Here is a 72,089-nt window from a genome sequence, read left to right on the forward strand (position 1 = left end):
GGGCACGAGACCCGCCTGCCCTCCCCCTCCAGTTGTGGCCCTGCCAGGTAGGACACGAAACAAGCACAACTGTGACAACATAAATACTTAGGAAGCCACACAAACAAACTGAGAGCGCACATTCCGGCATGTACCGATTCAGGGGTGCGTACTCTGGATCCACCTTTAGAGGGGCACAAAAATTTTATTTCCCAGGAAATTTGGAGTTTCCACCCTTCAAAAAGTATTTAAATCAATAGAAAAAAATTGGTTAAAATAATATAAAGGAGTTTTTTTTCTTTAGATGTTTTAATTTTTTAACCGAAACATATATTAAAATTTTTTCTTAAATTTCGATTGGCTTGAGGGTGGGGGAGACACAGGGCTTCTTTTGCTCCTCCTCCCCCCTGCGTACGCCTCTGTGCCGATTTTTTTTTAGAAATTCCACAGAGGAATGTTTACGAGGTGCATGTACGCTTAAGTAGTAGTACAGGGTGTCCCATTTTCGTAAATAGTTAAAAAATTCATAAAACTTGAGGAATTGGTATACTTGTATTTTAATGCGGTTTTAATTTTTTTTTTTTTTGCACATAAAAAAATTATTTAGTTCAAATTTTTACCGATAGGAAGTGTTGCACGAAAGCAAATCACAGAACCTTTCTTCGATCTCTTCTGTGTCTGCTCGCAGAGTTTCAGCCAGCGATTCTCGACTGAGGTGAAACAACTTCACCAATAGTGATTTGTCCGCTAATGTGAACATCAGAATGAAAACCTTATGTAATCACAGTAACAGGAAAATCCAGAAAAAAGCTGTTAATCGTACACTTTGTATTTTATATGACATTGATTTGCATACTTTCAGTAATTTGATTTAGTGCAGTGCTCTCTATCGACAAAAATTTAAACTTTTTTTTTTCTGTAAGAAAAAAAAACCACATTTAATGAAACACGAAGATAATAAGTGAAATAAAATTGATAAAAAGAATAGTTCCATCTCAATTTTTACAAACATTTGTAGCTTCTTCTCTATTGTGCGTTTTGCCGTTGAAGAACAGTATCCAGTATGCACACACGTTTATGACATGTAAACAACAGCACAACACAACCTTTTTTTTGCAAGAAAACTTTCTCAAATTGCATTCAGATATATAATTAAAAAAATTTTTTTTTTTAACTATTTACAATATATCGGATAATGTGCATAATGATTAATTCATGATTAATTTATGATGATTGATTTATCTAAATAAACATTTTATTTTGGATTTCAAGATTCAAAGCTGAAAACTATGGTAAAGGTTAGGCTAGAGAAAGCCTCTGGCCTGGACGAAATCTCTAATCTTTCTCTCAAAAACCTGCCCCTGTGTCCTTATGTTTTTCACCAAGGGGCCGTTCAAGTATTACGTAAGCAAATTTTTAGCCATTTTTGACTCCCCCCACTCTGTCAGAAAAAATTCATCAGCTCTGCCCCTCTGAATCCTAACTCATATTTTCATAAAGGGTGGTTGATGACGTAAGCATTATCCAAACCCCCCCCCCCCCCTTGTCATCAAAAGTCAGCAAATCGGAAATTCCCTGTACTTGAACGGCCCCCAACATTTTTAAAAACTTGTCACTTCCCGAAACTATGGAAACTTTCTGTAATCAAACCTATTCAGAAATCTGGCTCTAACCCTCTCATAGCCAAAAACTTTCGAGAGATCAGCCTTCTGAGCGATCTATCTGAGTTCTTTGAAAGTATCCTTCTTACACGATTCAATAACTATCTCGACCGCTCTAATTTCTTTCGCCCTGAGCAGCATGGATTCCGAAGAAATCCCTCCTGTGTAACAGACCTACATCGAGTTGAATTCGCACAATACAACCACAAGGAATTTACCTGCACAATGTGCTTGGGCATTAGCAAGGCGTTTGACAAAACGAATCACGTAACTCTGTTGGCCAAGCTTGTTGAATACGGTTTTCCGGACCACTACATGTTGTTCCTGAACAGCAATTTAAAGACGGGCATTTTCTGGTCAAAAATGGAAATGCTTGTTCTTCTGTTTGTCCAATAAGAGCCTCGGTTCCCCAAGGATCAGTTCTGGGGTCTCAGCTCTCCTCCATCTATATCAATGACTTTCCTGCCCCCCCTCCAAATGTGAATACTGGGACTCTGCGGAGGTGGATGCATTACCAACAGTAGAAAAGCTGACAAATTCAGAGAAAATCTTCAGGAGACTCTGGAGGAGGTTGAAGACTGGTGTGAGGATAATGCTGTTGAACTTAATCATGCCAAGTGTCAGTTCATCTGGCTAACAAGAAGAATCAAATTCACTAGAGCACCAATCTACCTGGGTAGAGAAGGCATAAGACTTGTGAAGGAAGTGAAATATTTGGGATGTATTCTAAACCAATCATTATCCTTCGTTCCTCAAATAAATCACGTAAGAACTAAGGCTACCCAAACCATGGGAATGATGTCACGCATTACATTTCCAAGTGCAAGACTAACTCTTAAAAACAAAGTCATATTGTTTAAATCAATCATTAGACCTATCATCATGTCCTACGCCACCCCAGTATGGGCTCATGTTTCAAAAACCAACATGCAGCGTCTGCAAAGTCAACAGAATAAAATCCTGAGATCCTTTGTGCGTGCTCTAAAGTACATCGGGATGGGGGAGCTGACGTTAGAAAAGACCTAATACTCAGCTGTATACTACTACTAAACTAGACATGCACCTCGTCTATATTCCTCTGCGGAACCTCAAACGAATTGGTACATGTTGGAATGTGTGTGTATGTATAGTGAACCTTCCGTGAAGTTTGTTTTTATGTAATGTTTCTTATGTGTAGTGCTGTCATCCGCAATCAATGAGGTTTTCCTCACCTCACAGTGCGTGAAGTGTAATGAATGAATAATTATACCGTTGTAGAAATATATTATGCGCGATAAATGCACAAAGATCAGCCATGTAATTGTACACTGATCAAAATGTTACTCTATGCAATAAAGTTGAGCAGTAAAATAAATAGTAAGAAAAGAAATATTATGCGATAAATGCGAGTATTATAATGGATACAAAAATGAAATCACTTATGTACAATTCACCAAAATGTTACATAATGCATTAATGAATAAAAAATAATAATAATAATCTAACATGCTAAAGAAGTAATAGAAAAACAAGTGTGCTAGTTGAGATTATATTAATTGGTACAATGCAACATCAGCCATGTACATTTAACCAAAACGTTACTATATGCAATAGAGTTGATCAATAAATTCAATAGCAACATAAAAGTACAAAAATATTATGATAGACAACGATTACACAGTTCAGTTGTTCTCTGCAGCGAGACTTTTCGACGGGGAGATCGGCTCGCATTTGATTTGTACCAATTAATATAATCTTATTACTTCTTTAGCATGTTAGATTATTATTATTATTTTTTACTCATTAATGCATTATGTAACATTTTGGTGAATTGTACATAAGTGATTTCATTTTTGTATCCATTATAATACTCGCATTTATCGCATAATATTTCTTTCCTTACTATTTATTTTACTGCTCAACTTTATTGCATAGAGTAACATTTTGATCAGTGTACAATTACATGGCTGATCTTTGTGTATTGTAGTATTCTGATGGTAGCATTTACCAGACCGTATGCTTTTCTTCTTCTTCTTTCTTTCTTGCTATTAATTTACAAGCACTTCACATCTACATAAACTCGCACAAACTTGTCTGTAACCCCCTTCATAGCCATTAAGGGCAGTCTGTAAGTCGCTAGGCAGTTCCCTCGGGCTGGGCAGAGACGAGAAAAATTAAATTCGATCGGTCGGTATCTATTACGTGAAGAATGAAGAGACAGACATAATTTTAATGAAATATGATATTTAATGAGACACGAAGATAATAATGTGAAATAAAATTGATAAAAAGAATAGTTCCATCACAATTTTTTCAAACATTTGTAGCTTCTTCTCTATTGTGCGTTTTGCCGTTGAAGAACAGTATCCAGTATGCACACACGTTTATGACATGTAAACATCTGCTGGATAGATGTGCACGGACCACAGCTTCATTTAACGAACAGAGTTACTATTAATTGGACCAAACCTTCTACTGAATTTTACATCTTACAATACAGGGTGTATATACAGGGTGTTCTGGAAGTCCTAATTCGGCATTTACCTCATCAATTGTTCGCCGTAGAGGTATGGTTCGAATCTAAAAATTGCTGAAAATGTGTTCACAAATTATCCAGTACCAGTTTTGAGAGTGGAAATACAGTGTATCACAAAAAAATCTAAATTTTTATATGGTCCTACGGTCGTTTAACTTCTAATTACAAAGGTGTTACCCTGTGTCTTCAGAGGCCAGCAAAGAAAATACTGTTTCCAAGTGTGGTATTCGCTGAGATATGTGAATTCAAAAATCGGGAGAAAGTGAGGAAAGAACAGCAAAAGCATTTCGCTTCTTTCCTTCGTTCATGCTGTTCTTTCCCCAACTTTTCTTCCATTTGGAATTCAAAAATATCTCAGCGAACATTGCACTTGGAAGCGTGGAACCTTTTTTTGTTGTGCCTAGAAGAGACAGGACAACAAGTGGAAGTTAGAGGATGGGGGAGGGGACATATAAAAAATTAGATTCTTTATTTTGTAAGACACCGTATTTCCACTCTCAAAACTGGTATAGGCTGATTTTTGAACACATTTTGAGCATTTTTTGCATTGAAATCATACCCATACAACGAACGGTTGGTGAGATAAAAGCCAAATTAGGACTTACAGGACACCCTGCGTACAGAAGATTGGTTTTAAAGAAAATTTCTCGCATGAAATGATTTAAATTCTTCAAATACCTAGAGTTATCTTTCAATTCAAATCTGATCAGTACTGTGGTTGTTTAGCTGATTTTTGGATACTCTACTAGCCTTCTCCACTTCTTAGAAGCTATCTTACCAAACACCAACATATTGGCCATATCGTTATATTCCAATTTACTGCCATTAATGAGATGGGTTGGAAATGAAAGCGCTGTCTATCGGTGGTCTCACCTCAAGCTCGTTAGGGAAAATATCTCGTCTATATCCTACCCTCAGGGTTGAACCTGGGATCGTGACAGCAACCTTAACAGTGGTAGTCGAGCATCTTACTATCACACACTTGGAAGCTGGTAAAGTCGGAGTATATGACAGATTTCCCCAAATATTTTCACCTTGTTATTAAAAATCTGAAGCATCTCACTCCTGCCTGGTTTTTGAGGCATTTTAGGAGCATCCCTTTGTGTCACAAAACATCGAAAAGGAACTATTGGCAAAATTACTAATTTCAATATAATTTTGTTTTCAAAGTATCTCACGGCATAACCTAACAGTATCTGCAAGTTCCCCTAGATCCACTGCCTCAATTGCTAATTTCAATAATTTTGTTTCAAAATATTCCATAGTACTCATGGCCAATCTATTATTTGAAAGTGTCGAGTCATTATTAGAACTTGGAGTTTACTTCACGTGCAAGCTTTTGGCAAGAAATCGGGATTATCTCTATTTGATGAATCGTCGATAAATCTGGTAACCTTGTACTAACCTGAGAGAGAGGTTTTTAGAGTCCCCTTTTCACCATCACCCTACGTGTTATCTTTCGCTCATGTATAGTAGAAAGATACATTATATGTGGGGGGAAAACATTAACAGGAGTATAGAAAGAAAGGAGCGAAAGAAAAAACGCAACTTCAGCTTCCGTAAATGGGGTTGCAATAAAGCTTCGAGATGGTGAAGAGAGAGGAGAGAAAAGGCAAAGAACTTGTTTGAATTTATTCCACTGGTGTTTGGACGTATTATTGCGCCCGTTATCGTGAAGAGGTTAAGGGGAAAAAGGTTATCTTGCTGGGATCAAGTAATGGACGTGCAGATCTATCTAGTACTGCCCGAGATGATGATACATACCTTCATAACTGTACCGATGCTACTCCGACGTCACAATCACTCGAAAAATCACTTGAATCGATCTGTTGCATTTCGGGATAATGTTAAAGATGCATTGTATTTAGAAAAAAAATGAAATTGTTTCAGGAGAAGTATCACGCCGTGAAGAGAATTGTCCGAGTCGGCTATATTTGTCAGTCAGCAATAAAAACAGACGAGGATCACCTCCCCCATAAATTTTTAATGTTTTCATAGGTGCTCGATGGAGTAAAGAAACGACACTTGGGATACCTAAAGAGATGAGTCATCTTCAGCGTGACGAAATCACCTGAGATGAATAGTACATGACGTCATCACTGTTCTTGATACCAAGGGCCGCGATGAGGATATTGACGACGGATATGAGGAATACGCCTATGGTGACCGAATTGTTCAGATGATTGGCTCGACCTTGTTGCTTCGGATCGTTCAGGTTGGTGTTGGCGACGACAAGCATCAGGCATCCTACCAAAATCTGTAAGAAAATACAGGGAAAGAGGAGAAACAGAAGAAAAAGGATAGAGAAAAGTACACTATCCCAGACTGCAATCGTGGAAAGCCATCAAGTTATACAGATAAATACACATTATATACATATAAAAATGCTCAGCATTTTTTCAATAATCTCGGCTCTCGTTCGGCCGATTCCCTTGCGTACATAACAAGTAAGAGTCAATGCTTCTTGGAAAGCATAAGATATTTGTTGAAATGCCCCGTATGTTAGATGTCTTGCATCGATCAAGGAGGAGAGGAATAGTTCATGTACATTCCGTATTCGTCCAGGGGGAACGGGGCTTGAACTGGTGGCTCGATACTGAAGACGGACAGGAAAGTGTGCAAGACTGTTGAGGCGAACACCAGGCAAACGGCTGCGTTATTCAGTGCGTTCGCTCGTTTCTGCTGCGAGTCATCGTTGATATCCATCCTGCCTTTCAAAATCACGACCAAGCCGAGACCAACCTGAGAGAAAGGAACGAACTTTTTTCCAGCCTGCGACCAAAATACATTACAATATACACTGAGTGGCCACTTTGCTATGACCACCTGACAGTCTCAAGCAAGTGAGGTATATTGCCATACCATTGCCACTAGAGGGCTAGGCTAGTATAAAAAAGAAAAGCTTAGTTCCTGATACAGTAGTATAAGTGAATTGTTAATGAAGATATGCGGAAAAAAAACGTGATTTGACGGACGTTTGATGATTGTAGGAGCTCGGAGACAGGGAGCGAGTATCAGCAAAACCACCACATTCGTGACCTCCGCATTGTTCCAAGAGCAGCTGTTGCTAAAGCGTTTAAAGACTGGACTGTCAGGTAAAAACACTGAATGCTTGGGTGGAACGGAGAGTCTCCGGACTTGTAAAAGACAACAGAACGTTAACAGTGCAGCAAATTGTAGCGCAAACGACCTATCAACATCTCGCATTGTCCACGCGAAGAAGAATCAACGCTGTATTAAAGGCGGGCAAACGGTGGTCCAATGAAATATTGACGAGGTGGTAATAATAAAGTGGCCATTCAGTGTAATATTACATTTAATTGCTGGGAGAAAGAAAAGAATAAAATGATACTCATCCGAACCAAGGAGTCCATGGACAAAAATTTCTGCATCTTTCTCAAGACTAGTATTTTAGAGAAACGAGCCCCCCCCCCCCAAAAAAAAAAAAAAATCAGCTAAACGTTCTTCCTAATTTTTTCGTCGTTCCCCCAGATTACCTCAAGGGAAATCATGTGATCTGAAATTGCAAAACCATGAAGGAATCAAAATTAAATTACATATAATGGATAAAAACGAACGATTAAAGTTACAAATCAATTCAACATTGTAAGAAGTCTTCCCCCCCCTTCCGACTCTGCCACGAAGCTGGGCTGTAAGAGATCTCGGCAACGGGATAAGTCCGGTGGTAGAGCTCTGGCATTCACCCTCTTCCCGCACATAGGCGAGATATCTCCGCCTACAGAGTAGATGGAAAAGTTGCACACATTCTAGCTCCCTTTCTTTCCCCTTCTCATCAAGGCACTTTATTGGTAACCCTATGTGTGTGTGTGTGAATGGAAATTTTTTTCTTCATCTCCGCATTATTTTCCTTTCCCCTCTCGCTTCAGTTAGACGAGTAAAAAAAAGTGGTGTCACATATATGGGAGGAGGGGAGGAATGGGGAAACCTGCACCCCTCATCTTTATGTCCATACTTTTTCTTAATATTAACAATGGTACTAGTATCAAAGATTTGTCGCTGATACTTCAACAATGTATCGTTCAAATTTATTGCCATAAGCTCTGGACGGATCAAGCGATTCTTTGAATAGATTATTGCATGTATTATATGTATTGTAATTTTCTTTTCTCTGAATAAATTATTATCATTATTGCCTTAAGCCTGTACGTAAAGGGGTTAAAATCAAAAGAAGTATACATCAGGCTGAAAAAAAAAGCCACATGTTGAAGTGAAATATAATCAAAAAAACTTTGAACGTACGACCCGGAAATTCCGTGGCCAAACTGCTTCCATCCACTTCCTAAAATTATTGGTTCTGGTTGCTGGACAGCATGACCAGCTCGTGCCGATGGACCATAAGTGTTCAAGAAACTTCGTATTCGGTAAATATACATTAGTAAAGAAGCGATATATCCGTCGTGCTTTGAATAAGTTCAGAAAACTTCTGGTAACATGTATTCGGGCATTGTCTTGCTGAAATATAGCGAAAGGAACAACTGAAGAAAGAGAACAACTTCATCCTCTTATTTGAATCACGCCGTTTCTGCACTCGCACCGCTTGCAGACATCAAGGTCTCATGCGAACAGCGAAATCAGGTTGATCATTCGTTCTTGTTTAAACTCTGTAGCTTGTTTTTAGAGTTCCTTTTAACGGATATACAAGAGAGATAACCCTCCTGTCAAAGAAATGTTTACACATGAAACAGGAAATGTCTGAATTTCCAACAACCTTTTAACTGTGTGCTCCTTTATACGGCAGTTAAGGGGACATATGCTTTCTAGTTACTGTGTAATAATTTGAATATCATACTCTGCCATTCATTTCCTGTTTCGTGCTGCTCACAAGATGCAACTTCGACGCACGAATGCAAGTCGGTGTCCTATTTGAAAAAGTCTCTCAGCAGAGAGCAGGCAGATCTTCAACATGATACTTACATAACATGAAAATTCAAGCATTTATCATATTCACTTTAAAATACGGAAAATACATGGCAGCACCAACAAGAACATCAAAAAAGCGGAACTGTTATAATACGAATACATTGGGCCTACAATACGCATTCAAGCACACAGCACGTTCCTTCATGTACCAATTGGTTAAAAATTCCGCAGAGGAGTGTGTACGAGGTGCATGTACGGTCCAGTAGTAGTAGTAGCAGCTATATTAACAAAATCCCTTTTGGGTATGCAATTCAAAATCACATGAATGCAAATAATACGTATACGGTATAGGTCAGGGAATATTTCAATCGCAATAACTATAAAGATCCCTTCATAAACAATAAGTCAACAAGAAAAGCAGCTAAAAAGTAAAATGGGAACTTTCCCATCAGATGTCACGTTGAGAAGATAGTTCCGGGCTAAGGATCTCTGATGCAATCGGATTTGAGCTTCAAGACATTCTGCGACATCTTAGGTAGGGCAATTTCTCAGTGGTGAGTAGGTTGCTGTAATCTCCTTGTCTACAGTTGCTCTTCCTGTAAATACCAGTGCAGAACCATGCTCGTTATTGACAACCAAGGACATCCCAGTAATGCATACTATGCTCCCGTCCTGACCAAAGTTGTCCCTCAGATATAGGCGTAAAGCAACGGCCACACTCGTGTCAAGGTTGGCCCAACAGTCATTCGCAAATATTTGCTTCCAATATTTGCCTTCCCCTGATGCAAAAAAGCAGCAGCGATATAGGCTGGCTATAAATACAAATACAAATACAACGCCACAACAGGCAAAATGCCCAACGAGGTGGCTGAAAATGGCCCAGCTTGGCCCAATACTCCTTGGTCAAGAACAACTGAACCAGTTTTTACAGAACGCTTTTCGTGTTGTGATAGTTGGCGTTCATCCACCAATGCGTGGCCAGACGGATTAGAACGTGGGGGGGGGGAAAGGGAGGAGGAAGGTGCCTCCTTTGACTTGGATTGGAAGGGGGAAGGTATTTGACCAGCCTCCAACATTTGATGATCATTGCCAATGGTGGAGCGTACACACTACGTGACCATGGAACGTATTGCGCCAGCCTTGACGCGCGTGTGGCCATGGGAGTTGAAACTTCATTGGGTCACACGACATTTTAGCAAGGAACTATCTTCTCATCAGTTTTTGAAAAAGCTATTCACTTCTATAATCCGTTTCCATCACAAATCAACATGTTCAGAAACATATTAAAAGCAATAAGATATTAATTGAGCAAAAAGATCATTATCTGGCATTTTGGGATAATACTTATCATGAATTGGACATATACAAGATTCTGATGAAAGGTTTCTTTCATATTTACCTGAAGCAAGATGGATAGGACGATGAGCACCATCATGACGTAGTAGAACTCATGTTCTCTCCCGACCTGCAGTAAATACTTGAGCTGTGACGCATTTGCAGTCAGCAGGGCGACGTCTAGGAGACCTTGCGCTATAGTTTTCTTGGTGGCATAGACGTTGGCGTCTAAGGAAGTCGTCGTTGTCGTAGTCATCTTCGGTTGAACTGCACCACCAGCAAGGCTGTTGTTACTCACTGCAGTTGGAGCACCACCTACGTTATTAGTAGAAGTCTGTAAAAGAATGACGTTTTTTTCTCTGTCAGATTCATTTTCATCGATCAATCAGATTATTATTATTGATCACTGATAACCTCTATTATGATTAGATTATTTATGGTACATATTGGTTTGGTTGAGGAAGCTCTATGAGAATTTTTTTTTTGCCTATTACTATTTTTTGCGCACTATCTACAGCATCTACATAATTATTTAAAGCCGAAGATTCACTACAATAATTATGATATAGACTGGGCCTGACTACAACATTAGCAAGAGGAGTACTAACACCAAATTCAAATAACTGATCCAGTGACGGATTGAACATGTCTGACCCAAGTTGTGGGACTCTCCAATGCCTTCCTTTGGTCGGAATCAGGCCTCTGGGAGAGGAGACAGACCTACAACATAATACTTACATAACATGAAAATACCAGTATTTACCATTTTCACTTCATAATATGAAATCAGATGGCAGCACCAGCAAAAACACGAAACAAGCACAACTCTGACATTGAGCATTGAAGGACCGGACACACAACCCTCCATGGCCCCCACATCCTGGAGTACGGCCCTAGGCTGGGATATTTTGCGGGCCCCCCCTCCCGATCAGACTTTCACGGGCCCTCTTATGATGGATTTACAGCGAGAAAAAACTAAAAATAATGAAAATCGTCCCGGGTCCCAAGGCTGGAGCCTTGCCAGTCCATCCCTTGTGGGGGTCGTGCCCCACTCTACGTCTCAGAGAGAGATATGTTGTTATTGCATGTTGTACATCATGTGGTTAATATGTTGTATATAGAATTGTCGCAACTCTGACAACGTAAATATGCTAGGGACCCACACACATACCAGCATGTACCGATTCGTTTGAAATTCCGCAGAGTAATTTCTACGAAGTTCATGTACAGTTAAGTAATAAGTCGAAATCAGGACCTCTGTTCATATTTTATCCACAGCCCAAAAATGGCATTGTTAGTTGTCAGCCATCTATCACGGATTTTATTCGGATCATCTATTTATACATACACACCATAAGTACACCATACTTATTAGAATATTACATTTTGCAAGGTTTTCATAGCCAACGAACTGATATATAAATTGTAACGTACACTCACCGTTACTGACCATTGCACTGATTATTATTATTCGAGCACCACCACATGCCGGATCACCGAGTTGTGTTTGATCACGTAGCTCTCCGCTGATAACTGATGACACGGGCAGTGTGCTTATCCTATGCCTTTCGTTTTTGCTGTTGTTTCATTTGGAACCCCCAGTGAATAATTCCCAGAAAATGACCCATTTACGCACCGTTTAGCTCGTAAAAAAAGAATAGTTGGTACGAAAGCTTAGTTCAAATGCACGCAATTTTGGTCAAATGTAATTGGTTCAGCTGTGTGAGTGTTACGTATGTAAACACACAAAAATATATTTATTTCATATTTGGTCAGTTTCGCGATAAACCAAAACAAAACGGAAAGAAACTAGAAACTGGCTGAAGTAGGCCAAGTCCATTCTGAATTCATTTTTGTCCATAAACCAGTTTCTTGGTAAAGTGTGTTTTATTAAGTGTGAATTGACCAGAATTCAGCTCATTGTATTGAATGATTCCCGAGTCCGGGAAGAAATAAGATATAATTCACTGACAAAAAATCTGAGGCAGTCCATGAACAATTTGCTATTTTTTTTCTGCAATTTCTTCAATCTGCTATTTTTTTCTGCAATTTCTTCAATCTGCTAGTTTTTTGCAAATTCTTCAATCTGCTAGTTTTTTGCAAATTCTTCAATCTGCTAGTTTTTTGCAAATTCTTCAATCTGCTAGTTTTTTGCAAATTCTTCAATCTGCTAGTTTTTTGCAAATTCTTCAATCTGCTAGTATTTTGCAATTTATATGATGCTAATTATCTGCAATTTATACGATGAGCTAATTATCTGCAATTTATGCAATGAGCTAACTTTCTGCAATTTATGTAATGAGCTAACTTTCTGCAATTTATGCAATGCGCTATTTATTTGCAATTTATATATGCAATGAGCTAACTTTCTGCCATTTATGCAATATGCTAATTTTCTGCAGTTCATGCAATTTGTTAATTTTCTATAATCTATGCAATGTGCTAATTTGTGCTAATTTTCTACAATCTATGCAATGTGCTAATTTTCTGAAATTTCTTCAACCTGTTAATTTTCTATTATTTGAATTTAATTAAAATTCACTGGTACGTAGTGTTTTTTAGAGAAAAACCGGCGTGAGCTTGTATGTGATTTCCAATTTCGAGGCGCAAATGCAAGCTGGCACCCCCTTAGAAAATATCTCACCACAGTGACTAAAAGAACATACAACATCTGAACTCAGATTTAAAAACAAAGAAAACTATCGCAGCAGTAGCCCAAAAATCGCAGAGAAAAGTTCTAGCATTAGCAGCTGATATATTGCAAAAAAAGCTCTAGTAATAGTAGCCGATATATTGCAGATGAAAGCTGGTGGTAGTCGATATGTTGCAGAAGTGTGCAATAGTGGTAGTAGTAGCCGATATACCACAGAAAGATCATTGTCGACCCTGCATTAATACAGGGGCGGATGTAGAGCTATATATATGTCGGGAAGGATTAGTGAGAAGAAAGGACATAAAGTGAATATACTTCCCGTATTTTACGGAACAGAACAGCATTATTATTTTAAATTATATTTCTGGATTTAAGGAGAGGCGATGCCCCCCCCCCCCTTTTGGATTTGCTCCTGCGTTTTTGTATGATAATAATTTGCCTTTGTACATTCTACCTACCCTAGAAGTTTGTACATGCATTTCTAAAACACTCTTTGTTTCATTGCATACAATTTTTTGTTCCCGATAACATCTTATCAATATGAATAGGGAATAGGAGTTAATCGATTCATTCGATCGATGCAGAAAGCATCGATGAGTTAATTTTCATAATTATGTGCAACTGTAGCTAACACTATTCAAAGTCGGTATGCACATGAAAGGTTGGAGAGAAAAAAACCATTAGAGATACTCTTCGTTTTTGGCAACGATACCTACACGAGTTGCAACTGCCCAAATGAATGAAAGTCATCATTTTGGTTTTTTTAAATATTTTTTTTCTCTTCATTATGGCGTAGTTTTTTTCGAACGGTTGCGTGCATTTTTGGGTGTCGCGTGAAAAGTGGTTGAAGGTCAAAAGGCATCCTTCTCAGAATGGCAAGTAAGGAAGCCAAGGTACAGGCGGTGTCGGTTCAGCGTTATTATGGACAACAACCCCGCCAACACGCATAGCTTCTTACAAGTGTCACGAGAAATTCACAAATTTTACATTATCTATTACATTGTATATGGTGAGTGACAGTATGAGTGAGCGGGTGACCATATATGAGTGAGTGGGTGATCATATATGAGTGAGTGGGTGACCATATATGAGTGAGTGGGTGACCGTATATGAGTGACCAAGTGAGTGGTTGACCGTATATGAGTGACCAAGTGAGTGGTTGACCGTATATGAGTGACCAAGTGAGTGAGTAAGTGACCATATGGGTAACCAAGTTGGCAACCACATGAGTGACCAAGTTAGTGAGTAACCATATGAGCGACCGAAAAAAAATGAGTGAAAAAACTAAATGAAGGAGTGATATAATTTAAGCACCGGAAAAATTATAAATAAATAACATAAATAATTTGAGGACCGAAAAAAAAAATAAATAAAAAGGAGAAATAATTCGCGGACCAGCAAAAATAAATACATATAAGAAATAATTATGGAACGGCAAAATTTATATTAATAAGTGAAATAATTTGCGAAACGGCAAAACGTACATTAATAGGAGAAATAATCAGCGGATCGGAAAAAAATAATGAATAAGTTGGGAGAATAGTTCTTGAATCTTATTCATACCTAATATAAAAGTAGTATAGGGAGTATATATCATTGAAAAATATGTTATATTTTTTTTTGTTGGGAGTTGTAAGAAAACATTCAGATGTTTTTGTGTTGTGCGTAACGTAGGTAGCGTATTTCACCGACCAAATACGGAGTAATCTGTGCAAAAATTGTGTTCTTATTTTAAAGTGTGTCGCTAAATATGCTGAAAGCCATTCACATATTCGCAATAGAAATCACATACGTATTCGATATCTATATACGCATCATTCATACGTATGCGTGTGTATGTTGTTAATGAAAATCTACAATCTCCGAAAAGGATAAAAAAAACACGAAAATCACGTAAGAGGTTATTTTAAAACTTCAAGAAACGGTCAAAATTATTTGAAAACTCATTTAACTGCGATTTCTGCCATTCAAAAATATTTTGCGGATAGTGTACCTGTACTATTACGTCCTACAAACAATGCTTTTTTTAAAAACGCACAGACACATTTTTAATACCTTCACAATGATTCGATACTTCTGTAATGGCTGTTAATACTTCAAGTTTACTAAAAACTCCAGAAGCACTGGGTATTTTCTGCTAGTTTTGTACTGTATATAAGAAATTTAAAACAAAATATACCCTTAAACGAAAGAATATAATGAAGTGTCTTGAAGAAGAATAAAAACGAAATACTTATTGTTAAATCTTTTTGAAAAAAATATATATTCATTTTCTCTCAGGGATATTTCAGGTAATATTTTAGTCGTTCTGAAAGAATAAATATATGCATTTATGCTTAATATTACGTTATATATACACTGACTTGACTGTTTTCCCGAAGCAATATTTTGTGTATTCTCAAAATATCGTAAATTTTTTTTATTTAAATAGACAAAAAAACTGAGTAAAATGATATTCTCTTCGTGCAGAAATACATTGAATAATTCATAACATTAAAATGAAGAAATATTTCCCAAAAAAATGTTACTTTTCTTATCCTCATATAGAAAACAAGCATTTTTGTTTGTCGAAATAAACAAAAGCGAATAAGATACTATCCCATCCTGACTTTTCTGGAATATTTTCTAATAAATATATATACAAACAAAGAATATCCATTCAATTCCACAGTGAAAAGAAATGGTTGAGATTATTGAAGTTTTTATCATTCACTATTTGTAAAAGATACGGATTATATTCAATAAATAAAATCCTTCAGAATCTTTCTCGCATATTTCGAGTGTTAGTTATTATTTATTTATATATTGTCTCTCTTCATGTGGTTTCATTATTCTCCTTACAATTGTAAGAGGAAAGCTTCTAATTATAACCAAACCAACGTGTAATACGCAGTATTATTTTGAGGCTATTAATAAAACTATGGATATCGAAGGTAATAAAATTGTCTCATTATTTTTTTTGTTACATATATATAGTATATAAATTTTTTTTTGCATTTATTTCTTCAATAATCTTTCCTTTTTACTTAAAATTAATTAATTTTTATTTGGCAACATCAAGCTGTTCTTATTTAAAAATTAAAGGTGATTATTTGTCTCTCTAACCTGTATACATTTACAAAAATATACATTTTAAGTGAATTCAGAATTAGGGTTATAAAAAGTTTTTTATGAAGAAAAATTATGCGAAAAATTAATTTTTGTGAAATTGAATGGATTTTTCAAAGTTTCTCCTAAACCTAAACCATACAAAAGAAAACATAAAAATTTCATTTCGTATAAGTTGTAAACTATATAGATGAAAATTCAATAATTTTTCAAATTGAATGAAATTAAATCGAATTCAATTTTATGGTAGAACAAAAGCAAGATGAGTTTGAATACACATATTTACCATTTACAAATAAACGCCTGCACACACGATAATATATGTATATGTTACGGTAAAAGCCCGAAGACTGGTAAGACCTAGGTTTTACCAAGGCTAGTTGGTAAAAGCCCGAAATACGCTTGTATACGTTTTACATTTCGGATATTTACCAAGTCAAAGCCCGTTTTTAATGAATAGATTAACCATCGTGAACTCATTCGTTCCTTATTAATTAATTAATTAATAATTACAATTTAATAATTAGTAATAAAAAATTATTCAATTAATTGCCGTGAAATGTTCCTGACACACTAATTAACCAATTGTTAAAATTATTTACTCCTGATGCTGATTTAAAATTATTAATTATAATTAATTACCTAATTAATCCCCTTCGACCATAAATAATTAATTGACCATCTTTTTCTAATGCGATGTTTTAACTGTTCAAATTAATTGATTTTCTCCGAACGTATGACATTTAAATCAATCAATTAATTAATTTATGATAATTGGTCATTATTTCGTTAGCGTCAGGAAGTATTGAGTTCTAGGAGGTTGATTAATTCAATAGTTAATTATTAATTAGCTGTAATTACTAAATAATTATTAATTATAATTTCTTTATACAGTCAAATCTCGATGAGTCGAATGTGCAGCAGCCGACTAAAAACTTCGAGTTATCGTTAATTCGACATATCGGAAATTCCGATTTCAGAGTGGGAAAAAGGAAAAGTTCTTAAAATAACAGCGCTATTTGCGAATATCGCTTTGGTGAAACAGGTCAAACTACTGGAGATGAAGAAATTCGGAAAGATAAGTTATTCTAATTTAATCATATTTAATTAGTGAATGAAAATACTGTACTTATAGTAATAAACTAGACGTACATATTGTATTATGGAAACGGACGCATACATGATACTCGTATAAATGAAACGAATAAAGTGTATTCAGGGTTATTTCCTGTTAAAAAATGGATTGATTTCTGACTGTTATTCTCTTCTTTCGTGAGAAACTCATTCACATTTTGCAATCCGTTAAATGAATCTGATAAATTCTATTGCTAAATGCTATTTCTAAATGATAAATTCTATTACTAAATGCTAAATTCTATTACTAAATGCTAAATTCTATTGCTAAATGATAAATTCTATTACTAAATGCTAAATTCTATTACTAAATGCTAAATTCTATTACTAAATGCTAAATTCTATTACTAAATGCTAAATTCTATTGCTAAATGATAAATTCTATTACGAAATGCTAAATTCTATTGCTAATTGCTACTTTTTAAATTTCTCTCATTCCCAAACCCTTCGACTTAAAAGAAGAAATCTTCGAGTTGAGGGAAAATTTTAACATTGAAATACGGAAAAGTTCTGGGGCTGAGTGAAAACTTCGATTTTTTTGAACTGATATTCGAGTTATCGCGAATTGACTGTATAGTATAAAAAATACTGAATAACTGTACAGAAACAATCCTGAACAGTTGAAAGGCAATCAAAAATAATAATTGAATGCTAATTTCTCGGAGATTATGTTTTGTGCAGCAAAAGTTAACGTAGGTGGTGAATCAGTGCTTCTAAAAATGCTTTTTAAAAATGACGTTAGACGTGAATACTATAATTATCAAATGTACACACATCAAATGCATAAAATGTGAAAAAGTGCGGGAGAAAAATATCGATCTCTCATGAATGGGCATCAAGATTAAAGTTCGATTTTTTACCACCATTAAAAAAAAAATGAAATAAAATTCTTACCATGTCTCGAGTTGTCGTTTCGGTGGTAGGAGTAACAGAAACGATTCGCATATCATTGGGCAGTCATATAACTGTATTGACCGTATCGGAGAAAAGTGACAGATGACGACAAACAAAAAGGCAAGGGAGAAAAGAATAGAAACAAACATTTAAGAAGGAAAAGCCTTACAAAAAAGGAGAGTGGAGAATGAATGCGTTGGTTGCGGCGGGAAACCAACGCCGACGCTGCAAATGTTCCCAGCAGCGCTAATGGCTGGCGAAAACGTCTAATAAAACTGCCAACGAAAACAACAGAAAAGAAAGAAAAAAAAAATTAATATGGGGGGAAAAAAAGAAAAAATAATAATAATGAAAAAGTAGTGCATTTTTCGCCCTGGCAGACATTGTAATAGCGGAGAAAGAAAGAAAAAGCCATTGCTATGGAGACTGGTTTTGGTACATGGAAAGGAGGAGAGGAAACGTTTCTCTCTCGAGGACGTTTACCACAATATGCCTAAAACTATAAACTGAGGAAAACGTATGTTATGGAAGAACAAACTTCCACAACAGAAATTTCGATTGATTTCTATTCGTGCGATTGATTTTTAATCGCTCGCTATCATGGAACTCACAATAAATGTAGTCCACATTTTCACGTATATATCAATATATTTTTTTAATTTTTTATGAACAATTTCAAGCAGTTGAAATAATATGCAGCATGGTTTCATAACAATCATATTCGGAAAAACTGAATTTCGTTCTTATCCATTTTTATTTGGATTGATGATTGATTGCATATGGCGTTTTGAAGTTGTTTAGTAAATAAAAATGATTACTGATAGAAAGTAGGATTTTGTGATCTAGGCTTTCTCTGATGGAAACTGCCCCAAGTTGTTTGCACAACAAATATCTTTGCAACAATTGAATTTAGAAACAAACTCAACTTTCAATTACAAAAAGTTTTCAAAGGACGTGCTGTTGCTTGAAATTTCAAAATTTGTTTGAGGGGTCGAATAGATTTTAAGAAAAAGTTTTTATACACTTCCCATGTGTTAAAACTTCCAAATAGTGGAAAGCAGATCCCGCTCTTGAAAGCCATTCGTAAAAAAATCATATTTTTAAATGCAATATTTATGGAAATATTAAATGTATATAATCACTGTTTCGGAACTTATCACTTTTTTAGTAAGTTTTCTTTGGCTCAAAAGTTGCATTTCAGGGAATTTGCTGAATGGTAAAATGAACTCAACCATTTCATTTTTTTAACCACAATAAATAACAACTACATTTTTTGACAATTATTTGACTTTTACAGAATTTTTACAACTTTGAATTTAAATTAAGTTTCGTAATTTGTGAAACACACCCTCAATTGTTTGCGATAAATGCTGAAAACTTCAAAGTCTCCGTTAATATTGCATTTGAAAATATGCAATTTCTTATATTAATGATTAAATATTGTTTTATCTAATAAATGATTTTTTAGATCCGCATTCACATTTCACTAATTAGCAGTTTTAGCACGCAGAGTTACACGAAAAATTAATTTTTCTATTTTTTTATGTAAATGATCCATGGGAAATTTAACACATTTTGATTAACCGCACGTTAATTGAAAACCTTTTGCAACTGAAAGCATGTGTCTAAAGTTGACCGGTTACAACGATATCGGCTGTGCAAACAATTTAGGACAACCTGTATGTTAACTAGTGTATTTCTTATCAAACAAGCTTTCCATTCGGCCAGACCCTGAATAGAAAAACGGTTGGCCATACCCTTTTCTGTCATTTAATATGACTTTCGAAAGACAACATATTTTCTGGAAAAAAAGCCAATTTAATCTCATCTCGATCCCCCTCCCCACAGGTCAGTCACTTAAAAAAATTTTTTTTGAATGATTTTTTTTAAGTGGCCAGTTTGATTTTTATTTTTATAAAATAGCCTGATATATATGGAATGAACTGCAACCAATCTTAAATTGTGGGAGGGACATTTTAAATGTTTTCTGTTAAAATTCCCTGCGAAATCTGATCACATTTGGCCATGCCATATTTTTAAGAAGCTGGTACGGGAAGGGGGGGGGGGAAGTCCTTCAAAACTTCAAAAAGAGGGTCCCCTATGGAGAGTCCTTGGAAAGATTTCAAGTGTCCGTGAGCTTGTATGTAAAACTAATCATTGTTGGCTACATCGTAATTGATATACAGTATACTGAAAATTATTCTGTAATAGGGTGCGTGACCTTCATCTTATTGGTACAAAATCTGTGAAATACAAAAAGTTAAGAATCCCTGACCTAGCAGGAAAGAAGAAAAGAATGGTTATTATTAGGCTGGTCCAATTAATCGATTAATAGGATCGGCTAATCGATCGATTGTTAATCGCAGTGAAAAATTTTAGTTGAGTTAATCGACTCGATCAATTCGATTAAAATTTCTATTGATTTTTTTTTTTTTTTTGAAAAAAACCGATTAGAAGTCTTATAAATCCTGTTCTATAGAACATTTTGGATAAGTGACCATATTTATAAAAACACTTGTATCAATATTTCGATAAAAATTAGATTCAATGAAAACTGATGATTTCAGTTTCAAATTGAGTTTGATGGGAATTTTAGAAGACGACCAAAACTTATTGTATCCACTATGGAGAGTAGTTTTCCGTATTCCTGGAAGCATCATTTCATCTCCTCACAAGTACCATTCGAAATTCAAGAAGAGTTTGCAGGAAAACAAGCAACAGTATAATCGAAAGCAGTTTCTAAGTCAGTGAACAATTACCAAAAGTAACCGATTTTTTTTAAAAAAACGACAAGATCCAAGCGAAGAAATCACAGTTTTTGGCAATTATGTTCAACATATTAAATTTCTCAAATCGGACAGCCTTAATTTCTTAACCTATTCCTATATCTGTTTACATCTACCGAATAGGTGAGTGAAATGAATAAAATATATTTTCATAGCATCTACGATTAATCGATTAAAAATGTTGATTAACCAGTTAAAAACTTTAATCGATTTTCAGCCTTAGTTATTATTGAGCAGTTTTAAAAGAAGTTCTAATGCGTTCTGTAAGAAACGTGGGTGTTTTTGTAGGAAGACAACCTTCAGTGTTTGAAAACCACCGTTAGAAGGATAAAAATCGATCCAGTAAGATAATTGAAAGTTTTTCTTTTAAGAACTTTTTCTGGTATTCAGTTCGAAGTGAATGCAAGTTCTTATTTTCTTAACAGTAGAATTTGAATTCAGAATTAATCAATTATATTGAAGATAGAATCACAGTAATTTTTCACGAAAATACTCTACATTATTCACCGTTTACTATTATCATTTTTAGGCCAGTATTCATACAATGCGCTGAAATGTTCCTGTGCAGTCAAATGGTTTAACTCCTCTATGTCTAATAAAATGAGGTTCTAACGTTATAGTAGACTTAATTTTTAGTTAAAATTTTGCACATGCTTAAATACAATTTTATGATTATTTGCAACACATTTCTATGATTTGCATTACTATTTATAAACTAGTAATTGATAATACTTGATTGTTAATGAGCAGAGATTGTTATAAACTGAAACTTCCCATCGATAAAACTCTATGGGGGAATCTTTGTAGAGGTCTGATATCAAATCTTTTATGGAATTAGGGTAAAAAAGCAAACAAAAACGAGGGTATGTGCCAGCATATTACTCTATTAGCGAAATAGATCAACATCATGGGGGGGGGGGGGGATTGCATAACATGTGGGCATCCAGGATCGCATTTCATTTCGTTCGATTAATTTCCAAGGTCAGAGACGACAAGCCTAAAGTGATCTCGCCTTTCAAACCAATAAATAGCATTTACGCAATATTTTTCAGGAAATCCACCTTAGAAAATGAGCAAGTTCAAGGTAAACTACTACAAAATTAGTTCCACCGCTTCAAGTCCATCATATGATTTTGAGATCTGCACATCCCACTGGCCGTTGTATTCAATTCTATGCAATGCTATAAAAAATAATAATCATTACCTTCTTGGTTGGAAGTCTTTTATCAAGCTCTTGGGTTATTCCCAACTTAATGGATTCCACACAGACTGTCGATTCTTAGCTTGGAGACTGGAATGAAAACTCCGCGGAGCGTATTTTCACGTACGCTTATTTTAATTCCGTCGCACTTCAGCCGTCTTTCCGTTATGGCTGGAAGGACCGGAATACACAAAAAAAAAGCTCTTTTGAGTTACCACTTCTCTTTTTCCTATTTTTATTTCATTTTTTTTCATGCTTTTCTTTTCTCTTCCCGAATGAAAACGTCGACGTCACTGGCGTAAAGAGAAATGACCCCGCAATAGTCCAATTAGATTTGAATTGAAGTATCCACTCGTGAATCCACGGCTGTGTTTTGTTTGTGCCTTTTTTTTTGTTTTCTTGTTTTATATGAGTCAGTGAAGGTCACGTTTTTTCTGTTCCGTTGTTTTACGTATTTCTCTTGTCATTTTATTCCTGTTTTTTTTTTTAATACTTTTTTAAGGAGGAACGAAGGTGAAGTTAGTATGACTGAATCTCGTTTTTTCTTCTCTGAAACCTTTTGATACAACTTCCTGAGAAAGTGATTGTTAAGACAGTTTTCGTAAGAACAAAAACATTCCTAACAGAACCAAAAAACTTTCCACATTTTAAAATTTTCGGTACTTGCAAAAAAAAACAAACAATCCTGGATTACTATATTGGACTGTATATACTTATCCGTTCATTCTACTCGTAAACATTCCTCTGCGGAATTTCTAACGAATTGGCTATATGCAGGAACGTGTTGTGTATGTGTATATGCGTGACCCTAACGTTTTCATTTTGTCAGGGTTACGCATGTTTCATGTCATACTAGTTCTGCCATCTGTTTTCCATATTTTGAATATTAAAGAAGAAGCTCGCTAAGCTAAAGTAATTGGGACCGAAAGAAAAAGTTCCGATTACCAGGGTTCATTTTTCAAATACGATTTTTTTCAGTGGAAGTGGGAATTTCTACGTGTTAGACAAGCGTTACACACACCAAATAAGTTTGTTCAGGTGCCCGTGGAGAAAGAATGATTGACCTCAATTTCATCATAAATAATGTATTTCTGCGGTTAAAAATTCTGAATGGAATTGTGAGTAACAAAACAAAGTGAAATATTGGAGCAAGAGAAAATATTTTTAATGTATAAAAATCTTGAATATGATTTCAACTTCCATCGAGCCACCGATTAAGGCCCTCCTCACACGGGGAAACTAAAATCGAGCTCGAGTTGCTTCAACTTGAGAGTTGAGTTGACTAGAACGAGTCGAGTTGCCCGTTCTCCCTCACACGGCGCTACTAAAAAAATATTCAAAGCCCGGGAAACTGAGTAAAAACAGCACAGTCTATTAGTTCTCCTTGTTATCTTCCGGTACTATCTTGTTAACCGGGTTAGGAAAAATCGAAACAAATAAATAAGAAAAATAATTTCTATTATATGTGAAATTGCTACAGAATTTCAGCTCACAGGTAAATACAAAATTTCATTATTTAAATTGATATCATTTTGAAATGACAATAAAATGGTAAAAATTAGATAATTTTTAGTATAATTTCATGTTTCATTCGGAAAAAAAATTCGCAATAAAATGTCTGTTTTTCCTCTATAAATGTGCCTATTAGTTGGATTTAATATATTTTTATTGTTTATTAGTTAAAATATTGTCACGCAGAATTTTAAGTAGTTTCATGAGATGAAACGACGAAAACTGGTTCCCAGAGGCAAAAAATAAACTATAGGCAAAACTAGAGACAAACAACACATGAATTGTTGTTTATGTTTCGGGGAATGATTTTCCCCGAATACTCCCACACACAGATGTGCGTGTACGTGACCTATATAGATTAGACATTCCAAGCAAGGGGGAAAATCAGGGACCATCCCTATGGAACACGTGCTTGTTTAGGTACATGTAAAAGTAGACAGTATTTTCTGCAGGTTCTTACCCAGGGCCGTCTTAAGAGCAACATGGGAGCTCCCAGCCATGTATTTTTTTTTTCTGAGAACCTACTTGGCAAATTCATTTGGTTATTCCTGAAATTTTTTACCAGGTATAATTTTTGTGACGCTCCATCTTCTTTTGAAATCGCCCCAGCGGGGGAGTGCCCGGGTGGGCCCATGGGTTTACCACAGACCCGTCATCTAGGGGGATCAGGGGGCTGTTGCCCCCCCGGCTTTCAAAAATACACTATAAATAGTATATATACGTACATACAGTGAGTATATGTTCTTTGCCCCCCCCCCCCCGAAAAAAGTTGAAATGACAGTCCTGGTTTACCATTTCATTCAGTGGCGTCAGAGCCAGGGGTGCAAACTCAAGCACCCACGGTAATTTGTGGCATGGATCCGAGCACCCCAGAATTGATTAAGGAATTAAACTTTCCGATATAAAACTAAAGACGAGCACCCACAGTTTCGAAACAATTCCGACGCCCCTGATTTCATTATAATTTCAAAATAATATCAGTTTAAATAAAGAAATTGTGTATTTACCTGTGAACTGAAATTGTGAAGAAATTTCATTATATCCTTTCAACTGATAATTTATGATATATATATATACTCTGGATTGTTTTTCAATATGAGTCCAAACTCGCATGACGAAAATATGAAGGAATGCCGAAGGCAGTTTCTCTAGTTTCTTCAACAAAAGTTGGCGGCGACTAGCATGTCAGTCGCCAAGTGACCGAGTCGCGTTCGATATTTCGTCGCCAAGACGCTAATTTCCTCGTGTGAGGGCGTCTAGAGCGATATACGTACTGGTCTCCGGGAGACGGTTTCTCTTATCAGTTGCCGAACTTTAGTTTCCCCGTGTGAGGAGGGCCTAAGAAACCACAACGATTGAAAGTGATGAAGGCATAGGCCGTTGTTCGTTATTCAAAGTACCGACCATACTGTGCCGCAATCTTCTCCCTCATTGACACTCCATGGAGGAGAATTTCACTTCAAAAATGGGATAGCTACTCGCTTAGAAACGAGTAGATGAAGGTATATTTGGCTTTAATGGGAAAAGGAAGTGAACATGAAAAAAGTGAGATGTTGAAATACGACATGCGCTAAATTTATTTTCCAGAAAATGAAGTAAACCTCCCCGCGTAAAATAATCAACACATAAACCTTTATTCAACACAACCCTAAGTAACTTCACAGTAACTTTTAATCTCGCGTTTGTCATACTTTTGGCCAGTACCAATCGATGATCCGATCGATCATAAGTGAAGCCGTTGCTGCTGCTATGTGTGTGTGTGTGTGTATGCATTATTTACTTTTAAAAAAGTGCTTATTCCACCGATAATAACCAGAGCATGATTGTATTATTTTCCGCTCTACATATACCGGGTATTCATACAAAGAGAACCTTATTCCCCTGTACGGCAGCAGCAGCTGCTCCAAATTGTAGTAGCTACGGCAACGACTGAAGGAAAACACCGAAAAACTCGATAAAAGAGCTTCGTCGTCAATGATTTTTTACCTCTTTTTGTTTTATTTGTCACACACGTTATGTCATTACAAAAGAAGGAAGAAATTAAAATTACTTCTTTTATTTTATTCAAACTCTTTCCCCCCAGTATTCATCGTATCTAACTAATGCATGCGTGAGACTAACACTAACGTAACAATCGATGATGTGGATTTCGAAATACTATATCAAGCATCCTCAACCTGTTGCTTGCAATAGCAGCGGAGATCCCTTTTGCGGTAAATCATAGCTAAAGGGTGCTAGATCAGAGGTCTTAAACCTTTTCCCAGTCGCGAACACTGCCTGTACCCGCAATCAAAAGAAGAGTACCTTTACGGGGCAAGTTTCAACATAAAAATGCATGAAATTAGGATGATTTCAATCCTTGAATGCTATTTGTACAAGGTGTTTAATTGGGACGTTGATGAAGTGCTCGCGAGCACGAAATTGGTCACGAGCATCGAGCTGAAGATACCTGTGCTAGATGCTTGTTCCCAATTCGGTGCTCTCGTTGTCTTGATCGATTCCGTACGAGTGAATTTCTTTTCCGTCTGAGTATTACTAACATCCACAGTTGCCAAATGAGAGTTTTCTTCAGATGTTGTAAATCAGGGAAACACAAATTCCTACCCGCGGACCAAATTATATACGATAGGTACACCAGTTTTTGGCCTACAAGGGGTAGCTACATCTCACAAATTTACTTTACCGTACACCAACTCCAGTCATATATCACCGTATGGCAATTTCCAACTAGCGGAGGTGGAGGGGAAATGAAGGCGTCATTTATCGGTGGTCATCCCAGGATCGATAGGTAAAGAACTTTTTTTGATGTTCTTTTGGCTGGATTCGAACCCATAGACCTCGACGGCAACCTTCATAATGGAAGACGAGCATCTTCCCACGGCACCACTCGGGCGCCAAATATATCAAAAATCGGGCTCACAAACTAAATTGGTTGTGCATCCCTGATGTAAATGGTGATCGTGACTGAATAAGAGTTCAAGACCTCATGCACTGAATGAAACTTGGAAGATGAAGATGACAGCAGATTAAGCATCACGGCGCGATCAATGGACACTCACTTCGAAGCACTTTCGACAATTTGCTTCAAGGTTTGAGTTCTAGATAATGGTCACTTTAAAAAAAACTGATTGGGCGAAATTTGCAAGTGATGATAGGAAGGGCCTCGTGTGCCTTCAAGGATCTTAAAAAATTTTCTCGTTTCTTTTCATGAATTTCAAAAATCTTTGCATGATTCCCCTGAGCTTTGAAAATCTTTGCTTGCTTTTCTCAAGCTTCAAAAATTTTCGATTGGAGCAAAAATAATAGTGATGATAGGAGAAGTCAACCTTCTTTAGCAACAAGAAATTTGAGTACCAAAAATATTCACGTGTGTGTGTGTGTGTGTGCACTTTTCCTGAGGTGCACACACACCTGCCTTCCGGAGCTTGAGAAATCTTCGTGTGTTCCTTTTGAGCTTCAGAGATCTCCGCTTGAATTTTCTGAGTTCGGAAATCTTCGCGTGGATTTCTCAAGCTTCAGAAATCTTGCTTAGCGGCAAGAAATTTGACTTTCATTAAACTTCGCTTGCTTGTGTGTGCTTATTCCGAGTTTCAAAAATCGTTGCTTTTCATGCCGTGAGATTGAGAATCTTTGCGGGTCTTCCTTGTGACTTTCAAACATCTTCAAGTGCCTTCCACGACATTCAAAAATCCTTACCTGGCTTCCCTGTAAGCTCCAAACATCTGTGCGCCTTCCGTGTAAGATTCAAACAACTTTTTGCGTGCCTTCTCTGAACTCACAAAAAATCACCTGTGCGACGTCTTGCACAATTTCTAACTAAGCGGTTCTTAAAAAAAGTTCAATTTAGAAAATTAGGGATTCTTGAGCCTCCCCAGAGAGGCACGCCCCGCAATTCGGCGATTTGGAGTCTAAAACGTTAGAAAAATGGGAATGATTTAGACGTAAATACAGTAAAACCCATCTTTTGCCGACCCCTGCGACGCAAAAAAACTTCGTCCGTAATAAAAGGGGGGGGGATGACCGTTAATAACCGGTTTGAAATGCATCTTTTATTGTACAAGGGAAATTATTATTTGGCTGTAAAAGAAGGGTGGTCACATTCGAGGGGGAGTGACTGTTAAAGGGGTTTTTACTGCACTCGAAATTCCATGTGTAGATTGTATGAGTAAGACTTTTTATAAACGAAAGTTTTGATCCATTAGCGACTCTTTCTGGTGATGATGACTTATGATGACGACGACGACACCCAAGTGATGTCACCGTTTTCTTTTCGTAAAGAGGACATTATGGCTTCTTTTGACGACCTACATTCACTAAAACCTACTGAACTTTGTTGCTGTTATTTTCTCGTCTCTTTCTCTAATGCCCGCAAATTACTTTCTCCTCCCCAATGCTTGTATTTTCTTAATGAGCAGATAACTCCATGTTTTTTTTAGAACAAACTGACTCACCCACGCCCGGGTATATTTCAAAACTACGTGGTGACAGATACGTAGTCCGGAAATGTGAAATATTCTCCCTTCATTGGGGGGGGGGGATAATTGGTGTTCAAAATTAAGAGAATAAGGCTACTAAAGAAGCATTTGGCACCAGAGGTGGCTCAAACTTATCTGCCCCCCGGGTGCAAAGCCTCGTTTGACGCTCATAATGACGACCTTGGTCGGGGGAAGGGGTCGACAAGGTTTTAGCAAGGTGACACTGGTATATACCTGATTTTTCTTTAGTGTAAGCCGCACATCATTGTTTATCATTAAAAATAACTGTGACCATACGTCCCGCTTTTAACGAAGCTGTACCGCATTTTGGTCCGAGATCTTCATATCATTCTAAATTACGCCAGATGACGAACTTGATCCAGGTTACAGCTCTAACTGATGAGCCGTCGTTACTTATCCTGCAAAGAGGAAGTATAACGAGGCGACTTTTATAATGAGAAATTCGTTTCCGGTGCTTCAGCGTCTAGAAAAGTTCGGGGCGCGAACGTGAGCCGTTAAAAAGTCTCGCCGGAGAGAGCAACAGTCCTACAACGTTACAATTATTCATTCATTACATTTCACTCACTGAGTTGAGAAAAAACTCATAGTTTAAAAAATTGATTGCAGATGGCAGCACAGCACATAACAAGCATTACACAGAAACAAACTTCACGGAAGGTTCACTGTACATACACACATGGCCTCCACAAGGGTGGGGCTGACAGGGCTTTAGCCCTGCTGCCCGGGACAATTCTCATCTTTTATTTTGCTTTTTGATGTTGTAAATTAACTATAGAAGGAAAAAGTCTGACGCTGGAGCCCGCAGAAGATCCCAGCCTAGAAGCCCTGCTCCAGGATGTGGAGGCCATGCATACACACACATTCCAACATGTACCAATTCATTAGAAGTTCCGCAGAGGAATATGGATGAGGTGCATGTCTGGTTCAGTATTGCCAGTGTCTAGACAAGAACAAAGCCGAATTTTTCCTTTGCCTTTATTACAGAAAAATGACTGGGTGGAGCACCAAAATGCAGCTTTTCCCCCTTATGAAAGAGCACATCTTGTTTCCGGTATCACGATCCCACACCCTGTCCGTTCCCCTCAACATCTTCGTTGTCAAAGTACGGCTCAAAAGCGTGATGTCATTATTGAGTTTTTACTTTTAGGAAAATTTTTAAAATTTCGGTCTGTAACTAAAGCCTAGACCGGAACCCGGGCCCACCCGGGCACGGCCCGGGGGCATCAAGGGAAGAGGGACCTGACAAAAATGAGATCTGGTTGAAATTTTCGAGAATTTGTTTGGTAGGGCCCCCGAAAAATAAATTGGCCCCGGGGGCCCATGATACTCTTAAGACGGCTCTGTAAAGGAGTCGTGCACAACTTCCAAACAAATGGGACCCCACCAAGGCGATATATCCGGCCCGCGAAAGGTATTCCGATAGCAAACTATCAATACACCCAACAAGATATAACTAGGCTGACTGTATTTCCTTCATAAAAATAAGAGAAACCTGAGTTCATTTCCGAATTATCAAAAAAAAAAAAAAAAAAATTCAAAAGCAAACAACAACAACTGTAGCCACAAAAATTATCAAATGAAAATAAAGATGACAATTACAGCCAAAAAATTGTCAAAAGCAATCAAAGTTGCTGAAAAATTGCCAGTGGTGGAAAGAGGGCTTAAATATAGTTCACCAAAAAAACTAAACGTAAGTGTTTATCGAATATGTGAGATGAATATTGTGTATATATTGATTATCATTTTTGTTAATTGCATTTTTAATTGGGTTGCTATATATTTTTTGGAAATATATGACATCCATATTTTTATGGGCACCTTTTTCTCAGCCACCTCATTGCGCATTTTGCCTGTTGTGGTGTTGTATCTGTATTTGTATTTGTATAATATATTTATATGACTTTAAATAATTATGGCAGTCATAATATAATTTTTACTTGCCTCTGGCAACCTTTTTTGACTGTAATTGCAAATATATTTGTTTTTGGAAATTTTTGGCCGTAATTGGCAACTATATTTGCTTTTGGAAATTTTTGGCCGTAACTGGCAACTATATTTGCTTTTGGCAATTTTGCTTACTTTCGATAATTTTTTGGCTTTAATTGGCAACTTTAGTACTGTTTGAAAACTTTTTTTTTGCGCCCATGCGTTAAGACGGCACCACGTACTATTGTCATATTGACTCATCAACTATCTTTTTAATAGTATGATGTATCACTGTGCGGTAGAGGTGACCACTCATCACACAGGGTGTCTGGGAAATATATATTTTTCAATAAATATTTCTAGTTGTGTGTGTATTGAATTTTCAAAAACCCTATAGTTACCAGGAATTCTTTTTGTCCATAATTCACTTTTCAAGAGATGTTTTGGCTATTATTTCTTAATAATTTTTTTTTCTTTTTTTTGCAACAGGGTATTTTGTAGAAAATGTTTTTAGTAACAATATGTTACTTAGTTATTTGCCAACAATGCCTTTTGCAGTGTTTTGTAGACAATATATTTGTAGAATATTTTTTTGGCAATGATTTCCGCAAAAAATTTGTGGCTATTGTTTTCCAAGAAATTTTTTGGGTATTTTGCAGAAAATAAGTTTGGCAACAATGTATTTTTCCAGTGTTCTGCTAACAGCGTATTTCCCTGCGTTTAGCCAACCATGTGCTTTATAGTGTTTTGCAAACAATATATTTACCTAGCATTTTGTTCGGCAACAATCCGAAAGAAATATATTTTTGGCTATAATTTTCCCCATTAAAAAAATTTTTCGGGTATTTTGTAGAAAATGTATTTGACACAACAATTTTTTTATTTTCCAGTAATTATTTTTGGCTACAATTTGTTTTCCAATTTTTTTGCAACATTGTGTTCTGCAGAATTTTTTTTTACTGTAATAATATATTTTCTAGTATTCTGCTAACCAATGCATTTCTCAGTGCTCTGCCAGCAATGCATTTTCAGTGATTTGCCAACACAATGCATTTTCCAGTAATTTTTGCCAACACAATGAATTTTTCTTTTTTTTTTCCAACGAAGCATTGTTTTTAAAACAATACATTTGTAGAACTTTTGGCAACAAATTTCAAGAAATGTTCTTGGCCATGATTTTCTAAAAAAAATTTGGGATTTGTCCAGAAAATATCATTGGCAACAATTTATTTTCCAAGAAATTTTTTTTGGTAACAATGTACTATTGTTACCAAATATTACTACAAGTAATATTTTTAGCTATAACAGAGTGCTTATAAGGATAATAGCTAACTGAAATTAAATGGAAAAATCATCAGTTACAACTGTTATCAAACGACGACCTTTTTCTAAGCCTGCCAACTTGTAAGACATTATCAAATCACACCATATCAGTAACAATTAATTTCCCATGAATGTATTTTCTAAGGGATGCTTTGGCTATTTTTTTTTCCAGGGTATTTTTTGTCAACAGTGTATTTTTGCAGAAATATTTTTTCTGGAGATAATTTCAGGAAATACTTTTGCTCACAAGAATTCTCCAAGAATTTTTTCGGCGACAACGTGTTTCCCGAGAAATGTTTTCGTCCGTACAATTTACCGTATTTTAATGTGTATAAAGAACCACCCCTTTTTTTGAAAATTAGGTCCCAAAAATAGAAGAGTTTCTTACACAGTAATACCCTGGAGTTAGGCGATAGGTGGGACCGTAGTTAAGCTCAAGTCGAATTCACGTGAGTCGGAGTAAACTTTCGCACAATGATACATTGAAATAGCTATTAATTGGAACAAACATTTCTGAAAAACACCAGTCTTTTCGAAAAACAATTACAAACAATCTCATTAATATTTTTAAATTGCTCCAAAATATGTACAAACGAAAGTCATGTGAAATGCAATGTTTTGCTTTTTTGGTCCATCGAAAAGAATGAGTTTCTTGTGTCAAAGCAGGATAATTTTGTGATTAGTTTTTATTTCTTAGCAGGTGAGTGACCAGCTGCACTGTGGTTAAATTTAAAATAGCATCGTTTTGAACTTTAAAAACCAAACAAACCATTCTTCACAAATGGAAGGTAAGTTTCGAATTAGTTATAAGGCTGAAACTGATTTTCAAAATCGCTCTCTCTGCAAAGTTTAGATCTATAAACTTTGTCTCTTCTCTACATGTGGTGCTCTGATTGAATGGACAAGACAAGGACAAGGGACCCATATACGGTCCTCGAGGGACCCCCAATACGGTATTTTACAGAAAACGTTTTCGACAACACTTCTTTTTTCCAGGTGATGCTTTCAGCGAATTTCCATGCAGGAATTTCACTTACCTTACGGGGTATCGTATTCTCCTTGTAGTAAGCTTGTTTGTGCCTCCTACGGGCTTCATCCTTCCTCCTCGCCAAGATACTAGCTTCAACAATCACCAGGGTCTGTTGCTCCCCAGGTCCAGTAACAGAAACCGCCACGACATCGCAGAACGGCCTGCGACTTGTTACGCTGTCCACCGACCCGGGGAGCACAATCTTCATCACATCACTGCCGTCTTCCACGCTGGCGGCACCTTGATGAAATGTGTCTTTCAAACAGTCAAGCAATAATAATATCTCTATAGTAGAATGCCCCCTGTGCCAAAAGTGAATTAAATGGAACTTATACCTCGAAAAAAAATCAGAGTATGAATTTATGATATTTCGTTTCCTTACTTTTCGTGAGACGAGGACGTTCCTAATGAAAAAAGAGGGACGAGGGACGTTATTGGAGCCTAGTACTGAAATTATTGATTCTCGTTATTCTCTTTTTTTGGTGAATAGTCAGTGGCGCAGCAGGTTGTCATTTGTTGGATCACACGAACGAAATCGCGTTGCCGTGTTGCCCCTCAATGTTACTCTTCCACCCTTCCCCATCAAGATACGGGGAAAAAAAGAGTTCAATCATGCTAAGAGGCAATCATTGGAGCTAAATGTGATTTAGCTGCCATCAAAAGGACAGACAGAAAGCAATTCTGAAAAAGAAAAAATTAATACAAAACATCTCGTGATGGTAGAAAAAACACCATCGATCCATGGACAAGTTACTCTATGGAGAAAATTATCTAACTGTAATTATGTTATTATTTCTGTAACACATCCGTGAGAAAAAATGAAGGACAACATGGATACGAATGTAATTTTATGTTCATCACCTATATTTTTAGATTAGAGAATTGATAAATGATGAAATATTCGTTGATATGGAAGCCAAAAAAAAAAAAAAAAAAAAATTGCCTGTAGAAGGCATTTTTTATAAACTGACTGAAGAAAAACTTCTATTTAGGTAAAAAACTTGGACAAATATTGTGGCTAATTATTATTATTATATGCAATAATTAATGATAGTGATACTACTAAGGAGTAATAACATTAACGGACATAGACATTTTAGACCGAAATATTCTAAACGTTCACCCTTTCTGTTCAATTTTTTTTATTAGTCCCTGTCCCTAAGAGTTGGTTGATTGATTTTCTCGATAAAAAGTGGGACCAAACCACTTCCTTGAGGGACTTCACTTGTGACACGTGTTTAATCGGAAAATTCCCCGTTCACCATAACCCGCTGCGACCTCACTCTCACAACCACGATTCTATTCAATTTAAATAGTTGCCCCCAATACCAATCTTATGTGAACCCTTGAACAGTTTACTATGTTGAAACCGATAGAATGACTTTTGGAAATCAAGACAGACGACGTCGATGTTTTTGACATTTCTTAAAATCTTAGTCACATAATCACAGAAAAATAGGTGAGATGACTACATTTTTCAATGGTAATCATTTCATGTGATGAAAGACTTGCTTTCTTGAATATGTTTACATTGGAGGAACGCAGGTGTGCGCATCGGGGGATATGATCGAAGAGTTTAAAATTTCCAACGGGATGGACCATGGGTTATCGATGTGATGCACCGTTAATCAACTGCTTCGACAAGGGGTACCAATCGTTTAGTAAGGGACAACACCAGGTTGTGTTGCAGGGAATTTTCCTCTTATAGGTTTATCGATAAATGGAATAGCTTAAGTCTGGGGGTCGTGACTTTTAACACAATTGACACGTTTAAAAAGAAGTACGATACACATAATGGGATAAATCGAGAAGCTATCCATACTGAGATAAGACAACCATAATCTTTGATATAGGCAGTATTTATACAGTATATTAGTTATCAATTTTTCTTTCGTAATATATGCTTCTGTATTGGGTTGCTGTATTTTGGTAATATTTGACATCCCTATTTTTTATATGGGCATCTTTTTTTTCCAGCAAACTCGTTGAGCAATTTGACCGTTGCGGCTTTTGGGTATTGTATTTGTATTTTATGCAAATAAATATTAAGTATTGTTGAAATAATGGATAAAAATTGGTGAAATGGTAAAACAATAAAATTGATGATGAATTTGATAATAATAAATTGACGAGTAAATCAATTTATTCATCAGTGAACATGTACTGATAAATGAGCCGCACACTTCTGTAATTCTCACCTTCATTACCAACATAAGTGAACGGAGAATCTAATAAATCGTTGAATTTTACGTAATATGGTGAAAAAGTTCATTATTGTAATAATCAAGAGAATATTCTTCATTCTTTACCAAAAATATTTTACATTATTATCGACCGCTGATAGAAAAAAAAAAGGAAAAAATCGTTGGAATTGAAGGTGAAATAAAAAAGAAATTTCATTAAAAAAGAATGAAAAAAAAGTGAATCAAAAATAACAAAATGGGAGCCGTTGCCAAATTTGAAGCGATTATATGCCATTATTTCGATTAGATGTGATCGTAAGAATACATTGAACACGTGGTGGAAATCCAAATTTATATTTTTTCTGTCTTCTCGAAGGACACCTTTGTTCTAAAAAAATAAGGATTCTTGCCCATCTAGGATTATTTTAAAATAGTTATTGATGTTTTAAGTATTTAGAAAAAATTACTGGATAGAAGGGGGTTTTCTTAGTATAGTTATTGAATTGGAAAAAAATTCAACAGACTTAGCTTAAGAAACCGCCTGTATTGGATATCAGCGTATACTTAGGTGCATTGTGGAAAAATTAAAAAAAAAATTAACGGTTAGAGTTATGAGTTTTAATCATTTTATGATCAAGAACGTAATAGTGCTTCCAAATGCCAGTAGAATAATTTAAACAAGTTCTGTTTACTTTCCTCTAATCATCATCGCGAAGTTTTGTTGTAACACTATAATTTTCTTCCTCTTCGTTCTTTCTATACCCTGAAAGTGATTTTTTCCCCCACATATTTTCATCTTTCTACTATATACGTATAAGAGTGAGAGAGAAAAGGTAGGGTGAGAGAGGGTGAAAAGAAAATCTTCTTTATACCTACTCTCTTATCAACGTATCTGTTATACTGTTTTACTCTTTCTTGTTTTTTTTAAATTTTCTCTTCCACTTTTTCCTCTTCTTAATTTCCTTTTCTAACGTGTGGTTAGGTTAGGACAAGGTTACCATATTTATCGCCGATGCGCCAAATATAAATCAAAGAGTTTGTTGCCAGTCGTTTGTAAGTGAACTTGATTATTAATAAATACTCTTGAAATAAATTATATTTTATAAAGTAATGCTCTGCAATGTTGAATTCAAAGTTCAAGACACAAGAATGTACTGCTTAACGCTGGGCTCACACCGGTTAGACAGAACTGGACAAGATAGCTTTAGACAAGCTTAGTGATTGTTGTTCACATTGATTTGTATGGCACAACGCACATCGGTTAGTCAGACAAATTGAAACGTTGCGTCATACAAATCAATGTGAACAAAAAAGACTAAGCATGTCTAAAGCTGTCTTGTCTTGTTGTGTCTAACCGGTATACGCTCAGCCTAAGACCTTAAGACATTGCTTAAGCACTATTGCTATGATGGTAGAGCAATAAAGCTGCAATGGTGGAGTTTCGATTTAAGGCATTGTTGTGAGGATAAAATTTCTATTTAGAATATTGTTGTGAGGATAAAATTTCTATTTAGAATATTGTTGTGAGGACAAAATTTCTATTTAGAATATTGTTGTGAGGATAAAATTTCTATTTAGGACATTGTTACAAGGATAAAATTTCTATTTAGGACATTGTTACAAGGATAAAATTTCTATTTAGGACATTGTTACAAGGATAAAATTTCTATTTAGGACATTGTTACAAGGATAAAATTTCTATTTAGGACATTGTTACAAAGATAAAGTTTCGAGTAAAGACATTGGTAAGTTATAGTAGAATCCCTACAATCCATCTAAGGGCCCTGATCTTCACCTGACAAAATTTCAAAATGCAGGCACATATACATGAATGAACGCCAGGGTCTCTGCCACCAGACTTATCCCGTTGCCGAGATCTCTTCCAGCTCAGCTTCGTGGCAGAGTCTGGAACAAAGTGAGTGTGCACCTAACAGTCTGAGTGTGTAGCTAGTGTTGCGTCTGATATTTCAGTGATGCCATCTATACTTTAAATTGTGAGTGAAGTGTAATGATTGTGAATATTTGTAACGTTGTAGGCCTGTTGCTCTCTGTGGCGAGACTTTTTAACGGGGAGATCGGCTCGCATTCACGCCTTGAAGTTGGGAACCACAGGAAACCAACTTCAGCCGACCACCACTGTGGCGCCGGTGGGGTTCGAACCCGGATCCTTGCGATGCGAGTCCGTCACTATGACCACTCGACCACCACAGCGGCGAGGAACATATACAGCATTTATTTCCACGAGTTGTGCCAGGTCAGGGCATAAAGCATTCAAAGAAAACGACTCCGTTTCTCAAACAAATCCTCGCCAATAAGCCAAGAAAATACTAAGAATACTAAGACACAAATGAACATCTCGTCGACAAATGATGGACAGTCGAATTCTACTCCAATCGAACCGTAAACTGCAAAGAAAAGATCCAGGCAGAGCAATGGAGCATGGAAGACAAATCCATGGCTACAGAGAAGTTTGACGCTTTTAATCATCTGGAAAGAAAAAAAAGAAAAGAGAATAGCAAGGAACGAGGGTATATCCGAGGTGTAAAGTTCCTATCATTCAAAAAGATAACCAGAAAAAGAAAAACCAGCAAATAATGCTTCGAAGATTCACGGTTCACTGATATGATAAGCCGTTCAATAAAGATCCGTATTGGGGGAATAACAAACCGTTCATTACGGCTTCAGATCGAATTTGCCATTGATAAATTTCCGGGTAGAAAAGAAAAAGAGCAATTCTTCCAAGTTTTCCAAATAATTAATTACCTCATTTTCCACCGAGGAAAAGATCTCTTCTCTCTCTCTCTCTCTCAGAGGAATTTACTCATTCTACGTTGTGTGAAAAAAAAATTTTGAATGTAGAATAGACGGATCAAACGGCGAATGCACACATAATCTAACTGAAGGGAATCGCCTTGTGTGCGTGTGTGTCTATTTTCGATTAATACCTGTCACTAACATCCGCGAAAATTGTTGATGGCAGTCATTTCATGAACAGCGTGAATTTTCGGAAATTGTGCGGGAGAGATTAAACGCCGTTTCCTTAAGAGTCTGGATCATTTTTAATGGAGTTTTTTTTTATAGTTTGTGTAAGCTTTTGATCCAGTTTGAAGCTTTTGTTTGCGTTGGTCGTTTCACGTGGAATCGACTATGAAGAGGAATGATTTGGACGGGAGGAATGGGCTAATTTAAAGATGAATGTCAGCGCAATACCATTTACGGCAAAGGTGATCAACGCTTTAAAGAGTGCGGGCCACTTCATTGGTATGAAAACGTGTCGTGGGCCACATAAGCTATCTGTAAATGTTCCACGCGGGTCTCAAATGATCTGGGAATGTGCCACGGGCTACTCAAGTGATCTGGAAATGTGTTGCGGGACACTTAAAGGGTCTGAGAATATGCCACGGGACATTTAAAGGGTCTGAGAATATGCCACGGGACATTTAAAGGGTCTGAGAATATGCCACGGGACACTTAAGTGATTGTAATGTACCGCGGGTCACTTAAGTAGTTTGGGAATGTGTTGTGGGTCACTCAAGACAGGATTCATACTGGCGCAATATGGCAAACGCTTGTCGTATCGCACCAGTGTGAACCCGGAATAAGTGATCTTGGAATGAATTGCGTGGCACAAAAGTGGTCTGGGAATGCGCCGCGGGTCAATTAGGTAATCTGGAAATGTGTGCCGCGACTTAAGTGAGGTAAGAATATGCCGCGAATCACTTAAGTGATCTAGAACAGTCATTTTATTTCATTACTTCTTTCTGTGAAGGGCTACACTGTGGTGTCAGCTATTGACCAAAGTTGTAACGATTCTCACATGCCAGCTCATTCGTAATTCAAGGACTGTTCATTAGACGAACTACCTGTTTCTCGATATTTCTCTACCTCCTACTGTGTCCGAGAGGTAGTTTTAAAGAAGTTCTTTCTGGAACGACATGTGTATAATACAGTATTCAATAATCAACCGATTACTGAGTACTGTATTTACTTTTAGTTATTACTTATTACTTTTTGTCTAGCAAAAAACTGTTCATTGAAAAGTGTGGACTTGAACATCCTGTATTTTTTCGAAGTTGCTTGGGAGGTAATAATATTTTGTGTGGTGTGAAATCTTCCTTTACTACCAGATGAAACTTTCAGAAAGTTCTATCAGTTATCTATCCAGCTGTAATGGAAAAAGCCTCAGTTAGTTCCCCCCCTTTGAACTAATTCACAGTTTTAGTCACAGTCATTAGGGCGTGGTAGGTGGCCCAATCATTTGATATCCTCAAAGAACGAAGTCACAAATGTTTGCATAATTAGGTGACAATTCGATAGCTCCAGGTGATGGAGCTTAGTCCACAAATGTGATTGTTCTTAAGGCTCGTCGTCTACATTCGCGTGCTATGCGTTGACCATGAGCAGCTATCTGAACTTCCTCATCAATGTGAACGAACGTTATGCAATACTTCATTGCGAGCTAAGTAACTTGGATGGATCGAATCGCGGTCGGCACATCAAAGAGGTACCACTAGGAATCAGTACGATGGAAGCCAAGTGTAGCGCTGCGAGCACAACTTGCTTTTGCATAGGCAGTTAAAGAAGGGGGGGGGGGGGAAGGAAAAGTTCTTATTTTTATTTTTCCTCCACACGGTCAAAGCGAGTATAGGTTTTGTTGTCCATCCCTAATAAGGGACGTCTACACACGCGCGCTATGCTTTGTCGCGCTGAGCTTTTGCATGTGAATGGGATGGCAAGTTGCAATGATTCACGAGACGCGGAACGAAAGTCCTATTTGTTGCGATGATCCGTCGACGGTCAGTACATCAAAGAAACTCGCGTTGCACCTCTTGGATAGTGAAGTCTGTGACACTGCTATCGCAACCAGTTTGTGCGTGGGTGGAGGAAAAGTGGGGGGGGGGGGAAAGGAAAGAAAAAGTCAGGTGTATTTATTATCACCTCATGGTCAAAGCGAGTGAGCATGTGCTATATAATAATAAATTATCGCTTATATATAAACGAGTTAAGAAGCAACTTCTTTACTGACAGATTTTCGGCAACAGACTTCAACAATTTAGGACCCAGTAAAATGGAAGTGCAGAACTTTTTTATTCCACGAGCCAGATACGCGGTATTTTTTGCGCTCATGTACCAGAAACTTATCTCAGAGACTGTAAGACCCCCGTATTTCACGGGACATTTCTTTAATTTTGGTCGTCCAAATTTTTTTATAATAAAAAATTACTCTTTTTTTCCCCCAGAATTTCCAAGAAGATCTGTTTGAAATACTCTTTTATTTTTGAAATCAAGAATTACGATTATTTTAATGAATTATAGATTATATTATGATAATTGTGACTGCATCATACATAATTATAATTGACAAAGTATAGCATATACGTCCTTTTGGTGAACTACACTGCATCTTAATTCATTGCGACTCGTATCATCCCTCTACTTCCCGTCACTGGCGATTTTTCAGCAATTCTACCGATAGTTGGCAAATTTACAAATTTTTGGCAGTACTTTTCTCGTTATAAATGACAACTTTACTTACCTACATTTTTTTTTTGGTTATAAATGACAACTTTACTTGTTTTTTTTCAGAATATAATAGACAATTTTGCTTCCCTTTGACAGTGTTTTTGGCGATAATTAGCGATGCCTCGTATGGATCCTGATTTCCCGTATTTTTATCGGGGAAATATGGCCAGCCTAAGTATTGTTAATTTTCGTGGGCTGAATGGAACACCTTGCCGGTTGTGCACCGCTGCAATAAAAAAGTGTCTAAAACCGGGTATCTAAAAAGAAGGAAAAAGAGATGATCAAGAATATGATTGTTCTCTTGTTATCGACTTCTACCTGCATTTCGTTTGTTATATGAATCATCAAATTATAGTTAGTACTGCAATTCGTAAAAATAAAAAAAATATCAACAAATAAAGTAGTATTCAAAAAAAAATTCGCTATTTTTCGTCAATAGAGTTTTGACAGAGTTTGCATTTTTGATCGAAATTAACGAAAATTCTGTATAAGTTGTGTATTACTCGATATTATATACTGTGTAAACTAACTACTATAAAAATATTTTTTCTAGCTCAGTCCTGCTCTAAGAATCTAAGAATCAACTGATATTTAGATTTTCTTGTGTTTCTGAGTCGTGGAGGGGGGGGGGGAAGAATTTTTCTTATATTCATTTAACGGGACCAATCAGGGAACTTGTTCTCAATTATTTGATCTTCGTAAAGTTCATTGCACATTTGAATTCTATTCAATATCGTCGTTGGATTTGGTTCAAGTACTCCATCGTGCCCTGTCTTGGACTCATTCAAGAGTCTAAGTCTTGTCAAGTCCATCATATTCATAAAGTTCAATTTAAGATTCCATACCACGAACTCAATTAAATTCGAAGCTTCCATCCATTATTCATGGCATAGTTATTCATTCAATATCGTGATTGAATATCAAATGTCATGCGCTCGTCATTGATGAGCGGCAGTATGCTCGTATGATCATGCTGCATTGATTATAGGTTATAACTAAGACTCGATAAGAATTAATCACTTTCATTTGGGAATGTTCTGTTGTGAAAATTTTCCAATGTTTAGAAATAAGTCTTGTGTGTATCGGATATACTTACACGTGTGTATCTTGATTGGAGTTTTACAAACAGTAAAAAATATTCATTCAGAATAGTTGCACGTACGAGGTGATCAAAAAGTCACTTAACATCAGACAATGTACTGAATAATGGTCTTACCGAAACTAAATAAGTACACGGATACTTTTAAATGTAGTTTTATTTAAATTAAACGAAAAAAAAAATATCACCCTAGTCACAATTCGTCACGTTATTCACATTTTCAACTCATCATCCCAATGGTCAACTTATCAACTCAACAAGTTGAACTGAGCCCAATCTCAATTCAACAGTTTCAACTATTCAACTAATCTCAGTCTCAACTTATCTTAGTTTCAAACTCTTTGTCTCTCTCTAAATCCAGCTATCTCAACTGATCCTAGTCTTAATGAAACAGTCTTAATGCAACAGCCTTAATTCAATAGTCTTAATTCAACAGTCTTAATTCAACAGTCTTAATTCAATAGTCTTAATTTAACAGTCTTAATTCAATAGTCTTAATTCAACAGTCTTAATTCAATAATGTTAGTTAACTTAGTTAATCTTAGTTAAATAATTCAATAGTCTTAGTTAAATAATTCAATAGTCTTAATTCAATAATTCAATAGTCTTAATTCAATAATTCAATAGTCTTAATTCAATAATTCAATAGTCTTAATTCAATAATTCAATAGTCTTAATTCAATAATTCAATAGTCTTAATTCAATAATTCAATAGTCTTAATTCAATAATTCAATAGTCTTAATTCAATAATTCAATAGTCTTAATTCAATAATTCAATAGTCTTAATTCAATAGTCTTAATGCAACAGTCTTAATTCAATAGTCTTAATGCAACAGTCTTAATTCAATAGTCTTAATGCAACAGTCTTAATTCAATAGTCTTAATGCAACAGTCTTAATTCAATAGTCTTAATGCAACAGTCTTAATTCAATAGTCTTAATGCAACAGTCTTAATGCAACAGTCTTAATTCAATATTCTTAATTATACAGTCAAGTCAAACCTGCACAAAACTCAATGGCACGAACTGTATGACTATCGCGACGATGGTCATAACCTCTAGAAATCCAGCCGTATCGAAATTTCAGCTGATTCAGCTATGTTGACTCATTTGCTGCCCACAACAACACCACGTGGTTTCATATTTGACTACAATTACTTGACCGTTCATGCCCCTCGTGGAGAATTTCTAACGAATTGGTGCATGCCGGAACGTGTATCCTAAGCGTATGTGTGGCCCTAACGTATATATGTGTTATACTGAGGCTGCCATACGTCTTCCATGTTTCGAAGTGAAAAGGATTTTCATGTATTTTAAATATTGCGTTGAAGGTATGCCTGCTATCTGCGGAAAGGCATTCTCAAAAGCGGGGTTACCTGACGAATGAGAGCCTACACAGCATTAGCTATGTTTATACTCTTTTATTTGTTACTTTTTCACTTTTATACTCTTAATTTATTACTCTTTTTTAACTTTTTATCGATAAACTCGATCGCTCACCTTGTACGCTCGACTTTTAAAGCTCGAGACCCGTAACAGTTGTGAAGCTTGCCACAACCACCAACTGTACCCTCTTATAACTGCCTTTGTCTCTCGGGGCAATGTGTAATGGAATATCTCTGGCCTCCTGACAATTTGCCTACGAAAGACTTTCCTTTACACATTCTTTGCGGCTAGGGAAAATGGCAACCCTATTTGCCGCGTCGAGAAACATAGCACACCACCAACCTCGACTTTTAAAGCTCGAGACCCGTAACAGTTGTGAAGCTTGCCACAACCACCAACTGTACCCTCTTATAACTGCCTTTGTCTCTCGGGGGAATGTGTAATGGAATATCTCTGGCCTCCTGACAATTTGCCTACGAAAGACTTTCCTTTACACATTCTTTGCGGCTAGGGAAAATGGCAACCCTATTTGCCGCGTCGAGAAACATAGCACACCACCAACCTCGACTTTTAAAGCTCGAGACCCGTAACAGTTGCGAAGCTTGCCACAACCACCAACTGTACCCTCTTATAACTGCCTTTGTCTCTCGGGGGAATGTGTAATGGAATATCTCTGGCTCCTGACAATTTGCCTACGAAAGACTTTCCTTTACACATTCTTTGCGACTAGGGAAAATGGCAACCCTATTTGCCGCGTCGAGAAACATAGCACACCACTAACCTCGACTTTTAAAGCTCGAGACCCGTAACAGTTGTGAAGCTTGCCACAACCACCAACTGTACCCTCTTATAACAGCCTTTGTCTCTCGGGGGAATGTGTAATGGAATATCTCTGGCCTCCTGACAATTTGCCTACGAAAGACTTTCCTTTACACATTCTTTGCGGCTAGGGAAAATGGCAACCCTATTTGCCGCGTCGAGAAACATAGCACACCACCAACCTCGACTTTTAAAGCTCGAGACCCGTAACAGTTGTGAAGCTTGCCACAGCCACCAACTGTACCCTCTTATAACTGCATTTGTCTCTCGGGGGAATGTGTTATGGAATATCTCTGGCCTCCTGACAATTTGCCTACGAAAGACTTTCCTTTACACATTCTTTGCGGCTAGGGAAAATGGCAACCCTATTTGCCGCGTCGAGAAACATAGCACACCACCAACCTCGACTTTGAAAGCTCGAGACCCGTAACAGTTGTGAAGCTTGCCACAACCACCAACTGTACCCTCTTATAACTGCCTTTGTCTCTCGGGGGAATGTGTAATGGAATATCTGTGGCCTCCTGACAATTTGCCTACGAAAGACTTTCCTTTACACATTCTTTGCGGCTAGGGAAAATGGCAACCCTATTTGCCGCGTCGAGAAACATAGCACACCACCAACCTCGACTTTTAAAGCTCGAGACCCGTAACAGTTGTGAAGCTTGCCACAACCACCAACTGTACCCTCTTATAACTGCCTTTGTCTCTCGGGGCAATGTGTAATGGAATATCTCTGGCCTCCTGACAATTTGCCTACGAAAGACTTTCCTTTACACATTCTTTGCGGCTAGGGAAAATGGCAACCCTATTTGCCGCGTCGAGAAACATAGCACACCACCAACCTCGACTTTTAAAGCTCGAGACCCGTAACAGTTGTGAAGCTTGCCACAACCACCAACTGTACCCTCTTATAACTGCCTTTGTCTCTCGGGGGAATGTGTAATGGAATATCTCTGGCCTCCTGACAATTTGCCTACGAAAGACTTTCCTTTACACATTCTTTGCGGCTAGGGAAAATGGCAACCCTATTTGCCGCGTCGAGAAACATAGCACACCACCAACCTCGACTTTTAAAGCTCGAGACCCGTAACAGTTGTGAAGCTTGCCACAACCACCAACTGTACCCTCTTATAACTGCCTTTGTCTCTCGGGGGAATGTGTAATGGAATATCTCTGGCCTCCTGACAATTTGCCTACGAAAGACTTTCCTTTACACATTCTTTGCGGCTAGGGCAAATGGCAACCCTATTTGCCGCGTCGAGAAACATAGCACACCACCAACCTCGACTTTTAAAGCTCGAGACCCGTAACAGTTGTGAAGCTTGCCACAACCACCAACTGTACCCTCTTATAACTGCCTTTGTCTCTCGGGGGAATGTGTAATGGAATATCTCTGGCTCCTGACAATTTGCCTACGAAAGACTTTCCTTTACACATTCTTTGCGACTAGGGAAAATGGCAACCCTATTTGCCGCGTCGAGAAACATAGCACACCACTAACCTCGACTTTTAAAGCTCGAGACCCGTAACAGTTGTGAAGCTTGCCACAACCACCAACTGTACCCTCTTATAACTGCCTTTGTCTCTCGGGGGAATGTGTAATGGAATATCTCTGGCCTCCTGACAATTTGCCTACGAAAGACTTTCCTTTACACATTCTTTGCGGCTAGGGAAAATGGCAACCCTATTTGCCGCGTCGAGAAACATAGCACACCACCAACCTCGACTTTTAAAGCTCGAGACCCGTAACAGTTGTGAAGCTTGCCACAGCCACCAACTGTACCCTCTTATAACTGCATTTGTCTCTCGGGGGAATGTGTTATGGAATATCTCTGGCCTCCTGACAATTTGCCTACGAAAGACTTTCCTTTACACATTCTTTGCGGCTAGGGAAAATGGCAACCCTATTTGCCGCGTCGAGAAACATAGCACACCACCAACCTCGACTTTTAAAGCTCGAGACCCGTAACAGTTGTGAAGCTTGCCACAACCACCAACTGTACCCTCTTATAACTGCCTTTGTCTCTCGGGGGAATGTGTAATGGAATATCTGTGGCCTCCTGACAATTTGCCTACGAAAGACTTTCCTTTACACATTCTTTGCGGCTAGGGCAAATGGCAACCCTATTTGCCGCGTCGAGAAACATAGCACACCACCAACCTCGACTTTTAAAGCTCGAGACCCGTAACAGTTGTGAAGCTTGCCACAGCCACCAACTGTACCCTCATATAACTGCATTTGTCTCTCGGGGGAATGTGTTATGGAATATCTCTGGCCTCCTGACAATTTGCCTACGAAAGACTTTCCTTTACACATTCTTTGCGGCTAGGGAAAATGGCAACCCTATTTGCCGCGTCGAGAAACATAGCACACCACCAACCTCGACTTTTAAAGCTCGAGACCCGTAACAGTTGTGAAGCTTGCCACAACCACCAACTGTACCCTCTTATAACTACCTTTGTCTCTCGGGGGAATGTGTAATGGAATATCTCTGGCCTCCTGACAATTTGCCTACGAAAGACTTTCCTTTACACATTCTTTGCGGCTAGGGCAAATGGCAACCCTATTTGCCGCGTCGAGAAACATAGCACACCACCAACCTCGACTTTTAAAGCTCGAGACCCGTAACAGTTGTGAAGCTTGCCACAGCCACCAACTGTACCCTCTTATAACTGCATTTGTCTCTCGGGGGAATGTGTTATGGAATATCTCTGGCCTCCTGACAATTTGCCTACGAAAGACTTTCCTTTACACATTCTTTGCGGCTAGGGAAAATGGCAACCCTATTTGCCGCGTCGAGAAACATAGCACACCACCAACCTCGACTTTTAAAGCTCGAGACCCGTAACAGTTGTGAAGCTTGCCACAACCACCAACTGTACCCTCTTATAACTGCCTTTGTCTCTCGGGGAATGTGTAATGGAATATCTCTGGCCTCCTGACAATTTGCCTACGAAAGACTTTCCTTTACACATTCTTTGCGGCTAGGGCAAATGGCAACCCTATTTGCCGCGTCGAGAAACATAGCACACCACCAACCTCGACTTTTAAAGCTCGAGACCCGTAACAGTTGTGAAGCTTGCCACAGCCACCAACTGTACCCTCTTATAACTGCCTTTGTCTCTCGGGGGAATGTGTAATGGAATATCTCTGGCCTCCTGACAATTTGCCTACGAAAGACTTTCCTTTACACATTCTTTGCGGCTAGGGCAAATGGCAACCCTATTTGCCGCGTCGAGAAACATAGCACACCACCAACCTCGACTTTTAAAGCTCGAGACCCGTAACAGTTGTGAAGCTTGCCACAGCCACCAACTGTACCCTCTTATAACTGCCTTTGTCTCTCGGGGTAATGTGTAATGGAATATCTCTGGCCTCCTGACAATTTGCCTACGAAAGACTTTCCTTTACACATTCTTTGCGGCTAGGGCAAATGGCAACCCTATTTGCCGCGTCGAGAAACATAGCACACCACCAACCTCGACTTTTAAAGCTCGAGACCCGTAACAGTTGTGAAGCTTGCCACAGCCACCAACTGTACCCTCTTATAACTGCCTTTGTCTCTCGGGGGAATGTGTAATGGAATATCTCTGGCCTCCTGACAATTTGCCTACGAAAGACTTTCCTTTACACATTCTTTGCGGCTAGGGCAAATGGCAACCCTATTTGCCGCGTCGAGAAACATAGCACACCACCAACCTCGACTTTTAAAGCTCGAGACCCGTAACAGTTGTGAAGCTTGCCACAACCACCAACTGTACCCTCTTATAACTGCCTTTGTCTCTCGGGGGAATGTGTAATGGAATATCTGTGGCCTCCTGACAATTTGCCTACGAAAGACTTTCCTTTACACATTCTTTGCGGCTAGGGAAAATGGCAACCCTATTTGCCGCGTCGAGAAACATAGCACACCACCAACCTCGACTTTTAAAGCTCGAGACCCGTAACAGTTGTGAAGCTTGCCACAACCACCAACTGTACCCTCTTATAACTGCCTTTGTCTCTCGGGGCAATGTGTAATGGAATATCTCTGGCCTCCTGACAATTTGCCTACGAAAGACTTTCCTTTACACATTCTTTGCGGCTAGGGAAAATGGCAACCCTATTTGCCGCGTCGAGAAACATAGCACACCACCAACCTCGACTTTTAAAGCTCGAGACCCGTAACAGTTGTGAAGCTTGCCACAACCACCAACTGTACCCTCTTATAACTGCCTTTGTCTCTCGGGGGAATGTGTAATGGAATATCTCTGGCCTCCTGACAATTTGCCTACGAAAGACTTTCCTTTACACATTCTTTGCGGCTAGGGAAAATGGCAACCCTATTTGCCGCGTCGAGAAACATAGCACACCACCAACCTCGACTTTTAAAGCTCGAGACCCGTAACAGTTGTGAAGCTTGCCACAGCCACCAACTGTACCCTCTTATAACTGCATTTGTCTCTCGGGGGAATGTGTTATGGAATATCTCTGGCCTCCTGACAATTTGCCTACGAAAGACTTTCCTTTACACATTCTTTGCGGCTAGGGAAAATGGCAACCCTATTTGCCGCGTCGAGAAACATAGCACACCACCAACCTCGACTTTTAAAGCTCGAGACCCGTAACAGTTGTGAAGCTTGCCACAACCACCAACTGTACCCTCTTATAACTGCCTTTGTCTCTCGGGGGAATGTGTTATGGAATATCTCTGGCCTCCTGACAATTTGCCTACGAAAGACTTTCCTTTACACATTCTTTGCGGCTAGGGAAAATGGCAACCCTATTTGCCGCGTCGAGAAACATAGCACACCACCAACCTCGACTTTTAAAGCTCGAGACCCGTAACAGTTGTGAAGCTTGCCACAACCACCAACTGTACCCTCTTATAACTACCTTTGTCTCTCGGGGGAATGTGTAATGGAATATCTCTGGCCTCCTGACAATTTGCCTACGAAAGACTTTCCTTTACACATTCTTTGCGGCTAGGGCAAATGGCAACCCTATTTGCCGCGTCGAGAAACATAGCACACCACCAACCTCGACTTTTAAAGCTCGAGACCCGTAACAGTTGTGAAGCTTGCCACAGCCACCAACTGTACCCTCTTATAACTGCATTTGTCTCTCGGGGGAATGTGTTATGGAATATCTCTGGCCTCCTGACAATTTGCCTACGAAAGACTTTCCTTTACACATTCTTTGCGGCTAGGGAAAATGGCAACCCTATTTGCCGCGTCGAGAAACATAGCACACCACCAACCTCGACTTTTAAAGCTCGAGACCCGTAACAGTTGTGAAGCTTGCCACAACCACCAACTGTACCCTCTTATAACTGCCTTTGTCTCTCGGGGAATGTGTAATGGAATATCTCTGGCCTCCTGACAATTTGCCTACGAAAGACTTTCCTTTACACATTCTTTGCGGCTAGGGCAAATGGCAACCCTATTTGCCGCGTCGAGAAACATAGCACACCACCAACCTCGACTTTTAAAGCTCGAGACCCGTAACAGTTGTGAAGCTTGCCACAGCCACCAACTGTACCCTCTTATAACTGCCTTTGTCTCTCGGGGGAATGTGTAATGGAATATCTCTGGCCTCCTGACAATTTGCCTACGAAAGACTTTCCTTTACACATTCTTTGCGGCTAGGGAAAATGGCAACCCTATTTGCCGCGTCGAGAAACATAGCACACCACCAACCTCGACTTTTAAAGCTCGAGACCCGTAACAGTTGTGAAGCTTGCCACAACCACCAACTGTACCCTCTTATAACTACCTTTGTCTCTCGGGGGAATGTGTAATGGAATATCTCTGGCCTCCTGACAATTTGCCTACGAAAGACTTTCCTTTACACATTCTTTGCGGCTAGGGCAAATGGCAACCCTATTTGCCGCGTCGAGAAACATAGCACACCACCAACCTCGACTTTTAAAGCTCGAGACCCGTAACAGTTGTGAAGCTTGCCACAGCCACCAACTGTACCCTCTTATAACTGCCTTTGTCTCTCGGGGGAATGTGTAATGGAATATCTCTGGCCTCCTGACAATTTGCCTACGAAAGACTTTCCTTTACACATTCTTTGCGGCTAGGGCAAATGGCAACCCTATTTGCCGCGTCGAGAAACATAGCACACCACCAACCTCGACTTTTAAAGCTCGAGACCCGTAACAGTTGTGAAGCTTGCCACAGCCACCAACTGTACCCTCTTATAACTGCCTTTGTCTCTCGGGGGAATGTGTAATGGAATATCTCTGGCCTCCTGACAATTTGCCTACGAAAGACTTTCCTTTACACATTCTTTGCGGCTAGGGCAAATGGCAACCCTATTTGCCGCGTCGAGAAACATAGCACACCACCAACCTCGACTTTTAAAGCTCGAGACCCGTAACAGTTGTGAAGCTTGCCACAGCCACCAACTGTACCCTCTTATAACTGCCTTTGTCTCTCGGGGGAATGTGTAATGGAATATCTCTGGCTCCTGACAATTTGCCTACGAAATACTTTCCTTTACACATTCTTTGCGGCTAGGGCAAATGGCAACCCTATTTGCCGCGTCGAGAAACATAGCACACCACCAACCTCGACTTTTAAAGCTCGAGACCCGTAACAGTTGTGAAGCTTGCCACAGCCACCAACTGTACCCTCTTATAACTGCCTTTGTCTCTCGGGGGAATGTGTAATGGAATATCTCTGGCCTCCTGACAATTTGCCTACGAAAGACTTTCCTTTACACATTCTTTGCGGCTAGGGCAAATGGCAACCCTATTTGCCGCGTCGAGAAACATAGCACACCACCAACCTCGACTTTTAAAGCTCGAGACCCGTAACAGTTGTGAAGCTTGCCACAGCCACCAACTGTACCCTCTTATAACTGCCTTTGTCTCTCGGGGGAATGTGTAATGGAATATCTCTGGCTCCTGACAATTTGCCTACGAAATACTTTCCTTTACACATTCTTTGCGGCTAGGGAAAATGGCAACCCTATTTGCCGCGTCGAGAAACATAGCACACCACCAACCTCGACTTTTAAAGCTCGAGACCCGTAACAGTTGTGAAGCTTGCCACAGCCACCAACTGTACCCTCTTATAACTGCCTTTGTCTCTCGGGGGAATGTGTAATGGAATATCTCTGGCCTCCTGACAATTTGCCTACGAAAGACTTTCCTTTACACATTCTTTGCGGCTAGGGCAAATGGCAACCCTATTTGCCGCGTCGAGAAACATAGCACACCACCAACCTCGACTTTTAAAGCTCGAGACCCGTAACAGTTGTGAAGCTTGCCACAGCCACCAACTGTACCCTCTTATAACTGCCTTTGTCTCTCGGGGGAATGTGTTATGGAATATCTCTGGCCTCCTGACAATTTGCCTACGAAAGACTTTCCTTTACACATTCTTTGCGGCTAGGGAAAATGGCAACCCTATTTGCCGCGTCGAGAAACATAGCACACCACCAACCTCGACTTTTAAAGCTCGAGACCCGTAACAGTTGTGAAGCTTGCCACAACCACCAACTGTACCCTCTTATAACTACCTTTGTCTCTCGGGGGAATGTGTAATGGAATATCTCTGGCCTCCTGACAATTTGCCTACGAAAGACTTTCCTTTACACATTCTTTGCGGCTAGGGCAAATGGCAACCCTATTTGCCGCGTCGAGAAACATAGCACACCACCAACCTCGACTTTTAAAGCTCGAGACCCGTAACAGTTGTGAAGCTTGCCACAGCCACCAACTGTACCCTCTTATAACTGCATTTGTCTCTCGGGGGAATGTGTTATGGAATATCTCTGGCCTCCTGACAATTTGCCTACGAAAGACTTTCCTTTACACATTCTTTGCGGCTAGGGAAAATGGCAACCCTATTTGCCGCGTCGAGAAACATAGCACACCACCAACCTCGACTTTTAAAGCTCGATACCCGTAACAGTTGTGAAGCTTGCCACAACCACCAACTGTACCCTCTTATAACTGCCTTTGTCTCTCGGGGGAATGTGTAATGGAATATCTCTGGCCTCCTGACAATTTGCCTACGAAAGACTTTCCTTTACACATTCTTTGCGGCTAGGGCAAATGGCAACCCTATTTGCCGCGTCGAGAAACATAGCACACCACCAACCTCGACTTTTAAAGCTCGAGACCCGTAACAGTTGTGAAGCTTGCCACAACCACCAACTGTACCCTCTTATTTGTCTCTCGGGGGAATGTGTAATTGAAAGTCATGATTTGCCAGGAAGGAGTGATATTTTATCAACTTCCTTTAGGAGATTCCAAACTCAAATTAAATAATTTCGATAGAATCATCCTTTTTATAGAGAATTTTCATCCAGATTCCTTTGTTGATGGGAAGCAAACAATGTATAAGCATTTTATGATTTTCGTGTTCGTTAGTCATTGTTAAGCTCAACTGTCTCAAGAATGGATTTTTCCTCAGTGGTTGTCTTTAGAAAATATTCTTCATTCTCGTAACGCTTAGGTGATAACATGTACAAGGTGAGCGAAGTTTATCGATGGGATTTCTGGCAAGTTCGTAGATGACGTGAAACTAATGGGGGTAATCAAAGCGATAGGGAGTTGCTCCAGACAAACTTAAGCAGGATTGGAGCATGGGCAAATGAATGGAACATGACGTTTAGCTTTGGCGCCGCTCATTTTGGTTCGAACAACCCATGGTTTTCTTACGAGTTGAATGGTGTCACTATCCCGGATGCAACTAGGGTCACCGATTTGGGAATTATCATTGACGAGCGACTTAGGTTTCTGAACATTATTTAGCAGTGGTCAAAAAATCGAATTGAATGCTCGGTTTCATTTTTAAAAAAGGTCTCTTCGCGTTCTCCTAAAGTCATTCTTCCTCTTTTTCGAGGCTTAGTTCGTCCTGGACTGGGGTATGCTGTAAGTTTTGGAGACCATACCTACAGAGGGACATAGACTTGGTTGAAGGGGTGCAGAGAAGAGCTACGCGTGTCCTTATTGGTAATAAGGTTGTTAATAAATGGAATAGCTTACCCCCGAGGTAGTAAATTATAACACAATTGGCACGTTTAAAAAGAAATACGATAAACATGTTGGGGTAAATCGAGAAGCTCTACCCATACTTAGAATAAGACAACCATAAGTATTCTTTATGAGCATTGTATAATATTTCATCATGTATATATATATATATATATGAAGGAAACAGTTATTTTCCGGATATTATGCTGAGGTGAGCTTGGAAAGAAAAATCATCACGTCTCCGCCGGGACTCGAACCCAGGCCCTCTTGCATACCGGGCAGGCATGCTACCATCTACACCACTGGAGACACATGAATCTGCCTTCCTAGTGGTGTAGATGGTAGCATGCTTGCCCGGTATGCAAGAGGGCCTGGGTTCGAGTCCCGGCGGAGACGTGATGACTTTTCTTTCCAAGCTCACCTCAGCATAATATCCGGAAAATAACTGTTTCCTTGATATCTCTGGCTGAGAAAAAAGCCATCTAAATCTCTATATATATATGGTTTGTAATTGCGCATTTTTTTAATTGGGTTGTATTTTTGAATGTATAAAAACGTGAGCATCACATTAAACGAATTTAGACTATCCCCAGCCTGGTGAATGTGACTGCTCACACGGCAGTGGCTATCAAACTTTTGTCACCCACGGTTCCCTAGCCTTGATAGTTCGTTTGCGGCTCCCCAGAATAGTTGAGTAGATATTTCTACTCATAAAAGAACTACTTCAAAGCAGCGGGTAGGCGATTCTCATTTTGACTTCCATATTTATTATATGTCCTCGTTGGACATTTTGCATGTTGGGGCTTTGTTTTTGTATTTATTTGTATTTGTTTCAGTGCCACCTAATGGGTATTGTAAACATTGTAATGTTAATTGTATGTATTTTTCTCTTGGTTTTGAATAAATTCCAACGTATTTGCATGCGTGTGCGTGCTTAATCCGTTGCCATACGTTCATTATTCAGTGTAAAGTAATATCGATTTTCTAATGTTAATCACCTTTCTGAATAACTTAGAATATAATATTTTTGATATTTCCAAATTGCTGGTATATGTGTGTGGTGTATATTAGAACATCATTTCGTTTTTAAGTACGGTTATTAATGTATTTTTGAAATACCCAACCATGAATAAATCAGACTAAGCTCGGCAGTAAATAATTTTTGGAAGTACAGTTTTTGAGGAGCATAACTACTTCGGTGTGCATGTAAATACGGAACTGAAGCACTTTTCCCCTTTTTAGAAAACCAACTACACTGACGTTAATGTTATGAAGAAGTTATTTACGAGTTCAACAGAGAGATGAAATCAGTTCATTGACGCTATTTTAATGAACCTTAGAATCATCAGGATTTTTACCTCAACGCACCGCTAGTTACTCGTTTTTTGTATGAAAAGTGAAACATTTATGTTGTCCCTACACGTCAGATGTGCGTAGACGTAAATTGTACAGGTATTAACCCATTAACGACGACTTTGATTTTTTTAAAAACAAAAAATAATGAGTGGAACCACTTCTACCATTTATTGGCAAATAAGAAACTTGAAATTTAGAATGGCAAATTTTCTTACCAACCGGCGTTAATGGGTTAAAGATGATTACTGTCTGATTCCAATTTCGTTTTCTATAATAAAAGACTACTACCGAAACGTACATGCACCTCGTAAACACTTATCTGGGATAATTTCTAGAGAGTTATAATCTTCAGAGTTATGAGTGTTTCGTGTTCAAGAAGTGTGCTGTCATCTGCTTTCAATATTGGAATGAACGTGAGTTTAGACTTCTGAATCAAGACTGAGATGAGATAAAAACGTGAGCATCACTTTAAACGAATTTAGACTATCCCCAGCCTGGCGTATGTGACTCCTCACGCGGCAGTGGCTATCAAACTTTTGTCATCCACGGTTCCCTAGCCAAATTGATAGTTCGTTTGCGGCTCCCCAGAATAGTTGAGTAGATATTTCTACTCATAAAAGAACTACTTCAAAGCAGCGGGTAGGCGATTCTCATTTTGACAATCGTTCTTTTTTGTATTTTCTGTCGTTGTTGCAGGCACGTTCTGACGAATTAACAAAAGAAATCTGAAAAGCTAAAAATAGCAGAAAGAGTTTGCGACTACGCGAGGAAGTACAGGAAGATTCTTCCAGAGCCGGCACTAAATGAATTCGCTAATAATTCCGTAGTTGATACATGTGACCGCTAAATATTTGTGCATATTAATCTCTCGGCTTGGTAGAATAATTTACGGATAGTGCAAACAGATGGCAATGCGTGTGGTGGGTTCAAGGACACAACATTGCATATTACCATGGTTCCACCCTGGTAGGAGACTGGCAGACCGTATCAGGTTTATCAAATCGTTAACACCTGCCGTATTTTCGCAGAATTCGTGGAGCAGTTGGATGATATGCAACTCCCACAACGTTATTCCCCCCCCCCCCTCACCAATATTAGTCAATTTATATTTACAGTATTAAAAGTTTTGTCTATGCGCATATTTAAAAAAAAAAAATGGGAGAATTTGTAAAGATGCTTTCTTCTACAAATCTCATTGTATACATACTATTTTAATACATAAATTCTCTCATTCAATTGTATATACTCACATTACTTGCATACTATGTATCTATCCACTTTTGACATTTATTCGCATCTATTCGATTTGTATCTTCTCATTATTGAATTTTGTATATATACATATATTTCCCAATTGAACTTGCATATTGAACTTGGCCTGCATATGATGTACATTTGAAAAAGGTGTAAAAAAAAAAGAGCGAGAAGACTATTTTTGAACTTTGGATTGTTTTGCTTACATAAAATTTGTCAATAGTAAATCCCCATTAATTTCTGATGCACTGAGTTGAAACAGAACTTTATTACCTGTATTGCATTTTTGATGTTACAGCTGGGGTTTTTGCGTCACGACTCCCATGTGATGTTTTTTCCCCCATTCTACTTCGAATAGATGTTGCTAGCTGCAGATTGTGTGACCTGCTTCTGTGAACTGTGGTGACATTTGCCTGCTTCTGTGAACTGTGATGACATTTGCCTGCTTATAGCCAGATCATGACTTTTCACCAATTTGACCAGTTCTTTTTACATACACTACACATTCATGCAAACACATATCTATCTACAAACATGTACACATTTTCTTCTTCACAGGCCTTCTTGGCCAGTTTTTATGCCGGCAGTTGGCCCTCGCGGGCTGGGAATCGGCTTAAAGTTCAATTCTGGTCTGGTCTGGTTAAAAAAAAAAAAAAATAATGTGAGGCTCCCTTGATCGACCAGTGGGCTTCGGCGGCTAACCTGTAAAGACGCTGCTGAATCTTGTACCAATGATATCCATTAAATGTGGTCGGAGACTCGATGTATCACAATGTTAGCTACTACTTTACCGTACACACACTCCGGCCATATCACCGTACGGAAATTTCCAACTTTTGGAATTGGGTGGGAAATGAAAGCTCTATATATTGGTGTGGCCGCCCAGATTCGATAGGTAAAGAACTTGTTTCCGATGTTGTTCCCCCGGATTTAAATCCGTGGTTCTCTTGACGGTAACCCTCATGGTGCGAGAAGAGCATCTTACCACTGTAGCACTCTGGCGCCACAATAAAATGTTAGCTAGCTTTTTCCCTTTTTGCCTTACTTATTCGTTTCTTCTATATTGCAAATACATATTAGGTGTTGATTGAGCCACCAGGCAGCCTTGAAGTTTGGAAGATCACAGAAGATTACACAGAAGTGTAGTTTATTAATATCTTTAGGCTATTTAAATACCACATTTATATTGCGATAGTATCGATTTTACTTGCGGGATTTGTGTGCGCAATGTTAACCATATAAAACGGTTTATTGCCATCTATACGTGAAAGTTTAAACTGATTTATTCGCTTTCAAAAATAAAACTCTTGACCACGACTGGCATTTCTCTGCAGATTGCAGTTTTATGCACAAGCCAATTTATTTAAACTAATTTTCAAAACATGCCCGGAATTCTTAACCCTCGTTGGCGGCCACCATTGTTTTGAACTAGTAAAAGGCGAACAATTTTGAAATTAATATAATAATATATTATATTTCCTTTGATAGAATAAATGAATTGATGTCTAGGATTAGTAACGTGTGTGATTCCCTGACTGTGGGTTCCGAAACACAAACCGAGAAAATCAATACCTCTGATGAGTTGAGAATGATATATATATATATATATATATATATATATATATATATGCGTTAGAGCCAGAAGGAGGAGGCTCCCACATGGGAGGAAGGTGGGCATTAGAGCGTCGTGCCAGACCTCGACCAAAAATTAAACAAACTAATATTGTCGTATAAAAACTGAAATAACGAAAGGGGGAAAAGACCTTTTATATGCTATTTTAATCAATTTATGTTAATTCGATTGCTTTTTGATGGTCGGTAAAATCAACCGTTCCTTCGCAAGAAATTTTTTGAGCCATCCCTCAAGCCTTTCGTGGCCTCTACAAAGGTAAATCCTGCGTATAGGTACCGTGATGATTACATACAACCAACATATATAAACACTCAATCAAATATTGAATTGAAGCCACGCATTGCGATTGGTTTCCAACTATCTACTATTTATGAGACATTTATTATTATGAAAATATATTCCCGAAATAAGAATCGATCCTGGAAGGCCCACAACTGCAAAAATATCGACTACTCACGTACGTGAGAAACATTTCTTTCGATGCATCACATATACGTAATACGAGGGAACGTATGCTCCAATAGAAATTACCGTGCATATTTACTATAATATCTCGTTTTTTTAATACCGCTCATAAGTGTATTTACATAAATTCTTCATCTGTTGGTTAGAATCAGAATAAATAATCTGAATCTCGGATCGATCGCACAAAAAGAAAATGTGAAACTCAAATCAGAAGTTTGCGCTACTTGTTGAACGCATAGTAGCGTGACTTTCCGATAACGGCCATGGGACCTTGGGCAACAAATGGTCACGCACGGAAGGAGGAAAGCACGATGTGGAAGGATGGAGGGGTTTTTTTTTCCCATGGCTTGCTTAACGATCGGTCGACCAAATGATTGATGATCGATCGATCAGGATAGTAAAAAAAAAAAAAAAAATAATAATAGTAATAAAAAGGAATAAAATCGTAATTTTTTTTAAAAATAGAGTCTATAAAAAAAAAATTCTGCCCAATACTTTAATGAGAAAAAGTCAAGGGATGAAAATTCTTCTCTAATTACACTAGGCAAAAAATTTTCTGCGTCTAGAATAAAAACAGTCAATTCCTATGTAATTGGAATTAGACTGAACACGAACATACTGACCATAAAAAAGATGCGATCTCGGAATTTCGCCTCCGACATTTAATCCACATTTCGTCCCTGACATTTCGCTTGCCATGACCGTATAAGTGATCGAGTAAGTGACTGTATGAGTGACCATATGGATGAGTGACCGCATGAGTGAGTAACTATATAAGTTTGTGAGTAACCGTGTGAGCTTTCTGCTGGCATATCTCAAGTAAGAATGAACCAAATGCATTAAAATTTCTCGGCTTTTCCTGAATTATCATGTTCTTAGCTTATACCAAAAGCTTTTTTCATCATTTTTTTAGCAACGGAAATAAGAACGGATATACCTAGAAAGATGAAATGGGACGTCACACTGACCCTTCCATGTATTTTAGAACACATTCGCCATGTAATATAATACTACCAACATTGTCGCAATTGATTTTTTAAGGTCGAAATTCTTCTGGGTATTCTCTTTGTGCATCTAATACGGTATAACCAATACGGTACGGTGCATCGAGCACGGTATTTTGAGTGTGTTTCATGGAAGAAAATCACAGAAATCTTTTCCCGAAACTTTCTTCAATCTCTTCTGTGTCCGAAAGGTTCGTGAAGCTTTTCAGTCGGTAATTCGTGGCTGAGGTTGAATCCCGTTATAACGAACTCCAAGAGACTGGAGAAATCACTGCGTAATACCGAAATTCTGTTATAAAGGAATTCGAGATTTTTACATTGTTTTTATGTGAACTTTTCTGAGGGATTGGAAAAGTTTTCGTTAAAACGAGATTTTCGTTGTAATGGTATTCGTTATAACGGAAATCGACTGTATATATAATGAACCTCAAGGTCCAATTAGATCTATTCATTATGAAGAATCTCTGATTAGCGAATTCACATGTATAATAATAGGAATTCATAGGATGATCAAAGTAATCGTATACTCATTAAGACGTTCCGATACTCGTTAGTAGCAACAAACTCGTCAGACTCGTAGCTGGAACCCGTTCGGACGTAATCTTTCCCAAGAGGTCCATTAATCAAACGACCCACATCGGACTTCATTCCGTTGAAATTCGTGAGGAAATTCAAACAATCGATGATTGAACACGTTGGTCAACTATATGAAGCCGACACCAGCTAAAGTAGAACCTACCACTACAGTGTATATTAATGGGTAGTCTACTATAGATGGTGTTGATAAAGCAGGGGGGGGGGGGAGTCTTCAACCTTTCAGACATCACAGGCCGAATCGAAACTTCCCACGAACCCCGCGGGTATTAAGAATTATATGAAATCCATGATCACAGTGTGTTTTATCCTAACAGAATGGGCCCAAAATAATTGAAGACTTCATTTTATTCTGAAATTATACTTTTTATTAATTCTGAAATCGATTTCTTTCTGGTGGAAAAATTCTGATTAATTTCTTGTTTTAATTATTATGAAATTACTTTAATTGATTAATTTACAATAACTGTATTTAATGTAATTACTTTTTTTTCGGTAATTCTGTATAATTCAGAAAATAATTAAAATATTTTCATCAATTTTGAAATAATTTCTTTCCATGATTCTGGAATTATTATTTTTTTTGGCAATTATGAAATAATTTATTATGGGAAATTATTTCTTTCATTAATTCTGAAAATATGTTCTCCAGTCATTTTATAATTACTCTCCCATTAGTTAGAAAGTGATACGAAATAATTTTACGGAATTCGATCATGAAATGATAATTTTGATAATTCCGAAATTATTTATCTTTCAAGGATTCTGGAATTATATCTTTCAAAAAAAATTGAAATTATTTCTTTCAAAAAAATTGAAATTATTTCTTTCAACAATTTCGAAATTATTTCTTTTTCATTGATTCTGAAATTATTTTTCTATGAAGTTATTTCTCAGAAATTCTGTGAATTTTGTAGGTAGATACGCCTTTCCAGAGGGAAATTTTCTCCTAAAAGCTGTTTGGGCCTCGTGCTCCGTCTCTCATTGGTCTGCGAGTGTGATAAAATGAGTAATATTTTTTGATCGTGTGTCTTCAATGTTTTTAGCCATTTTCCTGAAAATGATCTTCCAGCCACGGCAAGGGCCAAATATGGTCCGTGGCGCATACGTTAAAGGCTCCTGGTACAAAGTATTGCCGCTGTGGTGGTCGAGTGGTGATAGTGACGGACACTCATCGTAGGGACCCGGGTGAAAACTCCACCGGCACGCCTGCTGAGCTTGGCTTCCTGTGGTTTCCACCTCTGAGACGTGAATGCGAGCTGATCTCCCCGTTAAAAAGTCTCGCCACAGCGCAGCGAGCATTAGACCTACATCAGTACAAATATTCCATCATTACACTTCACTGAAAATTTTTAAACATGGATGGCAGCACTGAAAATTCACACACAACACTATATACACACTCAGACTGTTAGGGGGTACCTACATAACCTACATACACACTTCCGGCGCATTTCAATCGGCAGTGAATGTAGCGGTAGACCGGAGTTGTGCTCGGTTTAAATGAAAGAAAGTTATAGCATATTGTACGCGTAGGCGAATCGAATATAAACCGGAATTTCATTCCAGAAGGGAAGAGAGGTGATCGGAAGCCCTCTAACGATTACTGGCAGCTGGTTTGGATGTTTGCTGTGTCTTACCGCTTCTTTTCCTCTGCAGCAGCTGATATCTGCATTCAGTAGCACGGTGATGGAGCGAAACAGGTACATAACCTCTTCACTCCAGAAATACACCGTATACCTTATTTTTAATGGTTTTAAATGGTATATATATATATAAAAAAAAGGTAATTATTTGAAGAAAAAAGAATACAAGATGGAATTTATGTAAGAGTGAAATAGAACCTATGCAGTGGGTCGTCATGGGGGGGGGGGAAAGAAGGACCCCATGCATGGTTCGAAAAAACTAGGCGTTTCTGAAGATTGGGTTTGCCAGATTTCACATGGCAACCCTTGTTTCCTGCCTACTCACAATTATGTTGGACGAGAAAAACGTGGAATGGAAAATGAGTAAATAATATATTGAAAAAATACATTATTTGAAAATATACAAAGCATCAGGTTATAAGTGAAATGAAGCACGAGAAAAACATACAGAAAAATATATACAGAAAAGCAGAAATTACAGGGAATTTTTACAAAAATTACAAAAACTCCAAAATGTAGTCAAAAATTAGTTACAAATCTCCGGATATACCTTAAGAAGGAGGGATACAGACAGACATGACCGCTGACCGCCCAGAGAGACCATCTTGGGATAGTTTGCGCTCTTTCCCAAAGGGATGGAAGAGGAGATACAGTTGTATTGCTTTAAATGTAGGATGTCGTTGAAGAAAGCAGTGGATATGCTGTTGGCAGATGGAGCTTTAGAAAGATTGAGGCGTGCTGTAGTGAATTCCTGCTTATTATTACATACGCGGCCGAATCTAAAAACTGGTGAAATGAGTGGTTTCTGAATATTTTAATGATGATATTTGAGCGCCAGTGGCAGTTAACAAAAAAGTTGAAGTCTTTTCTTTTGTCGTATACGCGTTCGTTTCCAATTTATTGTTATTTTTTTATAAAAAAATATAATATAAACAAAAGTATTATATAATTTTTAATATATTTTTATATACAAGAAATTGATTTGGTTTTCCTTTGTGGTTTCTTGATTTTGTGGAAGATGCTGTTAAAATTGCTATCGCTGAAGATGATTAGATCATCAATGTAACGAAAGCCAATAAAATTGTATTGCAGTTTGGAATTTTGTGCGAACAATGGAGAAAAAAGGTTGGCAGGTTGGCAAGGGGGCACTACTGCTACTTGAGTACACATGCACCTCGTCCGTGTGTACTTCTGAGAAATTTTTAATGCATTGGTACATGTTGGAATGTGCGTGTACATTCTGTGATCGTAACGTGACATTTATTTCTGTGAAATGCTTGTTATAGTGCTGCCATCTACCATCTATTTCTCGAACTATTAGTAAATTGGAATGATTTAATATTTATAACGTTGTAGGCCTGTTGCTCTCTGTAGCGAGGCTTTTCAACGAGGTTTCTGAGCTATGGGTCACGACCCAAACTTGATTCGCAGGAGCTTCCTGCGAATCGACTTACAGTTCCGTTATAAATGCACACATTGCGTCACTGGTTTCACTAATTTCGAAACAGACAGTCCCATGGGTTGCGAAGCCAATTTTTGTTTTGATTTTGGGTCGTAGCTGAAAACGTTAAGAACCCATGACGTAGAAAAATAGTGTTATTTTTGTATCTTTTTATTCCGTTCAATATATTTATCATAAAATAATTCCAGTTTATACTCGCCTGAAGTATCAAAGGATGTTTAGAGGTATCGCGAGTTCGATACTCGGTTCGTCCTCGTCAGAAAACTTTCCCGACACAGGGGTACAACAAAAATGGCGACACGACCGCAGAAAAAATTGCTACCGCAGAGAGCCCCCATCGAGGGGTTAGCGTACCAACCTCTCGATGAGTATAAAAACAAGCCTGCCGTTCGGAATCGACAATTCATTGTAGGTCCCGGTCTAATTAGCCCTCGCGTGCAGAAAATGACCGTGGTGCGACAAAAATGATCAATGATCAATAAACTGCCACTATTCAGACGTATGTAGCGCCCATTGAGATGTAAGTATTTTGATGAAACTTAGTGATATAGCAGTGTTTCTCAAAATGTGCGTCGCGGCTCCTATGGGAATCGTCGGTCTTTGTCGGGGCGTCGTGGCTGGAGATATTGATATGTGTGTGCAAATTTATGCTTTGAAGTGGTTCTTTTATTTGAAAGGATCTCACAAAACTTCTCTGGGAAGGCCCACAGATGAACCATGAATTGAGCAAGGAAGCCGCGGGGGACAAAAGTTTGAGAAGCACTGGTATTTAGAATATATGGACCATCGGGGAAAAGAAAGATTCAATAAAAAATAGTTCAATGTTTGATCACCTGGTGAGAAAGCAGCGCTTATATACGAAGTTATATTTTTCTCATGGTCTAAATATACTAAGTTTGAATGAAATACGTCCACCACAACGGACGTTACATATACGCCTCTGGTAGATTCCATTATAATTAAGATGACTGTCAGTTGAATTGAAATGACGCTACTTCGACCTATGTAGCGCCCGTTGTGGTGGACGTATTTCATTGAAACTCGGTATATACGTTATTTGGACCATGCGGGAAAAAGATAAATGCCATAAAGAGCGCCACTTTTTTACCTAGTGGTTAAAAGTTGAACTATTCCCTATTGAATCTTTCTTTTGCCCCCATGGTCCATATATTCTATATACCAAGTTTCATCGAAATGCCTCCATTACAGTGGGCGTCTGAGTAGTGTCAGTTTATTTATAACCACCCTGTGTTTTATCTGTTACTCTAATTTTTTTGAAATTCTGAACACAGTTAGAAATAAAATAAACAACGCATTTTCAAAACCCAATTGTATTAAAACTCTGGACATCTAATCGAACTATCAACCAATAAAACTCTTGTGTAGGTACAGACAGTGTGACTTACAATTAGGAGTAAGTCTATTAACAACCCTTGACGGAGTTTATTCTACCAGCAAGGTAATCACTGATCCTGAACTCCTTGCACCCATCTCCAGCCTGGAGCTTCTGTTTGGCTCCCTGGCACGAGTACTTCTGGTACGCGTACAGGCATTGGTGGTCGCATAGGGTGATTGCCGTCGCCTTGTCGTTGAAAGGATACGGCAGGTCAGCGCACATTCCTCCGTCCACGAACCCTGTCATCAGGAGGCCGTCCGCGACGTTGCTCTTCTCGTCGAAGTTCTCCCAAAGGGTGAACTTGTTCTGGCCATTTTCCAGAGCCCTGATCTTCTCGGAGTGAGTCTTGGTTACGTTCGCGTAGACGCCATCGGGCTGGACCGAGTACCTGTAGACCTTTTTGCCAGGGCATATGTAAGGGTTCCCAGCCTCGCTGTACACGTCGAAACGCACCCAGTACTGTCGGTAGGCTAAGGTGCAGTAGTAGACGCTACTGCCGTTTGACAGAGGTCTGAATGAGAATATGTGAGAGCTGCCGGCAGGTAACCGGACGGACTTCAGAGTTGCGCTCTCCGATGAACACCTGAGGCGTACCTGGAAATCAGAAAATTAAAAAAAAAAAATGCATTTAGTGCAGTTATGTGGGATGAGAAACAATAGTAACTTAATGCAGAATATGACCACAGTATTTTTATAACGTAAATAGGTATTTTCGTCACTACGTAATGGATAGAACTAGAGCTCCTGGAAATCTTAGGCTGGCTCATCCGACATATTTGTGTGCAGTGTGACGTCAGTATTATCACTGCAACCAGTAGTTCTTCCCTATATACCGCTTTTTTCCCCTTTTTTCAACGATTAGACGTCATTTTGGATAGAAAACTTGTTTTCCCGCTTTAAGATGGCAGACAATGAGTCCAATCGTTTTTCCAGGTGCCTCAGTTAGAGCTGGGGCTCCTCGAAACCCCTGGCTGACTCATCCGTCATCTTTGAGTGAAAATGTGACTTCTATCGCTATAGCTAATCGGTGTTCCCTATCCTGCTCTTTGTTAGACTATGAGACGTCACATGTTGTGTAACCAGATTTAGGTAAACGCCAAAATAAGGACGTACGTTTTTTGTATATTTTCAGTAACTACTTGTTCGTGTCTTTTCACAACAGATGGCGCCACCAAGCTCAAAGCATTAATAATTTTTCCATCGATCCCAACACACATATGGGCGAATTTTTCTCAATAGATGGTGCCTCTATCCCAACAAAGAATAACAGTTAGTAAAAAAACCAGATTGTTTTTAAATATGTGTGAATACAGTATTTTTTATCTTTGAGGAGGTACTTTTTCACGGCAGCTACCTACAGAGCCCTTTGTTTCTTCAAAGAGTGCAAATATGTGTGGAAACAGGTCTGAGAGAGAGTAAACACACACTAATGAACTGATTTTTGTTTCACTGTGCATATTTTTCTTTGTTGGAAGGGGAAATCCGGAACCCAGAAAATGAGGACAAAAGGGGAAAATTTAGAAAACGTATGAGGGAATGACATCGAAAATGAGGACTAGTCACATAGAGTGGCAAAACCAGATTTTTGTTCAAAGATGGAGAAAACGGCTGAGTCCGCTTCCTTTTCCACGCGCCTCAGACCAACCAATTTTTTTACGTAAGATTTCTTAAGGACTTTGAATTTCTTTACGAAAAGACACCTGTACATCCATTTCCGAAAGCAAAAATTAGTGTACTTCAGAAATTTAAGCTCTTAACGATGTCTCATAATGTCATTTGGGTAACTATTGAACCCAATGAACTCGTATGACGTAACGTTTGCTTCCTTTCGCGTTAGCTATCTTGGAAGTTACATGAAGGTATACAACTTTATCCACGGCGCTTAACGTTCACATCAACGGAATTAAAGGCCCAGTTTCGGAAGGACGTGAACGTCACGTCATAAGAGTTGATTGGATAAAATCTGAAATGCAGTGTTTACACAAAGGACATTTCAGAGTTGATTGGGTTGAGATACAGTTTTATATAATATTTTTTTATTATTATCGATCTTACTCAATCGATAAACCTGTGACTGCCACGACGTACGTTATTTATCGACCAGAACTTACGCTCCGTACGTCGTTCCATTAACCCCTAGACTGCAGGAATAGTCGGAAAAATGCTTCTCTTGATACGGGAGTGTAAAAAAAAAAATTTACATTTTTTTCAGTTGTCTTTTGTGAAAGATAGATGACATTCAAACGCGTACGTTGCAAATACAGTGAAACCTATCGGACGGACACAATATGATACGCAAACCTGTCTTTGACGGAAACAAAAAACAGTCCCTTCATTGATTAATGCTTTTACTATGCACCTTTATAAAATGGAAACCTATCGAAAATTGATTATTATTTCAGTCTCTTGACGTTCCGTTTCGTACAGGTTTCATTGCTTAATACAATAGAAAAAAAAATTGTGGTACACAAACACATAATTTGGGTTCTTGGGTTCAAACCCCGAATCACCGAAAAAATAGCGATTAGTAGCGGGGAAAAAAAGGCACTCTCTACCACTACCTCAACAAAGCGCACCCATCTGCAAGCAAATGTGTTAGAAAATAGAGAGAGAGAGAGAGAGAGAGAAACAAACTGGAATATATATATGCGTACGCCATCTATACGTAATTTTAAGAGATTCATGTGAAAAAGAAAAAAAATTCAGTTAATCACAGAATGATTGAGTAGGCTACTACACTGATCATTTGTGGATGATGGGAGCATTCCGAGCGTTAATAGAATGCCTGAGTGTATACTGATTAGTCGGTGATATGCAACTAAAATGACAATGTCCTGGTCGGGAATATGATATACTATGCTTGTTACATTTATGCATAAGTATGATATAAAAAAAATTTAAACGCATATTACAATGCAGTAAGTCGTTTAAAAAAATTATACACAAACATCCCCCCCCCAGCCTGCAATATAGCCGCATACCTGCGAAATATAGTCTGTTAATCAATGGGTTAAGAAAATAAAATTTTCATCCCAGTGACAGAACGATTACTGTAGCATTTGTCCCAAAACTCTAGATAACTATAACACCTGTATTTCGATGAGATAGTGAACAAGAAATCTACATACTATCAGCTTTATTCACGCCAATACGATAAGAGAGGATACAGTTCTTTTTTTTAAAATGACACATGTTTGTCTCTTCTCATAGTTATTATCGATTCTAAGAAAACCAGTGATAAATTTCACGACATTAGTCATCCTTTTTAAAATAATATATAATAAAAATATTCTCTATGCAATATGGATCTTAAAACAACAACAACAAAAACTACCGATAAATTAACTTTTTATTTAGACCCTGTGAGATAAAAACTTACAATTGGTGAAATTTAAAACCTGCTTTGTGAGCAGTCATTTGCAAAATATTCCATACTTTTAAATGCAATATTTATCAAGACATTAAAGATGAAAAACGTACTAAGTTTCGGCAACTTATCACTGCTTTGGCAAGATTGTTTTGGTTTATAATTTGGTTTTAGGGACTGTACACAAATTGAATGATTTCAACTATTGATTATTTTATTTAGAATACTTTGTTGTGTATTTTAACGATAGCTCATCCGGTAATGGTAAATATTTTACCATCATTGATTTTTTTACCATCAGATGATTAGATTTAGAAATTATATCGTCCTCCCCTCTTGCCAGAAGCACAGATGTACAATGCTCTTGGAAATAAAGAAGCGTGGCAGATGATGTTTAAATGTTACTGTCCATGACTACCCATGTTACTGTCTAGAAGTTATTTTCCTAATATGTTTGTAATGTGTGTTTCAATAGGGATACACATTCGCGTTTCAGGCACGACTTAAACAACAAAATAATGTATCCGATCACCCAGTAAAAAAAGGGAGAATTTGGTGCTTCTGGCATGTAGGGGAACGATATGGTGATTAGCTTTTCATCAGTTTGTGTGTCACGTACTGTTTATCCCTCTTGAAAGTATAAAAAAATTAATTACTTCATAATTAAATAATTAAAAAAAAAACCACGTTGCAAATGATGCTTTGTAAGATAGCGAATGCTAATACAAATACAAATACAACGCCACAACAGGCAAAATGCCCAACGAGGTGGCTGATAAAAAGATGCCCATAAAAATATGGTTGTCATATGTTTCAAAAATACAGCAACCCAATTAAAAATGCAATTAACACAAATTACAAACAATATATACACATGATAAAATATTATACAATGCCCATAAAGAATACTTATGGTTGTCTTATTCTAAGAATGGATAGCTTCTCGATTTACCCCAACATGTTTATCGTATTTCTTTTTAAACGTGTCAATTGTATTACAATTTACTACCTCCGGGGGTAAGCTATTCCATTTATTAACAACCCTATTGGAGAAAAATTCCCTGCGACACCATAACCTTGCATTGTCCCTCACCAATCGATACTGGTGTCCCCTTGTAAAAGCAGTTGATTGGCGGTGTACTAAAAGTTCATGGTCCATCCTATCCATCCCATTGAAAATTTTGAACACTTCGATCATATCTCCTCGATACCTGCGTTCATCCAATGTAAACATATTCAAAAAATGAAGTCTCTCTTCATAACTCAAGCCCTGTGTGCCAATAAGGACACGCGTAGCTCTTCTCTGCAACCCTTCAATCAAGTCTATGTCCCTCTGTAGGTATGGTCTCCAAAACCTTACAGCATACTCCTTTTTGAAAATGAGACCAAGCATTCTATTCGCTTTTTGTATTTGACCAAATACAAAAGCGATAGTCATTGACCAAGTGACCCGGTGAGTGAGTGAGTGAGTGAGAGCTAGCTAGCTAAGACAGACTGGTGTCGCTCATTCATTCACTCACTCGTTCACTTACTCACTCGATCGTTCATTCACTCATGTCGAACTGATGTCGGTGAACTTTCTCAGCGATGAACTTTTTTATTCGGTGAATTGTTGGTCATTGAATTTTCCTAGCGGTGAATTGCATGGCGGTGAATTGTTGTCGGTGAATTTTCCATTCACGCGTTAGTATGAATATTCCGATATTTCTCTACTACAATGTGATCATTGTTCAGCAAAAAAACTTGGGTGAATGCGCAAAATTAATCATTTTTAATGTGAAATAATATTTAAAAATTTTATACAATTTAATACTGAAATTTGATTGCAGTAATTTATAAACTAATAATAATTCAAGGTGAAGTCGATAGAAAAGTGTAAACGCAATGAGGAGCTTATTTTTAAAAGGGAACATTTCCACTTTTTTCCCGAAAGGCCCTTTTTAACGGTTTAAGAATGTTTGGGGAAAAGCTCTGTCAAACCGGATTATTCACTCGGGAATATTTTTGATAGAAATTGAAATGTAAGGTTAGTGTCGTTTCTATCAAAAGGGGGAGCATATCCACCTTTTTCATACCCACTTCGTTATTTTCCATCTTTCAATAACGGATACCCATGGGACCGAACATTTTGTCCGCTTACGAGGAGTGTTCGTTAATGGATAGTAAGATATATTGAGTCCCGTCGATGTGATTCAAAATTGTGTCCGTCAGTGGAGGTGTCCGTTATGGGAGGTTCCACTGTAGAATGATCGGGTTTCTTATGTTAATGACGGGAAGGCAGTAAGGGTAGCTTCCTGGAATAGCTGAAACGTTCTGGAACCAACAGGCGACGTAGAAATTTCCAATTTTTCTGACTTGACATTTTTGATCAAAAGGTAAAATTTCCACTATAATTTTCTTTCGAAACGGAACATTTCCGAGATTCAAATGCAGATAACTCTCTTGGATGTTGATCCAAGTAACATAGTATTTCAATATGCTTATACCATTCCCCTTACGTTGCTATCTGTTGGGCTATTTTCCACCTTTGTAAAGTAAACGTGAGGAATACGTTTTTTACTTCTACTGTAAATTTAACAAAAGTGGAAATGTTCCATTTCGAAAATAAGCCCATGAAACACAACTTACAATCATTGTGAAAATTGCCTTTCGGAAAACTTTGAAAGAAAATAATGGCAATAGTTGATTAAAAGTCATTGAAAAAATTCATGAAAATATTCAATTTTCTTTTGAAAAAAAGAAATGTACATTCAGCCGCGCATGCGCGAAAGAAAGCTAGACGTACCGTTTCCTGAGCATCGTTCTTGATTGTGACCAACATTTCGCAACCGTAATCCAAGAATTCCTGTATTTCTTGTTCGGCTTTTGTTTCGTCGACATCAGAGATGAACAGAGTCGCTTCAGAAAATCCGATGCAAGAAAAGAGCAACAGAAACGCCGCACAAAAGCTCTTGTTGATCATCTTTGATTCGGAGAGTAGAAAAGGCTTCGAAACAAATAAGAGGCTCGATCTAGGCGAGAGTCGGTTGTTTTATAATCAGCTTCCTCATTATCGGCCGTGTTCGTTGTTAGATAATTCCCAATGATAAGCAGGACAACGGTGCAAATTGCGCACGTGTATGACGCATATACGTCTATATAAATGTACCTTTTGATGACTAGATCCATGTGTATGTTACGCGGTAAAAATGATAAATCCGGTTATTATGCATAGCAAAATCGGCCACTATGCATAATCACCGACCATTTTGGTAAGTTTGATAAATATCCCTAAATTTATCACATTTACGAAGAATTATGCATAATACCCGAATTATTAAGGAACATGATAAATCGCACTGAATTCCTAACATTTGTATGTTATATCGCCATTTCGTATTGGGATATATGATAAATTGATCCCTTTGCCGCGTGAAAAGATTTATTATATAATAATGACCGTACTTGTGAACCAGGATATAACGAACAGGATATAATAAACTTTGATTTAACAAATTTTTTCTTACATACTCGAAATAACTCCTATTTGACGAATTCTGAAATCGGACATCAGTGCAACGAATTCCCATTTGAAAAATTTCACGATGATGCCTCGATATAAAGAACTCTGACTTAATGAATTTTTTCTGAACATCCTCGAAATATAAAGCCGGGATTACACTATAAAAGTTTTATAATAGTTCTCTTATAAAACTTGAAAAATGCAATCACAATAAACTTTGCGGTTACATTCGAACGAATGTGCCGAACAACCATTAAGCCTATTGGTTACATTCGAACGAATGTAACCAATAGGCTTAATGGTTGTTTTTCCACGTTTGGATCTTTTATCAAACTTTTATGTGTAATTTGACCTAGCTCGACCTAACTCCTGTTTGACGAATTCTGAAATTGGAACTCGACATAACGAAATCCTGTTTGAAAAATTTTACTTTGAAGCCCCAATACAACAAACTCTGATTTAACGAATTTTTTCCGAACATCATCGAAGTAACTCGTATTTGGCTGTCTGAAATCAGACTTTGATATAACGAACTCCTATAAAACACATTCAAAAACTTTTAAGACAGTACCCCGAAAAAACGAACTCGTATATATATTCGAAAAATTTAACGATCATACCCCCAATGTAATGATCTCTCATTAACCCTTTCCGGCGTGGTGTCCCCGTAGGGGGCCCACCTGTTTACATTGTTTTCTATGGGTTTTGCAAAAATTGTCTGCCCTTCGAAGGGTTAAACAAATTTTATGGTCATAACCTGATATAATCAATTCCTATTTACAAATTTTATGGTCGTGCTCCGGTACAAAGAATTCTCATTTAACAAATTCATTGATCTAACGAATTTTTACAAGTTTTTGTGCTCATAAAATCAGACCCAATATAACTAAGTCCTATTTAACGAATCATACAAGCGAACATCGATATAATTATCTTTTATTTGACAAGTTCTACAATTAGACTTCGATGTAACGATTTCCTATTCAAAATTTTTTTGCCAAAATACAATTTTGCGAAGAAAATCATCAAATCACGAAATTAATGAAATGGGAGTTCGTTATATGGGGGTCCGACTATATCTATCAAATATGTTGGACTCATTTGGGTGATTTTTTCATACTTTCAATTCACCAATTACACTCTTGGGTACTATGCATAATCACTGGTAAAAGTGATAACTTTGTTACTATTTATCGAATTTACCAACGGGAGTTATGCGTAATCACCAGGAAAAAGTGATAAATGTATTGAAATTTGCCAAACATACGAAAAGTGGGTGACGATTACGCATAATAACTGATTTTATCATATTTACCGTATCATATACAGGGTGTTCTATAAGTCCTAATTGGCCTTTATCTCATCAACCGTTCGTCGTAAAGGTATGGTTAAAATTCAAAACAAAATGTTCAAAATGTGTTCAGGAACTACTCTGTACCAATTTTAAGAGTGAGTCACAAAATAAAAAAATCTAAATTTTTATACGATCCCCTTTGTCCTCTGACTTCCAATTAAAAAGTTGTTGCCCTGTGTCTCCTGTGGCCAATAAAAAAAAGGTTCCACGTGTCTAAGTGCAATATTCGATGACATATTTTTGAATTTAAAAACTTTGAAGAGTTGGGAAAGAACAGCATAAATAAAAGAAAAAAAGCGTTCTTCACTTTTGAAACTGGTGCAGAGTGGTTCCTGAACACATTTTGAGAGCATTTTTAAACTTAGAACCACACCTCTACGACAAATGGTTGATGAGATAAGGGCCGCATTAGGACTTACAGGACACCCTGTATATTTTATTGTCTCACTATGAGATACATGAATATCTTTTAGAATTGCCGATACCATAGGCGACCGTAATTTTCTGTTCCTCTCGATTAATCTCCATGTAAAATAACACTTCAATTATTACAGATTGAAATGATAGAAACAAATCAAAGTGAGGAATTTCAGATAGGAATGTAGTCAGTGTCGGAGTCGAATGTAGTCAGGGTGCA

At 38.0% G+C, this 72,089-nt stretch overlaps 2 protein-coding genes across 5 annotated transcripts; both read right to left on the reverse strand.

Moving 5' to 3' along the window:
• Positions 1-3,843: 3,843 nt before the first annotated feature.
• Positions 3,844-32,781, reverse strand: LOC149078196 (ninjurin-2-like). Of its 4 annotated transcripts, none has more exons than XM_089241788.1 (3): positions 32,442-32,774; positions 10,436-10,705; positions 3,844-6,412 (listed from the first exon to the last, which is right to left on the reverse strand). In XM_089241788.1, exons 1-3 carry the CDS (start codon positions 32,640-32,642, stop codon positions 6,209-6,211), a joined length of 675 nt encoding a protein of 224 aa, XP_089097914.1. In that variant the 5' UTR covers positions 32,643-32,774; the 3' UTR covers positions 3,844-6,208. The 4 variants fall into 4 exon arrangements, with proteins under 4 accessions (XP_089097914.1, XP_089097915.1, XP_089097916.1 ...); XM_089241789.1 differs by lacking the exon at positions 32,442-32,774 and adding an exon at positions 18,161-18,431 and having other exon boundaries at positions 3,844-6,897; XM_089241790.1 differs by lacking the exon at positions 32,442-32,774 and adding an exon at positions 18,161-18,430.
• Positions 32,782-63,148: 30,367 nt separating this feature from the next.
• On the reverse strand, positions 63,149-69,630 carry LOC149078197 (uncharacterized). Its single transcript, XM_089241791.1, has 2 exons — positions 69,382-69,630; positions 63,149-63,823 (listed from the first exon to the last, which is right to left on the reverse strand). Exons 1-2 carry the CDS (start codon positions 69,556-69,558, stop codon positions 63,257-63,259), a joined length of 744 nt encoding a protein of 247 aa, XP_089097917.1. The 5' UTR covers positions 69,559-69,630; the 3' UTR covers positions 63,149-63,256.
• Positions 69,631-72,089: the final 2,459 nt, after the last annotated feature.

This window comes from Pholcus phalangioides, unplaced genomic scaffold (assembly GCF_987345545.1).
Source record: "Pholcus phalangioides strain wild (caught in Gottingen) unplaced genomic scaffold, Ppha-v1.0 ptg000014l_1, whole genome shotgun sequence".
Taxonomy (NCBI): Eukaryota; Metazoa; Arthropoda; class Arachnida; order Araneae; family Pholcidae; genus Pholcus; species Pholcus phalangioides.

Excerpts from the sequence above, each read along its gene's own strand:
- LOC149078196 (XM_089241787.1), bottom strand. The coding sequence starts at position 32,642 with ATGAAGATTGTGCTCCCCGGGTCGGTGGACAGCGTAACAAGTCGCAGG. Across the intron at positions 10,706-32,441 it reads AGAATACGATACCCCGTAAG|ACTTCTACTAATAACGTAGG; the intron begins GTAAGTGAAATT and ends ATTCTTTTACAG. Across the intron at positions 6,898-10,435 it reads TCCTATCCATCTTGCTTCAG|GTTGGTCTCGGCTTGGTCGT; the intron begins GTAAATATGAAA and ends CCTTTCTCTCAG.
- LOC149078197 (XM_089241791.1), bottom strand. The coding sequence starts at position 69,558 with ATGATCAACAAGAGCTTTTGTGCGGCGTTTCTGTTGCTCTTTTCTTGC. Across the intron at positions 63,824-69,381 it reads AGAACGATGCTCAGGAAACG|GTACGCCTCAGGTGTTCATC; the intron begins GTACGTCTAGCT and ends TCTGATTTCCAG.